The 53,830-nt window shown below is 57.9% G+C and overlaps 2 protein-coding genes and 1 long non-coding RNA gene across 11 annotated transcripts; 2 read left to right on the top strand and 1 right to left on the bottom strand.

The window, feature by feature from the left end:
• Nucleotides 1-685: 685 nt before the first annotated feature.
• LOC130857249 (uncharacterized) lies at nt 686-3,892 on the bottom strand. The gene is made up of 4 exons (XR_009054788.1): nt 3,799-3,892; nt 3,630-3,702; nt 2,027-2,190; nt 686-832 (listed from the first exon to the last, which is right to left on the bottom strand). It is a non-coding gene; the product is annotated as an uncharacterized LOC130857249 (long non-coding RNA).
• A 3,227-nt stretch (nt 3,893-7,119) lies between these two features.
• Nucleotides 7,120-26,749, top strand: GGA1 (golgi associated, gamma adaptin ear containing, ARF binding protein 1). Of its 2 annotated transcripts, XM_057740833.1 has the most exons (17): nt 7,120-7,500; nt 11,410-11,494; nt 12,763-12,838; nt 13,935-14,033; nt 15,032-15,155; nt 15,584-15,684; nt 16,369-16,449; nt 17,574-17,714; nt 17,789-17,870; nt 18,973-19,080; nt 19,757-19,909; nt 22,749-22,813; nt 23,286-23,452; nt 23,907-24,100; nt 25,163-25,332; nt 25,566-25,676; nt 25,769-26,749. In XM_057740833.1, exons 1-17 carry the CDS (start codon nt 7,458-7,460, stop codon nt 25,877-25,879), a joined length of 1,911 nt encoding a protein of 636 aa, XP_057596816.1. In that variant the 5' UTR covers nt 7,120-7,457; the 3' UTR covers nt 25,880-26,749. The 2 variants fall into 2 exon arrangements, with proteins under 2 accessions (XP_057596816.1, XP_057596817.1); XM_057740834.1 differs by lacking the exon at nt 25,769-26,749 and having other exon boundaries at nt 25,509-25,628.
• A 6,131-nt stretch (nt 26,750-32,880) lies between these two features.
• LOC130856472 (chronophin) lies at nt 32,881-53,419 on the top strand. 8 transcript variants are annotated; one of them, XM_057740830.1, is made up of 19 exons: nt 32,881-33,264; nt 34,431-34,473; nt 34,680-34,784; nt 35,922-35,998; nt 36,292-36,403; nt 36,499-36,575; nt 37,077-37,215; nt 37,771-37,839; nt 37,990-38,080; nt 38,488-38,633; nt 39,368-39,479; nt 39,847-39,928; nt 40,019-40,099; nt 40,620-40,736; nt 41,273-41,370; nt 41,703-41,883; nt 42,881-42,975; nt 44,873-44,879; nt 45,015-45,199. In XM_057740830.1, the coding sequence occupies exons 1-19, from the start codon at nt 33,206-33,208 to the stop codon at nt 45,142-45,144; spliced, it is 1,821 nt and encodes a 606-aa protein (XP_057596813.1). In that variant the 5' UTR covers nt 32,881-33,205; the 3' UTR covers nt 45,145-45,199. The 8 variants fall into 8 exon arrangements, with proteins under 8 accessions (XP_057596813.1, XP_057596814.1, XP_057596815.1 ...); XM_057740831.1 differs by lacking the exons at nt 44,873-44,879; nt 45,015-45,199 and adding an exon at nt 52,091-53,414; XM_057740832.1 differs by lacking the exon at nt 44,873-44,879 and having other exon boundaries at nt 45,007-45,199.
• Nucleotides 53,420-53,830: the final 411 nt, after the last annotated feature.

Here is a 53,830-nt window from a genome sequence, read left to right as displayed (position 1 = left end):
TGGATGGATGGATGGATGGATGGATGAGTGCATGGGAGGATGAAAAGGTGAATAGGTGGTTGGGTGGGTGGGTGAAGGGTGGATGGAAAGATGGGTGGTTGGATAGTGGATCAGCAGCAGGAACCACTCATCACAGAGCTCCAAAGGGGGGTATTTTCAGGGAATCCTACCCAGTGATGCATTGCCCCTTCACTTCCTCTTCCCCCCACCCCCTCCCAGCATGTTACCCTGGCCCTTTATACCAGGGTGGCTCATTCTCAGGGTCATACCTACCTATGCACATGTGGTACTAGGTGGATTTACACAGGAGGCCACAATGTTCTATGTTATGCTTCTTATAAGTGGCAAGAGGAACATTTTTCCATAGAGGACATCTCTCTAGAAATTAAATAATAAAGCAAGCTGTTTCGGTTAGTTGGGTGGTCCTGGAGTACCCTTCCTGGGGGAGAGGAGAGCCCTGAATCCGGTTTCTCCTCCTGGGCCCAGGGCGCCCAGGCGTCCTGTGGACAATGGAGTCTCAGATGCCTGAAAGGCCTGGTAGCAGCTGATGGGGCAGGTCCACGGGTTACAACACCTGGATTACAACCCCCGCCTGAGAATTCCCACCCGCTCCCAGCTCCGGATCGGCATGTGGATTATATCTCGATAAAGCTATTTTAAAAATCAAAGATTCCCTAGAGTTCATGACAATTTATTTTCATTTATTTTCCTTTTAAAACCCCAGCTGGAGTCTGGATTCCAGCCACAGGGCAGAGTCACGGTGTTTTCTGAAGCTGTAGACAGGAAACCTCTTTCCAAGAGAGAGAAAGTATTTGCCTCCTCCTGGTGGCCACTAAGAGAACAATGTAAATTAGGAAGAAAAATAGCTTGTCAACTGCTAAGCATTTATGAAAGAAAAGAAAGAAAGCGAAAGAAAGAAAGAAAGAGAGAGAGAGAGAGAGAGAGAGAGAGAGAGAGAGAGAGAAAGAAAGAAAGAAAGAAAGAAAGAAAGAAAGAAAGAAAGAAAGAGAGAGAGAAAGAAAGAAAAGAAAGAAAGAAAGAAAGAAAGAAAGAAAGAGAGAGAGAAAGAAGGAAAGAAAGAAAAAGAAAGAAAGAAAGAAAGAAAGAAAGAAAGAAAGAAAGAAAGAAAGAAAGAAAGAGAGAAAGAAAGGGAAAGAAAGGAAGGAAGGAAGGAAGGAAGAAAGAAAGGGAGAGAGAGAGAGGTAGGGAGGAAGGGAGGGAGGGAGAGAGGAAGGAAGGAAGGAAGGAAAGGGAAGGGAAAGGAAAGGAAGGAAGGAAGAAGGAAGGAGGAAGGGAGGGAGGAATAAGGATTAAGACATGCATGTGATTTAAAAAAAACACTTCACAAAGTTCAAAAGGGTTTCACAGGGAAAAGCAAGTCCCCATCCACCCCAGTACCCGCAGCCACTCAGAGGTGAATACCCTTCTGCTTCCTTCCAGAGATACCCTACACACCACACAGGTGCAAGTGTGCTGTACTCACTGTCTCATACCTTGGTTTTATTCTCTTGATATATCTTGGAGACTGTTCCATAAACAGTCTCTTTTCTTTCCAGAGCCTGTGTCCGAGTAATCTGAGGTCCAACTAATGGGAGATTGACTTGGATATACATTTAGGTTGAGTTTAGCGGATTATAGTTATAAGGTTCACAGTCAACTTCTAGAATAGTTAGGTGACTGGTAGCATCCCAAGGTAGGCAACGGTTCCCAGAAATACTCCAGTCACCCAAACCCACTCACCATGCTGATTCACCTGGTGTCCCGACAAAGATGCAGGGACAGAGGTCACATCACTATGTCACCATGAAGATGTGAGCAGTGGAGAAGAACTGCATTGTATAGAGCCAGAAGCTAGTCTATGGAAAACTCTTCAATTCTCAGGCGTGTAAAATTACAAGTGGAGGATTTAGTTCCCACGGATCTAGTTACGGCAGAAGTCCATGCCATTGGGAACACAATTAATAACACGGCACATGTAATTATAAATGCACCACACGCTATTTTCTTTTTTGGAGGGGAGAATCACCTGCAATAGAATTGATCGGGATGCTTCTGTTGTGGGACACCAACTCATAACAGTACTGCAAATAGCAAGTACATCTGTGTATGACTTCAAACGTCTTATATATCATGACGCGTGGGGTTTGGTCTCATACGCATCACATTTTGTTCTGACAAAGTCTTCTCCTCCTAGTAAAACAACACAGAAAATTTGTCTTTCCCAAATTTGACAAAATTAAACATTAACATTTACATGACATTACCAAAAACTGATTGCAAAGCTGAGGAAAACTTTTCTAAAATAATAAAACAAAGAACAGTTTTGATCAAACATGCTAGAAGCCTGACTTTTCTTTCTCCTTACAGAAAATATAAGAAAGTCACTGCTATATGAAAAGCATGCAGCCTAAAATTGCAGGAAAAAAATGTACTAAAGCAACATGTCAGGTAGTTTAGTGAAAATTTCTTATTGTTTTGACCTTATGATTATGGTACTTGTCAGACTGTTTGTTTGGGCCACACCTCAAGGCACGTGGGATCTTAGTTCCCGACAGAAGGATCAAACCAGCACCCCCTGCAGTGGAAGCTCAGAGTCTCAATCACTGGACCACTAGGGAAGTCCCGGTCAAGTTTTTAAAGTGTGTAATTTATAGGAACTTATTTTTTCACTCTAAATAAATACCTGATTTTGCATACATAATTTTATATATATTTTTAAAGAGGTCCCCAAATTTTACAAACTTCAGCCTCCATAAAACTTGAGTTCACCTGTTCCTGATGTAAAGTGCATTTCTTACGTTGGATATCTGTCAAAAAAAAAAAAAAAAAAAAGGTTGAAAAGCTCTAGACTAGGGACTTCCCTGGCAGTCCAGTGGTTAAGACTTTGCCTTCCAATGCAGGAGGTGCGGGTTCGATCCCTGATCAGAGAGCTAAGATCCCACATGTCTCGAGGCCAAAAATCCAAAACATAAAACAGAAGTAATATATCTCAAAACTTTCTTCCAGCTGCAGAATTTTCTAAATCTGTGGGAATCGCACACTGTCCCCTCCCCCAAGCAGCTGCAACTCTGACAGAAGGACAAGGAAGTCCTTTCTTGGAGCTTATCCAAGTCTTTCCTGCTGTACTTGGAGTCCTTGTCCCCCAGGGAGGCAGGAAGACAAAATGCCAGTGTGCAAAGTTCCAGGGGGAGAAGTGAAGACGAAAGCCCTGAAGGTATAAGCTTTGGGGGAAAGGGGAGAGAGGCGGGTAAGACCAAAGCCCTAAATCTTGGGAATAGAACTGAGGGTCTCTCCCAATGATAACAGTTGTCACCGCTTGGGGCTTTATTTACCGCTTACTCTGTGCACATATATGCTATGTGTTCAACATTATCTTTAATCCTCTGCCAGCTGAGACTCAAGAGGGCAAAGACTTGCCCAGTCACATAACTCTGCTCTCTCCTGCCCTGCACACCCTTCCTTCCAGCTACCTCACTCTTCCCAGGGTTCCTAAAGATCTTGCTTCCCACGTACTGTTCCCTGAGCAAATTCCTCCTTCTTCTACAGCTTCCTGCTCAAGGGCACCTCCTCTTTTCACCTCTCACTCCCCCACCAGGGTTTTGCCCTCCTCTGCTGCACTTAGAACATACCCTCACCGAACTTGTTACAGCATCGCTGGTGTTGCAGCTCTCTGGTGCGTTGTCTTCGTGCCACCACCCCGATCTGAAATTGAAAAACGAAATTATTCATTTATTTGTGTGCTTATTAGTTTACTAGAATGTAAGTTCCACGAGGGCGGTGCCTGCCCCTCTTATTCACCCCTGTATTCTCTGACACAGGACTTGGCAGAAGGCGGGCACTCAGTAAGTGCTTCCTTGTGTAACCTCTACCTCAAAGCTGTGCTCCAAGTCTCAGGGCTCAAGAATGAATGGTACGTATCTGTCCATCAGCCAATTAACGCAGAGCAATATTTGCATATTGCCTTCCTATTGGTGAAGTCCGTGGTCTTCACCACAGACTTCCAGCCAGTGGAGGGAAGGTCATAACATCGGCCTCTATGGCCACACCCTCCTGTAAAATCCAGGTCCTCCTACCGGCTGGAAAGGGGTATTGGCGGTGAGAAAGGGGGAAAGGCTGAACAGGGTTGCTCAGACCTGTCAGTCCCTAGTCCCTGGCCCCTTATTCTCTAACCCCGTAGGAACACAACTCAGTCACACAGCAGGTGTGACCCCACCTGGTATACCTGAGCTGGGAGAGGCTGATATTAGGAAGAGCTGAGGCACAGGGAGGTCGGGGACTAGGGTCCGACTAAGCTGCAGTGGTCGTCCACACCACGCAGTCAGACCATCGGGATGGGTCGGCCGTTACCCTAGACATGCACATCTCGGATCTAAGGTCCTCAAGGAACCAGAGCAGGCAAAGGGGGTTCAGGGAACAGGGGATGGACTGAGACAGGATAAAGCTAACTTTGGACTGCAAATTCCTGGGCCACATCCCCAGAGTCCTACTTGAATATGAGGTTGCCCAGGAGCCTGAATTCTTCATTAGTTCTCCAGGGGATTTTATATATATATTAATTAATTAATTAATTAATTTATTTATTTTTTATTTATTGGCTGCATTGAGTCTTTGTTGCTGCGGGCCGACTTTCTGTAGTTGCAGAGATTGGGGATGACTCTTCATTGCAGCGTACAGGCTTCTCGTTCCAGTGGCTTCTCTTGTTGCAGAGCCTGGGCTCTAGGTGCACATGCTTCAGTAGTTGTGGCGTGTGGGCTCAGTAGTTGTGGCACATGGGCTTAGCTGCTCCGCACATGTGGCATCTTCCTGGACCAGGGCTCAAACCCATGTCCCCTGCATTGGCAGGCAGATTCTTAACCACTGCGCCAACAGGAATGCCCCCCCCAACCCCCAAGGGATTTTGACAAAGGTAGTCACCTCAGAGAAAACCAGCAGTCCAGTTAGTTGATTATAGCTGCTTCAAGGACAGCTCAGCTCTACTTGCCCACCCCCTCCTAAGGGTTCTCCAAGTCACTCAGAGGCATACACCTGCAAATGGTGGAGATGGAAACAGCTGCCAAAGTCCCAGTTCCTGCATTTCCTGTTTCCCGTGTTGATCCTCCTTCCTTTCACCATCCTCACCTCCCTCACCATCCTCAGATCCTTCCTTCCACACCTACCCTGACCCCCAGTCTGGGCCAGGCCCTACCTGCATAGCCACTTCCTGTCTCCCTCATTAATCCCTGCTCTCCAGGACTCAATGAGGCGAGCCTAGAGCCTGGCTTCCCTCCCACACACACTCGCTGCACCCCTCCATCCATAAAGCTTAGGAATAATAGTTTCAAGTCATTCATTTATTCAATGCATGTTGATTACACATCTATGTGCCAGTTACTGTTTCCAGCGATGAGGATACATCCGTGAACCAAATAGCTGAAATTCCTCATCCTCACAGAGCTTACATTCCAGTGGGGGAAGAAAGACAGAAAATAATGAAGAAAGGAAGATAAGTGCTAAGGAGAAAAGTTTAGCAGAGAAAGTGGATGGAGAGCATGTGTTGGGGGTTCACTTTGCAGACACCCTTCCATTGAATTTTCACAGCCTTGTTTCAGATGAGAAGTCTGAAACCTAGGGAGTCTAAGTGACTTGTCCTAGGTCATACGGTTTAGAACGCAGTCAAGTCAGAATTTGAACCGTGGTCAAATCTATGCCATCTTCAAAAAGTGAGTCTTGACAGTGTGAATACGCCCCTAAAGCAATGCAGTAAATGCAGCTGCATTTTATTTCTGTAATAATTCATTTCAGTAATAAAAGAATCAAAGGAAAAGAGCTCTAAGTACATATTATGTTACAACCTTTATTGAAGAATGCAATAAACATACATATCACTTTCCTGTATAATTTTAATGGCCTGTGGGGGAGAATTTAGAAAAGTGTCCCAGTTTGCTGAATGGTTGAGTTTAGGGGAAAAACTGACCCAGCACATGCTTCTCAACTCCCTGATGAGGTCACTGCGGTTCTGCAAGGTGAATCGAGGTCGCTTGCCAGGGTGACGGCCGAGCAGAACCGGAATCGCCAGATTCCCTGTCTCGGTCTCGCTTTAACCCTCCCGGAGACAGGGAGGCCTGAGAGGACACCACGGGCCAGTTCCCCGGCAGGCCGCCAGGGGGCGACGGAATGCAACGGACCCCGGTGAGCCTGAAACCCGGCTCCCCGAGGCCGCGGGTGGGAAAACAGACGAAGGGAGTCTGTAAATAGAGGGGAGAAGGCACCGAGGCCAGGAAGTTTGTTCATTCAGCCCTCCCTAATTTCAGCCTGGCACTCATCAGTATCTTCCGCCCACTGTTGCCGCGTGGACCTCTCTAAAACAAAAGCCTGACTTTGTCACCACCACTCATGAGACTAACGACATCTCCAACATAGTTGACAAGAAAAAAAGCTAAACGCAGGACCTGCATGATCTTGCCCCAGCCTATTTCCAGGCCAACATCCTCCGAAGCCCTGTTGAAATACTTTGAATTATCTGACCTTATCATACTTTTTCTCTCCTGTGAGCCCTGAAACGTTTGATTCCTTCCACCTGGAATAGCTTCTCACACCAGATTTACCTGGAGAATTCTGTCTTTCAGCTAAATATCACCTTCTCTGTGAAACCTCCCCTGACAAGACAGCACCCTCCCATCCCCACCCCAGTTTGGGGTAGGGGGCCCCTCCTGTGTTGCCATTACCCCGTGGGCTTCCCCCATCACTTTGTGTAATAAATATCCGGCCTCGCCTTTCTCTTCCAGCGCCTGTCTCAGAGCAAGGCGAATACAGAGTGCATGAAATGATTGCAGAATGAATGCAGGAGACAGTACAGGGTTCAGGCTCTGCCACTCGTGTGACCTCAGACAAACTATCTGGTTCATGTTGTGAGGAGTAAATAGACAAATGTATAAAAAGTCCCTAAAACAATGCTTGGAACACCGTAAGCACTTAAACTTTTAACTTGTTTTCACAGCCACCAACTTATGTCATTGCCCTTTTAAGGGACCCTCCCACTTTTCCATCTAAACGGAAATACCCGCTCAGGGATCCGGAAGTGACCTCAGAGCCCCTCAAAAACATGGCCGCGGAACGTTCTTCCGGAAGCGGTCATAGGCATCTCGGTGACGCAGGACGATTTAGAGCGTCCCACAGGGTTTCCATGGTGCAGCCCTCAGCCCCGAGTCCCTCGGCTTTTTCTCCGGCCAGAGCGTTGTGAACAAGGCAGGCGGCGAGTCGCTCCCGCGACGTTGACGCCGTTGGGGGGAGGGGTTGGGCGACCAGGTGACGCTCTAGGCGAGGTCGTGCGCATCTCTATGGTGCCGAATGCTCTTGTGCGCCGCTCCCGCGCGTCGGGACGGACGTTGCCCCTTTAATCGACGGAGGGCGGTGCCGAGGAGGTCCCGCGAGAGCGGCGGGGGGCGGGGGGCGGTGCCGAGGCTGGGGCCCCGTGGCGGATGGAGCCCGCGATGGAGCCGGAGACTCTGGAGGCGCGAATCAGTGAGTGTCCGGGAGGGGCGCGGGCCGGACCGGAACCGGAACCGGGGGCACTAGGCGGGCCCCTTCCCGACGGGGGCGGGGTACGCGGAGCCCCCTCCTCACGCCCCGCCCCCGCCCGTTAGTGGGTAGTGTTCCGATCCCGTATCTCCGACCCTGGGGTGAAGGGAGACCCCACCGGCTGCGCTGACCGGCGATAGGAGCGGACGCCGCCCACCTTTCCGATTTCTGGGCCGCGACCCCCGGGTAGGAGTGAGCTGCGTCCGGCTCTGCGCCCAGAACCCCCGGGATGGAGAGAGCAGTTTGCAACCCCCTTGGGCCCAGACTTCTCCTCGGAGCGGACACTCAAGTCATTCCCTGGACCTCGGGAGGGAGCAAGCGAGCAGCCCCGAGGGCTGCACCTCACACCCGGGAGGGCTGCTCCCCCTTGAGCCCCGAATCCTCCACTCTCTGGCGCTGCATGGCGTCACTCCCTTCTGTCCTTTCCTTGAGCTTGCAACTCAGATCTGCTCGTTCCCCCGCCCAGGAAGATGGGGCCCACTAACCCACTGAATCCCCCAAGCTCTGGCCACATGCAGAGAAACCCCCAAACCGCACAGGCTTGGGAGGGTCCTGTCTCAGATTCCAGAAGTAATTTCAAGTTCTCTATCACTGCCTTCAATCCAGCGCCTCACATTCTGCACCCCCACCAAAGACTCTCTTCCCAGCCCTTGCTAAGTTTCTTGCAAAGGCCCCTGCATCCCCTCCTGTGTCTCCTCAGCCGCAACTTCCTACTACTTAGGCTTCTGAGTACTGGCCCCCACATCGTCCACTTGAGGTCCCCAGCCCATGTTGCAGAAGGTCCTCGGCTTTCATAACCCACTGCTGGACTCTGCTCCTGAGAACATGGTTTGCTTCCCCCGGACTAGTGACAGCTCCCTCCCAAGTCTTTCCTCCCGTCCAGCTCACATCTGCACCAGAGCCTCAGGGAGGCCTCTGGGTCTACCTTCATCTTAGCGCCTTGGCCCCAGGCACACCAAGGAGCTGCACAGGGTGGTTTGGGATTATGGGCAGCCCCCTTTAAGCCAGTCTTGTGCAGAGTTGAATCCTGAGGATGGTCCCAGAACCACACTGTCTCCTGGTGTTTCAGAGTCAGTCTGGCCAGTGGAGGGGAAGGGCGTGCAAAGGAAGCACTCGGCGGCCATCGAGACTGTTCTGGAATGCCACAAGTGTCCAGGTCTCAGCAGTAACTTGGGGGGGGGGAAGGGCAGGGCCCAGGCTGACAGATCTGACAGGCCGCAGGCTTTGAGCCCTGGATGCTACAGACCAGTGTCGGGTTTAGCAACAGTGGGGATTTTCTGAGAGGCCAAAGAGTCTGATCTGAGAAACAGACAGGAGTTCAGGACACTCAGGTTTGGCAGGAGGCTGGACTCTGATAGATTGGGGCTGAGATTATTTTCTCTTTTTCTTCTTGTTTGTGCCCTAGCAAAATTGTAAGCTCTTCTCTTGCAGTGATTGGAAGTGGAAAGTAGCTTTTGGTGGGTAAATGATGACATTGTCACCACTGTAGAGTGACAGGGTGGAGTCACCCCCCTGTTGTGAAACACTTCCCTCCTTCCCTGGGTGTTCTTTCCTGCTGCTGCTCCCCCCAGGTAGAAGTAAAAGGGCTGGGCGTTGGGGGCCAGGGCCAGAGAGGTTGGTCAGATCTCCTTGGACCCAGAGGCCCTCACTCTGAATCAGATGCAGAGATGTCTCATGATGCCACTACTTCTTCCTCACTGGCTTCTGACTTAGGAGCGGACTCTAGAACCAGTTTCTCCGTCCTCACTCAGACTCACGTGTCTCTCGCAGTTTAAGGGACTTCCTGTTTTAGGGTCCCCCCAGCTGGGTATCACTGAGTAGGCAGTATCCAACCCCATTCTATCTTTCTAACTGCAGACTGGTGTTCCCTAGCCTCTGGCTGTGTTGGGGGGCTGGGAGGCAGAGTAGATGGGGGGAGCAGCTATTTCTGGTGTTCCTGGGTGGTCAGCAGGGGCTTCATTTCTCCAGGGACTGGAGGGCTCTGCAGGGCTCCTGGAACAGAGATTTGTATGCGCAGAGAAAATACTTCACTCAGGTCTCTGCTCAGCTGTACCTCTGAGAGCCCTGCCAGAGAGCAGCACCCCCCACACACACTTTCTATACCTCCTCCCTGCTCTGGTTTTCTTTCTTCCTTTTTTTAATGCTGTGTTTTTCTTTATAGCACTCTGCAGCAGTGTACAGTATCCTGTGTTTGTTTATCCATGTAGTCAGTGTTTCTCTCCCTGGGCTGTGAGCTCCAGGAGGGCAGGGATTTTGTCTTGTCCACCGCTGCACCCCACACTCAGAATATTTATGCAATAAATATGAACTGAATGACTGGCTGTCAGGCACTGGGCTCCAGGCCTCCCGCTACAGCACAGGACCCCAAGTAGGCAGGCGCCACAGGCCGAGTCCCCAGCTCCTCCTGACCACAGGTCCTTCTGTGTCCCACCTCCTGGGCTGTTCCTGCCACACCCCCAGCTCAGTCCTTGGGTTTGGGCAGAACTGACCAGGACAGGGTACCACTTAGAGGCAGGCTGTTGGGAGGTGATGAAGACCCAGCTCTGGCTGTCCCCACGCCTCACCCTGCATGGAGTATGTTGTCATCCCAGGTTACTCCTTATTTTGCTCCAGCTCTACAGATGGGGCAACAGAGGTTTGGTGAAGTTATGAGACCTACTTAATTGGTTTTTTGGTTTTTGTTTTTATTGAAGTATAGTTGATTTACAATGTTGTGTTAGTTACTGCTGTACAGCAAAGTGACTCAGTTATACACATATATATTCTTTTTCATAGTCTTTTCCATTATGGTTTACCCCGGGATATTGAATACAGTTCCCTGTGCTATACAGTAGGACCTTGTTGTTTCTCTTTAATTGTTTAACCAGCGTTGGGGGTCAGGGGGTACTGTGTGGCCATGTTTGCCACCGCTTCCTGTTGGCCCTTTCCTGGCCACTACCCATTCATGGATTCGGATTCCCCCAGAACCTCTCTTGCCCCTGCCTGCCTGCAGCTGAGCCCGCATCCATTCACTCATTTACTGGAGGAGACGGGCGTGTGCATAAGTGGCTGGGATGCAGTGCAGTAGCAGACTTGGGCCCTCGATGGGGGTCAGGTCTGGAGGACACGGGAGAGAACTGCCCCGGCAGTGCTGCCCCGGGCAGGTGTGGCCTTTAGGGAAGGAGGAGGCGCCTCTGTCCTGCCCTGTGCTGTTAACCGCAGCTCTTCTCCTCACACCCAGCCCTTGAGCTGTTCCAAGGCACATCCTCCCCAGCCTGGTTAACTCCCTCCCCTGCTCCTCCTGTTGCCTCTTCCAGGCAGCATCCCCTGGCCCCGGGCTCCCCTGAGTCCCCTCCTCCGGTTCCTGGTTCCCACCGCTGGGTTCCTGGTTCCCACCACTCGTTTGCCTCCCTCTGTCACATTGTATTGAGAACCTAGCTGCCCTTGGCCCACTTCCCAGCTGCAAAGCTCCTTGAGGTTGGAACTGCTGCTTTTTTTTTTCTCCCTTACCTCTGGATCTCTGAGAGTAAATTCTGTGGGAATTATGGGGACACTTCAGGAGCAGAATCAGAAGAGGTGCGGTCAGGCAGGCAAACGGGTACAGCGGCAGGGGTGGGGGCAGTGGGGGGTAGGGGAACGACCCCTGAGCACAATCTCTAGACATGGGGCCCTTTGGGGAGAAGCTGCAAGGGGAAGCCAGTGGACAGCAGCTCATCTGTGCACTGACTTGACGGATGTCAGCGCTGGGGTCGTGGGACCGTGGGAACAGGGAGTCAAGGGGACGCCTTTTCGTGGCTCAGCCGTACACCAGGGCGGGGAGCGGGAGAGGCAGGGATCCCTTCACCAGGCCGCACTGACTCTCTCCTCCTCCAGACAGAGCCACCAACCCCCTGAACAAGGAGCTGAACTGGGCCAGCATCAACGGCTTCTGCGAGCAGCTCAACGAGGACTTTGAGGGGTAGGTCGCTTCCCCGTCTTTCGTTCACATACTCAGCACCTGCCACACACACTCCAGACCCTGACCTTGGGCAGAGACGAGGGTGGGTTGAGACCCAGTTTCCATTCTTAAGTGCTCCCCAGTTAACAGTGGCAGTGGGCAGTTTGTACTCAGTGCCACCCTCTGAGTTGGGCCTTGCTGGACCCATTTTATAGGTGAAGAAACCGAGGCTCAGGGGACTCAACAGTTGCCCCAAGATCTCGCAGAGAGAAAAAGGTAGTCCTGGGCTTGGTGAAGCCAGGGCTGCCTGACCCGCGCCCGTGCTTTATTGGGGAGGGCCTCCCAGAGAACTGTGTGCTCCCCAGCTGGGAGGGGCCGTCAGGCCCTTTGCTCAAGGAAGAACCAGAACCACCTGCATTAGAATCACCTGGTGTGCTTGTCAAAGGTGTCTGTTCATGGGCTGCGCCCAAATTTGGACTAGACTGCCCGGCAGGGAGCCTGGGGGGGCCGTTGTTGGGGGGGACGTTGTTAGCGGGCTCCCCAGGCGGCACTGCAGCTCAGGGAGCACAGCTCAGTGCTTTGCCTCCGCTACACCCGTGAGCACAGGCGCTCCACTCAGGGTGCCGTGAGGACAGCGTGACGTGTGTGCTCCCCAGTCCAGCTGCTCGGGTGCGAACCCCATCCCCTCTCTTAGGGGAGGCGCCTGGGCGAGTAGCCGGATGCCTCTGAACCTCCATTTCTGCGGCTGTGAAGTGGGTCCGGTAGTGCTGCCTACCTCGGGGGGCTCATGCAGGTTAGGCAGGAAGGTGGGTGTGAGGCACCTCGCATATCGTAAGCGCTCAGTACGTGTCAGCGATCACTGTCACTGGTGGCAGGTCTTTTATGGTCGGGTAGATGACATCACCATCGCCACCATGATTTCTTCCCACAGAACATTCTGTGCACGTGGTCATGTTCTGCTCCCAGGCTGGGCCCTTGCAGGCTGTGGCCATCTCTCTGTACTTGCCTCCACGGCAAGCCAAGGACTCGGCCCGTCACAGTTCTCAGTAAAGCTGGCCAAGGCTGAGCTCACGCCTGTCGAAGGTCCATGGCCTGCGCTCCCTGCCTGGCCCTGCCCTGTTGTGCCACAGTCCCCGGAGCCAATCCGGAGAGGGAGCTGGGCCTGTGCATGTGCCTCGCAGAAGCCACTGCGAGCCGCAGGTCCAGTGGGGATGCGTGGTGGCCCCCCCCCCCCCCCGGGGGCCCAGGCTCTGTGGCTAGTCTGGCTGTTTCCTGTTCCTCTCACCCAGGCCTCCACTTGCCACCCGGCTGTTGGCCCACAAGATCCAGTCCCCGCAGGAGTGGGAGGCAGTCCAGGCCCTGACGGTGAGGAGAGGGGAAGCGGCGCCATCTGCCTGGACCACATGGGTGGCACCGGGGGGGGGGGAGGGCAGGCAAGACAGGTTTTGGGGGTCCCATCGAGCTCTTCTTTAGAGCCCAAGGGAGTTGTGCTAAGATGGCCTAGAATGGGGATGTGGGCCAGCCCCTGAGGGTCCCATGGCAACCAGGGAACCAGTGGGCTGGCCTCCCACCCCAGACCCTGCACCGTTAGGCCTCTTGTGGGGAGGAAGCCCTAGGTCGTCTGGCCCAGGGATTCCCATCTCCAGCTGTGCCTCAGACCTTCAGGAGGCTGAATCAGGGCCCCACCCCAGATGTGCCGACCAGAACGCCGGTAGTGTGTGCATCGAGGAATCTACGTGTTTATAGAGCTCCCCAGATGCATTGTGGGGCCAGGCCGGGCCAGCCCAGCCCATCAATGGCCTCCAGACACAGGACAGCACTATGCTTCCCACAGGGGTGCGAGGGGTGACAGCTGGGCTCAGGGCAGAGGTATCAAAGCTGAGCCAGGAGCAAAAGAGCAGGCGGGTGCACAGCACGTGGCCCCCAAGCATGGGTCACATAGCAACAAACCATACAGCAAAGCTGATTTTAGGTGGTGGTAGGTAAACAGTTTTCCTTTTAGCAGTTGTGTATTTGTTTTAACATGTTAGGGTTTGCGTGTGTTTTTTTTCCTCAGATATTAGTTCTCTGATTTCCCATACACATAGCTTGGGGTAAGGCTAAGGTTGATGGTGCCTATTTACGTTTCAAAAAACCATCAAAGGAAGATAGTAAGAAAGTAATCTACAAGTGGTACTCAGATGTGGCCAAGCTGTGCAGGGACTAAGTCGGTGCTGCAAGTTGGGCATCGCCAGGCTCTCCAGGGCGGGGGGGGAGGGGGGCAGCCCTATCCCCCAGGGGTGGTGATCAGTCTCAGGGTCTCTGAGCCTCAGAGCCCTCTTTTTCCCCAAGAGTCATTTTCCCCCTCCTCACTGCCAGTCCCTGGGCTTCTGTGCCCTGGCTGAGGTGTGGGAGGGAGGCTGCCTGCCCTGATCCTGCCTGGGGGTCCCTGCACCTAAACCCCACCGCACCCCGCCCCCAGGTGCTGGAAACATGCATGAAGAGCTGCGGCAAGAGGTTCCACGACGAGGTGGGCAAGTTCCGCTTCCTCAACGAGCTCATCAAGGTCGTGTCTCCCAAGGTGGGTGCTCCCAGCACGTGCTCAGACCTGCACTGTCAGCGGGGGGTTGAGCAGCAGGGACCCCAGATTGGCAGGCGGGGATGACTGACTGGCCTCATCCTGACCCGGCACAAACACAGACCCTTCCTCAGGGTGCTCTTCGTACAGCTGAGTCCAGGACGGCTGGGCTTCCAGGAAGAATGCTTCCCGGCTGCCCGGTCGCCGGCTGGCTCGAGCTCGACTTTTAGGGAGGAGTGATTGCAGTAAACACAGAACAGCTTCCCCAGCGCGGGCTGCTCGTGCTCTGAGATCTCCCCCTGCAGACCAGGCCACAGTGCCCCACCTAGGTGTCTAGCGGACGGTCTCCCTGTCCCCACCTCACAGGAGTGGCCGCCTTGATGCCCTGGGTGCTGAGGCCCCAAACCTGAGTGTCAGAGCCTCTGCTGGGCCTGAGGAGTCCTCCCCAGGGCAGGTGCATGTGGGAGTGCTCCTGGGTGAGAGCCCACCCCCTTCGCCCGTGCTTGCTCAGACCCGTGCCGTGACCAGAGCAGCTGAATGACCCAGCAGCTCTTCTTAGGAGGTGACCAGAGCGAGAGCCAGTTCCCTCAGCCGAGTTTGCTGCTGGGAGACTGAATGGGGCCCAGGGCCGAGTGGTTCCACACCTGCTCCTTCCCTGGTCAGCCCGGAGCCAGGTGGCTCCTTCCTGAGGTCACAGTTAAGGTTCCGAGAGCTGGTACTGGGCTCTGAACCTTACCTGTGTCAGCTCTGCGTCCCCAGCACGGGGCCACTGCTGTCACCCCCACTTCACAGGCAGGGGACCAGGACACCCAGGGCTGGCATAGCTAGTGAGCAGCGGGACTTAGGAGGTGAGCTCAGGCTGGTCAGGTGGAATGTGAAGGTCGTGTACGCGGAGGTTTCTGAGGGAGTCCTGGGGAGGCAGCCAGGTTTGTGCTGGGGTTGGGGCAGTAGTGAGTGGGGCCAGGAGATGTGAAAGCCTCTTTTCCCTTCCTTCCCTGAAGTACCTGGGCTCTCGGACATCAGAGAAGGTGAAGAACAAGATCTTGGAGCTTCTCTACAGCTGGACAGTCGGCCTCCCCGAGGAGGTGAAGATCGCAGAAGCCTACCAGATGCTGAAGAAGCAGGGTAAGGCCCCAGAGTGGGGTGTGACCGCCTCCTCCCCTCCTCCCTGGGCCTCCGGCAGCTTCAGGACCTCTGGTGGCAAGGTCATGGGTCTGCCCTTTAACTTCTCAGGATCATAGAGCCAGTGGGGCCTCTTTATGGCTCTGCCTGAGGCCAGCTTGGATGGAGAGAAGATGGGTTTGAGTCAACCTTCCCCTCAGAGAGTGGTCCCCATGGGATGGCCTCAAAATATAGGCTCCTAACGCCCCTGCCCCATGCTGTCTGACATGGTAGTTCAGGAGCAGACCCTGACCCCCTCCCCCACCCTCAAAGCCCAGCACCAGCATGCCGGAGAAAGCCTGCCCTCCACCTGCCATCCTACCCTTGCCTGCCCACCCCCCCACCCCCCGCCTTGGCCCCTGAGACAGTCTCCCCACCACTGTCTGCTACAGGGATTGTGAAGGCCGACCCCAAGCTTCCAGACGATGCCACCTTTCCCCTTCCTCCGCCACGGCCCAAGAATGTGATCTTTGAAGACGAGGAGAAATCCAAGGTGAGGCTTCAGGGCGGGCCAGATGAGGACTCCAGGACCACTGGGGGTCAGCGGATTCCAGTCCCTGGCAGCCCTGTCCCTGGAGCAGAGGCTACACTGAGCACCGCTGCTGTGATGGGTGCCGGGTGCTGGGTGTTGAGCCCTCACGCATGCTGAGTGCTGCCCGTGTGGCGCCCTGCGCTCAGTAAATGCGGGCCTGAGGCTGGTGACCCTGGGTTGGGTTTGAGGGCATTTCATAGGTTGATCAGAAGCTTGCCTGTCTTTATGTCTGTGTCCCTCTCAACAACAGTTTTATTAGCTTTTTGTTAAAGAAGCGTGTGCTCCTGGGCAAGAACTTAAGCAGCACAGGAGGTAAGATATAAAGTAAAAGCTCCTCTCTACCTGGTCCAATCCCAGAGGGTAACCGCTGTTGAGTTTCCTATACATCTTCCCAGAAGAATTCTCTAGCGATAGTAATGTAATGTTTCGCACCATTTGTGGAGAACTGCTTTATGCCAGGCACTGTGGAGAGCACTTATGTGCAGTGTGTCACTTGTCCCATGGCCACCCCGTAAGGTGTCAGTAGATCCTTGCCATCCCACATAGAGTTTAGTAACTTATGCATGTCCCACCGTCAGGAAAAGGAACCAGCATGGGACCCCAGGCCCAGGGGCTGCCGTCACAGCCATGTCCCTCTGTCCGCAGATGCTGGCCCGCCTGCTGAAGAGCTCCCACCCAGAGGACCTCCGAGCAGCCAACAAACTCATCAAGGAGATGGTGCAGGAGGTGATGGCCAAGCCCAGAGCACAGGGAGGCGGCGGGATGGGAGGTTGAGCTGGGCCACCGAGGAGGGTTGTGCGTACGTGTGTGTGTGTGTGTGTGTGTGTGTGTGTGTGTGTGTGTGTGTGTGTGGAACCCTGCAGGGGCCCAGCTGGAGGGCTGTGACAGCAGGGAAAGAGCTGGCTGAGTCGGGGGGACCCCGTGGGCAGAGGCAGGATCAGTGTGTGGAAGGAAGAAGGTCCCAGCCGCCGAGCTGACCTGCCCTGGCTTCTGTGTGGCTGACTACCTCTTCCATAAAAGTTAGAGGGAAGTCAGGCCTTACTGTATTTAAAATATAGAATATTGTACATGCATATGTGTATATAGAGAGAATAACATACGTGTATTTTGTAAGTATGTACACCTACGTTGTGGGTGCATGTCGAAATCTTTTTTATTGGTAAGGGTGTAAGTCATCGGAAAAGGGCAGTCCAGAGACGCAGAGGGCAGACGTTCTGGACTGTCTTAGGGCAAGCTGTGTGCCCTGACCACCCCGAAAAAATCAGGGCGGCCAGACCACACAGCACAAGCCCCCCTTTCATTCCACAAGGGAAGAGCATGCGAGGTGAGCAGAGAGGGCTAAGGATAGCAGTGTCCCTTCTGCAGCAGCCTTTCAGTGCCATGAGCTTCCCACCACCTGCCAGGCACTGGCCGGGGTCACGGCCCGAGTTTCTCTGTTGTGCTTGGTGACCACTAAGGTCTCCACTTACTCTCAAGTACGGGAACCTCCTTTCAAGGGACAGACACAAGGAGGGCGAGGGTCGTGTAGAACCACAGGTGTAGGTCTAGGTCCCGGGCCTCAAGAATCACCTGGCAAGTGTGTTGGAAACGCAGATTCCCGGGCACCCCTAGAGATTCTGATGGGCTTGTGCAGAGGCCTGGGTCCAGGGTGCATTGGCAAGAGAAGAGGAAGTGAACACAGGGTTGGGAGGGCTTCCTGGACAGAAGTGCCCTGTCCTGGGCCCAAGGGGCTCTTAGCAGGGGCTGATCTCACACCCAGCAGACACCCTCCAGGGTGGTGTGGGACAGCACCCGGCTCAGGTCCAGGCCTGACCCGGGCTCTCTGGGGCTGTTTGCCGATGCCTCCCCAGGACCAGAAGCGAATGGAGAAGATCTCGAAGCGGGTGAGCGCCATCGAGGAGGTGAACAACAACGTGAAGCTGCTGACGGAGATGGTGATGAACTACAGCCAGGGCGGCGCCGCGGCCTGTAGCAGCGAGGACCTCATGAAGGTGCGCCTGCCCCCACCCCCCCACCCACCGCAGGGCCCCCGCGGGCCCTCACCTGCCCGCCCTGCTGCCCCCAGGAACTGTACCAGCGCTGTGAGCGCATGCGGCCCACGCTCTTCCGACTGGCCAGCGACACGGAGGACAATGACGAGGCCTTAGGTGAGCTGCAGTTGGGAGGAGCTGCCACCAGGGGGCCCCCTTCTCCAGCATGACCTTGGGTTTCTCCACGTTAAGGAAGACGGAAGCGGAGATCAGGGGCTGATGTGGTTGAGAGACCCTGTGGGCCAAGCCTCTTCGCAGGCACCTCATTTACTGCCTGTAAGCTGCACAGGAGGAAGAATTGCCCCTGTTTCACAGCTGGGGCTCAGGGAGGGAAGTGACCTGTCCAGATCAGAGAGCAGAGTGGCGGCAGAGCCAGGGTGGACCGGGGGCTGTCTCGCTGCAGACAGTGCCTCCCCAGTAAGGGGGAGCTGGAAACCTAGAGCAAACCCCTCAGGCCTGAGCGCTTCCAGAGCTGGGTGCCGTGGCTCCCGCCAGGGCCACCTGTCAGGGTCTCACCCTTGTTCTGTGCCACCACATCAGCCAGGGCCTCGCGGGCAGCGGTCTGGGTACCATGGCAGCCCCCGTTCATCAGGAATCTCCTGAGCGCCCAGCGTGTGCCGGGTGCCTGGTCCCCAGCCAGGAGGCTCGCTGCTCAGATCCCGCTAAGCCCTGGTCCCCAGGAGGTAACGTCGATGAGGACCTAGGCACTGTGCCAGGCACTGTGCTGGGTCCTGGGGGTGTGGCAGTGACCCAAACCAACAGAGCCGAATCCCCATGGAGCTTGTAGCCTGACGAGAGGAGACAAGGGTGTGAGTAGAGCAGTTTGTCGGACAGTGGCGAGGGGCATGGAGAAGAAAAGCAGGGGAAGGGCCCAGTGGTACAGGCTGGAGGTTAGAGACAGCCTCCCTGAAGTGAATTGGATAAAGACCTGAAGCAGGAAGGGGTGATGCCATGCAGAGATCCAGGGGTCTCCAGACAGCAGAGCCAGTGGGGGGCCTGGAGGCTGGGGCACACCTCCGAGTTCAGGGGCTGGCATGGGGCAGCACGGAGGAGACGGGGTGAGGGCACGTCTCGGAGGGCGTGAGTCTGAGGAGTGGAGATGGGCTGCCCCCAGGCCCCGCCCCTTCCCACGAGGCTTGGGATACATGTGGGGTGCTTGTCTGCCTCCGGAGGCTCCCACGTTCCTTCAGCCCAGCCTCTCCCCTCCTACCTGTTCTAGCGGAGATCCTGCAAGCCAACGACAACCTCACCCAGGTCATCAACCTGTACAAGCAGCTGGTGCGGGGCGAGGAGGTCAATGGTGACACCACAGCCGCCGCCATCCCCGGTGAGGAGGTGGCAAGAGAGCTGGGAGGGCCCACCAGTCGGAGGGGCAGAGGGTCCCGGGTGGGGTGCTGGGCCCAGAGCTCAGTGGCCCCTTAAGATGGGGGAGGCCCCACCGAGAGAGCTGGGGGTGGAGTCTGTGCCAGGCCTGCAGCTGCAGGGGGAGAAAGTCTGGATGCAGGACGGAGGGGAGGGAGCCAAGGGTTTTGCAAGGACAGGCAGAAGAAAGAAGGCCTTTCTTTCATCTGACAAATCTGGCACCTGTCTTGTGGGGCTAGATGACACCCCCGAGGCTTAGTTTCATTATCAGAAGTGGGCAGGGAGAGTTTGACACATAAACATTACAGGCTCAGCGCCACTCAGGGTAAAGGGACAGCCCTGGGGGACCCCGGGAGAGGGTAGAATTGGCCCTGTTTAGGAGAGGTGGGGGTGGGGCACTACACAGAAACAGCAGAGTCTAAGAGGGGCCTTCAAGGATAGGAGGCAATTGGCCAAGTAAGAGGGAAGCAGGAAGTATATTCTGCACAGAAGGGACATCATGTGCTAAAGAAGGGGCCTGGTGAGCAGATTCCAGGGCAAGAGCGCTGTGGCCGAGGAGGGGAAAGCGCGCTGCTCCCAGCCCCCGGGGACTTGGCGTGGCCTCCGCCCGGGGCTCGCCTGACTCCCCTCTCCCACCCCAGGGAGCACCTCTGCTCTGTTGGACCTCTCAGGCCTGGATCTTCCTCCGACCGGCACCACCTACCCAGCCGTGCCCACCCACCCTGGCGACCAGGCCAGCCCGGAGCAGCCCAGCACCTCCGTTTCCCTGCTTGACGATGAGCTCATGTCTCTGGGTGAGCAGGGGCCAGGCCTGGAGCAGGGCAGGCCCGGCTGCAGGTGGGGGGTGAGGCCCCCAGCACACAAGGCAGCGCTCATGCTCCTCCTCCTCCTGTGAGGCCTCTGGGGGGTGGGGGCTGGGCACCAGGCCCATTTCACAGCTGAGGAAGCTGAGGCTCAGGAAATGAAGGCGCTTGTGCCAGGTCCTGCAGTCAGAGGGTGAGGCTGGCCTCGCCTCTGATAAGCCCGCCACGCCTAGGCTCTGGCAGCCTGAGGGAAAACGAAGGGATTTCCCTGCAGCAGGTTAGAGCCTAGCACGGGGAGCTCCCCGGAAGAGGGGGGAGCTCTGGGCTCCGCAGCACCCGAAGCTTCAGGGAAGCCGGTGCCGGAGCACGAGGCACTCTGTGGCCCACGCGGGTCCCAGGCCAGGCCTGGAGTCACTGCAGGCGGGGTGGGGGCTCCGGAGCCTGATGGGGAAGCAGGCTCACCCCTGGAGAAGACGCAGAGGGTGCCCAGCCAGCCCAGCGGCCTTCAAGGTTCCAGCTCGGAGGTGCCGCGGCCCCACCTGACAGTGTGGAAGCGGGAGAGCCTCGCAGCAGCCCCCTCGGCACCGCCCTGAAGCTGTAAACAGATGGCGGCGGTCGGGCTGTGTCAGAGGAGGCCTGACCCTGGCAGAGGGGTCTCGCAGGATCTGTTGGGAAACTACCTCGGGAGCCGAGGCACACTGGGTTCTCTTGAGCGCGTTCTGAGGTGAAAACCACACCTGACGGACCTGAGAAGCGATGGGGCGCGGGGGGGGCTCCCCTAGCCGCTGCCGCCGCGCTCTGCGGTGTCTCAGCCCACCCTCACGCGGCCCGGGAGACGGGGCTGTCACCACCCCCGGTTTGCACGTGCCACGGCAAGGCGCAGAAAGGCTGAGTGATCTGCCCAAAGGGGCACCGGGCTTCGGACGAGGCCCTCAGGGGCTGAAGCCCCACTCGGAGCCTCTCCGCTGCTCTGACTCAGCTCCTCAGCTGGGAGAGGGGAGGGAGGACCTGGAGGGAGGACCTGGGAGACACAGGGGACAGCGGACCAGGGCGAGGTCCCCTCTGTGGGCCTGGCAGCCGGCAGCCCTCCTAGGAGGCTTTGAGCGCAGGGTGGCGGGGGCCTGCTTAGGAGTGCCGCCCGCCTGCCCCCTGTCCATGCAGAGGCGGGGTGACGCGGGGAGGGCCCCCCCGACACAGAGGTGAAGATGGGCCATCAACAAGAAAGTGCCCGCGCCAGGCAGCAGCTCCCTGAGCAGGCGGGGTGTGTGGCCCAGCCCCCAGTGAGCGGCTGTGGCGACGCCGCCTCCCCGTGAGAAGCGCTGTGTGCTTTGCACTTCCTGTCGCCTGGTCGCTTCGGCAAGAGCCCTGAGCCTCCAGCTTCCTCTGATGGCTGCTCAAAGCAAAGAACATGTGGGAACCAGAACCAGCAGGGGCAGGGCAGCAGCCGCCCAGCTCCGCAGCTCGGGGACCACAGAGAGGGTTCATCCTAGACGGTTCCCTGTGGCAAGAAGGGCGAGGGGTGGGGGTGGGGTGAGCAGCGCGCACGTCCCACCCGCCAGCGCGGGTGTCCCGGCGCCGGGCAGGCTGGCGTCTCGGTCATCCACTTCAGCCGTGACAACGGGCCTCTGGTGCAGGCGCTGCTGTTGTCTGCATCTTACAGACGGGCCACAGGAAGGCTGCCACCAGCCCCAGGTCGCACAGCTGAGAGGCAGAGCTGTGTTTGGACGTCAGTCATTAGGCCCTGCTCTGTCCAAGTCCGGACTCCACCGCGCACTTGTGACGGTGGGCAGATGACTTACCCCCTCTGAACTGCCGTTTCCTCATCCCTGAAGGGGGCATGGGGACCCCACACCCTCCTTGGAAGGTTGTGTGAGGACTGAGTCCATGTCTGCAGTGCCTGGCCCAGGGGGGTGAGCGCTGTTAGCAGCCTCCACGGTGCTGTCCCTGGTCTCAGAGGCATGGCCGGGGGAGGAGACGCAGCAGTTGCAGCCTCCCACACCTCACCTTTGCCTGTCAGGCAGCCCATCAGGCAGGACCTCTCTTATTCGGGCTTTGCCACAAACAGGATAACTTGGCTTCTCTTTAAAACTCAGGATGAACTTGGCTGTGGGTGTGCCTCCGGGGCTGGCAGAGGTCATACTGGCTGGTGACCTACTGCCCTCTACCGACCGGCAGGCAAGGAGCAGGCCCCTTCCAGAGGGGTCCCGGCCCTCCTCTGCATCCGTCAGCCAGCCTTGTTGGCACGTGCCAGGGCAGCCAGGGCCTTTAGAGTCTGCCCACGCCACCTGCGTGGCGTGCTCAGGGGTGCTGCAGCCCAGCCAGCACCGTGCCCACGGCTGCTCAGATTCTGGGCCGGGCCTGGGCCTAGGGCCCTGTGCACTGCGCCACGGCACCCTACTGACGCTCAGAGGGTGTCCCTCGAGCACAGGTTGCTGAGCCCTGCCTGCCTGGATCTGTGTGTTTAGGGACCTCCCTAGGTGTCTCCCACACCCTCTTCGCCTTCCCCACCCCCGCCTCCGGCTCCCAGCTGCCAGCTGATGAACGAAAGCAAAAGTCCTGACCTCAGTAGTTGAGTTAGCTTCTCAGTGGCAAGAGAGGAAGTGTGTTTGGGCCCGGGGAATGGGCTTTCGGGATCTTTGGTTTCTATTTCTGCTCTGCTGCTGGTTCCCTCTGAGTGGGGGAGGGGGGTTATCCCCTTTGAGCTGAGCCTCTCGGAGGAGGGGGCGCAGGGGGAGGGTAGAAGCCAGGGAACCCTGACCCAGCACATAGTCCCGCCAGCTCTAGCGCCTCTGCTCTTGAATCCAGCTCCTTCTGTCTTGCTTCCCTGCAGGCCTAAGCGACCCCACACCTGCCTCAGGCCCAAGCTTGGATGGTGCTGGGTGGAACAGCTTCCAGGTAGGAGGGGCCCACCCCGGGGACACAGCAGCTGAGAGAGGCAGCCTGAGGGGCCGTGAAGGGAGGGGTCGGCGGGAGGGCGGGGGGGGGGGGGGCAGGGGTGGCCCAGAGGTGGAGGCACCCATCGCCCCGGAGGGATGGAAGGAAGGTGGGTGGGCCTCTCCTCACTTACAGCGCTTTTCCCTGCAGGCCTCAGCCTTGGGTTTCCCTTGCGTTGAGAGGGGGGTTCCCTATTCCTTTTCTCTCGAGGGTGACTCAGGTCCTTGGAATGGGATGGTTTCTCGAGTAGAACCCCCAGACCAGGCCTGGCCCACGGATGGCCCTCAAGTAAGAGGGACGCGGGCTGGCAGGAATGTTCTCCACGTCGCAGCTGTCATCCACTGGGAGGGGAAGGGGCCTCAGGGCAGTGCTAGGTGACCTGACACATTTTCAGCACAGCCTCACCCACCTGCACCCTTTGTGTGCCCAACAGTCGTCAGATGGCACTGAACCCCCTGCCCCCGCTCCGGCCCCCAGCGTGGACAGTCGGCCCCCAACGCAGATGCCCCTGCCCTCGAGCAGTGGTCTCGATGACCTGGACCTCCTGGGGAAGACCCTCCTGCAGCAGTCGCTGCCCCCGGAGTCTCAGCAAGTGCGGTGGTGAGGGCACGCCCTGCCCAGACCCTGCCCCTGCCGCTGCCCCAGGCCCAGTTTGTTCCCGTGAGCAGCGCTGCCCCAGCACCCCCGTGTGCCAAGCACTGTCCTGGGCTCGAGGGACACGGCAGTGACCACAGCAGGTGCAGGGCCCGTCCAACAGGCCCGTCCAACAGGCCCCTTTGATAGCAAGGGGACCGTGCCCCGCTGACGCCCTCCCCCAGGCCTGCCAGCGCCTGACAAGGACCGAAGGCCCAGAGGGCTGCCCGTGAGGCGGGCCCTGACCCCGAGTGGGTGGGGGGAGCAAGAGCGGCCCGTTCCAAGGTGGGGAGACCAAGGCCAGAGAGATGGGGGGTGTCGGAGCCAGCCATCAGGGACAGCCAGGAAGCCCAGCCTTTCCTGTGCCCCTCGTCTCTTGGCCTCCAAAGATTCACCTCTCAATGCACCGCCCCCCAATAAGGGAGAAGCAGCAGCCAGCCCCCCGGCTCACGCTCCGAGACCTGCAGAATAAAAGCAGCTGCAGCTCGCCCAGCTCTGGCGCCACCAGCCTCCTGCACACCGCGTCCCCCGAGCCCCCCGGGCCCCTGCAGCAGCCCACACCGACCGAGCTCTCACTGGCCAACATCACTGTGCCTCTGGAGTCCATCAAACCCAGTGAGTAGGGCGGGGGCACGGCGGGTACCGGCTGGGCTGGGTCCGCTTGCTGCCAGCGGCCCCGCCCGCCTCGCCGTGCAGGCAGGAGCTGGATCTAGGGCAGCAGGTGGGAAAGCGGGGCTCCCCTTCCAGCCCTGGCTGTCTTGGTGGCGGGCTCTGGCCAAGACCCTTCCCCTTACCAGGACTCAGTTTCCTCACCAGTCCCAGAGTGTCACAAAACTGCATTCTGAACTCCAGGGTCCTAAACGTCCCTGGTGGTCCAGTGGCTAGGCCTTGGTGCTTTCCCTGCCGAGGGCCCAGTTCGATCCCTGGTTGGGGAACTGAGATCCCACAGCGCAGCCAAAAAAATAAAAAACTCCAGGGTGACCCAAGTAAGAGTACCTCTCATGGATGGCTCCTGTGCTCCTCCCAGGGAAGGCAGGGCCAGGACACGGGGAGGTTAGGGAGTCTCCCCCAGATCACAAAAGTGAACCAGGATAAAGATCTAGGTCCGAGCCTAGGCTTCTCCTGCCCAGGAGCAAAAGAGGTCCATTCGCGACACCAGGCCGTGAGCAGACAGGTGAGGACGGGCCCGTCCTCCGCGCTGTCCGTCTTGTGAGCTCATTGTGACGAGGGCATCACACCCTCGGTGTCCTCAGGAGCTGAGTAGTGGTGCTGCTGTGTTAGCATTGTGGAGGACCCTGAGCTCAGAGAAGCAGAGGGACTGTGCCAGGGTCACACAGCGGGAGTGTGACCGCAGCTCACGCACAGCCCTTCACTCAGGCACGCTGGGAGCGGCCGCCCGGCACTGCGGGAGCCCTGCTGGGATTCAGTTCCAGGGTGGGCGTCCCGCCTCCACCATGACAGTAGAAGTGCACCTGCCCGTCTGGGCCCCAGGCGGTACCCTTGACTGCACTGCCATCCAGGGTCAAGGCAACAACCTGGGTCTGGATCTGCTCGTTCATTCCCAGCAGAGCAGCGAGTGCCTGGAGTCAGCCAGGTCGCGAGAGCTGGTCAGACGTGCCTGGGCTCAGGCTTGGCACCAGCCCCACTGCCATCGCCCTCTCCCCTCTCCCCTGCCAGGCAGCATCTTGCCGGTGACCGTGTACGACCAGCACGGCTTCCGGGTCCTCTTCCACTTCGCCCGGGACCCGCTGCCCGGGCGCTCTGACGTGCTGGTGGTGGTGGTTTCCATGCTGAGCACCGCCCCGCAGCCCATCCGCAACATCGTTTTCCAGTCAGCTGTCCCCAAGGTGACTCGGGCAGGCTCCCTCCTCAGGGCAGGGTGACTTGGGGCTGGATGGGGACCAGCTCTCCGGGGGGGGGTTGGGTCTCTGTCTCTCTTTTTTGGGGAGTCGGGAGGTAGAAAAGAACCCAAGGACAGGGCCCCAGAGGAGGAGCTGGCATGAGGCTGGGCCTTCTTCCCCAGGGACTGGGGAGGAGACGCCAGGGCTAGCTGTGCCCCACCCCGCCCTCCCGTCTGCAGGTCATGAAGGTGAGGCTGCAGCCGCCCTCAGGCACGGAGCTGCCAGCATTTAACCCCATCGTCCACCCCTCAGCCATCACCCAGGTCCTGCTGCTCGCCAACCCCCAGAAGGTGAGGGGCCCAGCTATGACAGGGTGCTGCTGTGGGGTCGGGGCAGCCTCTTCTCCCCCTCTGACCCTCCGCCTTCACCATCTCTGCTTCAGGAGAAGGTTCGCCTCCGCTACAAGCTCCTCTTCACCATGGGCGACCAGACCTACAGCGAGATGGGGGACGTGGACCAGTTCCCCCCGCCGGAGACCTGGGGGAGCCTCTAGAACAGAGGGGGGTTGGGGAGAGGAGGGGCAACGGAACTGGCCACCACCGAGCCTGGGTGGGAGGCTGTGGTGGCCTAGGACACCCTTTGTCCCCACGGCCATATTCCCCGGGTCTGGTGCTTCTCCCCTCACCCCCGCGGCCCCCTCCTTCCTTGCTCCTTCCCCTGCCGAGCCACACCCAGCAGGAGGCTGGGCCTGGGTTTGCGCTGGCGGGGACCTTCATCACAGGAGGGAGCCTGGGGCCGGGGAGAGCGGCACGGCCCCGGGAGGACGTGGGGTCGTGGGGGAGAAGCGCGGCTGTCAGGCAGGGGCCAGGACCTCCGGCCCAGCCCCGACCCCAGCGTGGGAAGGGGTCATCCCTGCCTGTCTCTTATGCCTTATGGGAAGGCCCAGCCATAACTCGGGGCCGTGCTGGAGCCGGGACCAGCTCAGGCCTCCCATAGGAACCGGGTGACTGTGGGGGTGGCGCCTGCACCCCCAGCTCTTTGCACTGTCTGGTGTGTGGTTTGACTCTCTTAGCTTTTCTCTCTGAGTGGCCCTGTGGTCACTGTCTCAGGGGGCCCAGTGGGGGGAGTCTCACCTGTCCCCCACTCCTCCTGGGGGTCTCACTCCACCCACCTGGCCCCTTTGCTGTCAGGCCTCCGGGGGGACTGTGGGGGCCATGTGACGGCTGGCCCAAGGGTCATGCCAGAGACGGGTGGCCCCAGCTGGGGGCTCCCAGGCTCCTGGCCAGGGGAGGTCCTGCACTGGAGTTCTCAGTGTCTTTCATTCATCGGGCTTTGTCCGTCCACCTGTCCGTGAGCAGAAGTGGGGTCAGTGCGTGAGTGAGAGCAGGAGTATTTATGGAAATAAAACGTCCTTTTTCCTGGACCAGCTGCTCTCGTGGCCCTTCTGAGGTAGAAGCAGTCAGAAGGGGTCCAAGAGTGGGAGGTCCCCGGGACTGCCCTGCAGGCCTCTCTGCCTCTCCTTGGAGGTCAGGCCACGGTTCATCTCCTCACCACTCCCAGTCCCTGCACCGGAAGAGGCCCTGCTCGGGGGCCTGTGGCCACTGCTGAGTCACCAGAGAGGACCCAGGGCTGTCTGTGGTGGGCCCAGAGCCGTCCCAGCTGGAAACGAGTGGCTGCTCAGACCTGCCAGGAGCCCCAGCTGCTGCAGATGCTGAGGGAGGGGCCCCTGGCCACTCACAACTTCCTCTTGCTGCGCTCAGCTCTCAAAACACAAGTGCAGTGCAGCACCACCCAAGGCCGTGCCTCAGCTTCTCCGTCCCCCAGAGGCTGCTCCCAGGGAGCAGGGTGCCAACTGCAGCTTGTTTCTGGAGAGGCCCAGGGACCCTGCATGGGGTCCCTGCCATTCCCAGCTGCACACACACACACACCCCACCCCCCCCGGGTTATCAGTGTCTCTCTAACAGGGAGGCTGGGATCCAGGCCTGGGAAGTGGCTTACAGGCTGGCAGCTAAGGGAGCCACCAGCGGGGAGCAGGTCCAGAAAGAGCTAGTCCAGCACTTGCCCTGTGGTGGGGAGTCTGCCCCGTGCCCTCTGCGCTCTGCTGGGGAGAGTTCCTGCTCACAGACATCTGGGAAAGGCTGCCTGCCATTTCTCTTTTCTAGCAGATGGCGGAAGTTCTGCATTTAAGACACCAATTTCACTTTGTCTAACCTAGCATTTCCCAGTCTGAGATTCGGCGCTGACCACCTTTACATAGACACTGCTGAGGCGTGCTGGAGGCCAGCCCAGCCTGTGTGATCTTTTCCATTGGGCAAATGAGGGCCTTTCTCTGTACCAGGCCGGCACCGGAAGTGCAGGGCAAGAGCTTCTCCACGTGGGGCAGTGCTGTCGAGGGCACAGGAGAAGGAGCAAGGCCTCTGAGCCAGCGTTTCCAGCGCCTCCCCCGCTGGAGCCTCCTGTCAGATCCCCATAGTGTGACCACCTTCCTGCACCCGCGCCTTCAGCCTGACCCCTCAGCCACGTGGCCTCCTTCCTGTTCCCCTCCCTGTCCGCCGGGTAGGACTCTGCCTTCTGCTGTCTCTGAAAGAGAATCTCTTGTGGGAAGGTTCTTCCTTTAAATGAAACAAAACCCTATTCCCTGGAGCGTCCCCCTGGGGTCCCAGGAGCATGCGCTCTACAGGCTGTGGAAGGGTTGGCGCAGGCCTGTGACTGCCAGCTGGGAGCCTGGGCCTCTTCCAATGGGTTCTCTGGCTTGCCGTGGGACTTCGCACAAGGTGCTTCCTTCTCTAGCCTTTAGATTCCTTGTTTGAAAAGGCGGGAGGGACCCAGTGAGCTGTAAGGCCCCTCAGAGGCCTCCTGGAGAGTCCTTGCATGTGAGTCCCCCAGGCTGTCGGCTTGCAGTGACCCAGATGTCACAGGGACAGGGAGATCCCTTCAGTCTTTTGGACCACCCTTCCCTCTTCCTTGTCTACCTGTCCAGCTGTCTGCTTGTCCGTCCTGCAAGTGCCTCTTGAGCAGCCCCCGTGCCAGGCACAGCCTTGTCAGAACTCACAGCCTGGCATGGGACCCTTGAGCCAAGAGCACGACCACTGAGAGCTGGAAGGGAGGTGCACGAGAGCTGCCGCAGGACCCTGCACCTGTCTGAGGGGCTGGAGCGGCGTCTAATCAGAGGAGGGGACCCTTTGCCTCCGTCACCTGGAGGAGTCATCTCGCAAATACTGCACATCCATCCAGACACAGGTCCAGAGCCTCTGGAGACCCCAGGCTGGAAGAGGGTACACACGGAAGTGTCCTCTGACTCTGCAAGGGTCACCCCCACCCGCACCCCCCGCCCAGGAGCAGTGGGACTTCCCAGGCCTTGAAGCCACACTTCCACTTCTATTTGTGTGGCTGGAGGCAGCAGCTCTTTTTTTAATTTTTTTTTTTATAGCAACCACAGCGCACGGCACTCATCTGTTCATAGCAGCCAAGAGAAACAGGCCACCGCTCGCCTGGGAGTCTGCCTCTGCGGTTCCCTTGATGCCCCCACCCCCGTTCTCCGCTGGCCTCCTGGTGGGGGCACAGGCCCTAGCCTGGCGCTGCGCTAGGCCTGCAGCATGCAGCCTCTCCCTCCAGCTGCCCCATGAAAATGGGAAACTGAGGCTCAGGGAGCTTATACAGTGCCTGAGGGCACACATTAGGGCCCCAAGTGTGACCAGTAGTCCTGTAAGGTGACCACCCTGACTGCACATCTACCCCCCCCCCCCCCCACCATCGGCTGCTCTCCTCTGGAGCCAGGGTTTAGGGCACACGCTTTCCAGGGCTGTCAGGATTGTGGTGGAGTCCCCGTGCCTCAGCTCCACCCAGGGTTTCCTGGGAAGTCCTTTCAACTGGAGGCGGAGGCAAGGAAGTTTTCAGAGCTCCAGAAATAATACCACACGCCTAGCTGCTCTGGGCAGAAGCCTCTACTTAAGAGGGCAGCACCGATACGGCCACAATTTGTCAAGTGTCTAAAATGGGATGTTCTCGCTCAGTGCTGCGGCCCCACAGCTGACCCTGGCTACCACCACCTCGGCGTCAGCCACTGGCCTCCCTGCCCACATCCTGCTGGACGTTTCCCAGAACGTCGCCGGTGTTTGCAGACAATCTGCACTGAAGCCTCTGGGCCCGCTAAAGCAGCCGCGGGATAAAGGCGGGGCGGGGTGCAGAGGGGGGGTGGCAGGGCAGGCAGAGAGAACATTTCTGGAGTCTCCAGGCACTGCTGTCTGGCACAGCAGGCGAGCACGTGGGTGCTCTGGAGCCTGTCAGATCTGCGTTCTTACTTGGCCTCTACCACGTAGCCAGCCAGGAGCCTGGGTCTGCTCACCTATAAAACTACACGATACCAACCTCACTGGAGAATGTGCTAAAGTACATGACAATAAGTGCCATTGTCCCCAGGCAGCAGGACACATTTAGGGGGCAACTGAGGCAGGAAGGGGGGGCAGTGGTTAAAGGGTCTTTCCATTCCTGACTTTGCAGGCTGAATAATAAACAGGGCCAGATACTGTCCTAAGCATTTTACATATTAATTTATTTAAGCCTCACAACGACCTATCAGGTGGATGCTATTATTATTCTTAAGCTACTGAGGAAGACACAGGCTCAGAAAGGTGAATGACCTCCTCCCAGGTCAGCCAGCTAGTGAGAGGCTGAGCCCACGTGGCCGGCTTCATCCACACCAGTAAGCTCTGTTCCTGCCATCTCCTGGGTTGGAAATAAATGTCCATTGATGTGATGTCTTCACTTGCCATTCAAGTCAGCTGTGTTTATTGAGCTCATGGGACAGTGGCACCTTGCTAGGCCCCTGAATTCAGTGTGAGTCAGACAGGACCCAGGCCCTCTTCAGGAGGAGACCCAGCAAGTCACTGGAGAAGGGGTGGGCTGGTGACCTCTGAGGTCCCCTTCCACATCTGCAGTTCTAATACTATGATCTCAACATTCACTGCGTTCAAAAGTCTCTGATGACATCCTTCAAAGGAGCAGCCTATGATCCAAACTTCAGGGACTTCCCTGGTGGCTCAGTGGTTAAGACTCCGTGCTCCCAATGTAGGAGGCCCAGGTTCAGTCTCTGGTCAGGGAACTAGATCCCGCATGCATGTCACAACTAAGGAGTCCACGTGCTGCAACTAGGGAGACAGTGAGTTGCAACTAAGGAGCCCACCTGCCACAGCTAAGACCCGGCACAACCAAATAAATAAATATTACAAAACAAAACAAAAAACTTCGAGACTTCCCTGGTGCAGTGGTTAAGAATCCACCTGCCAATGCAGGGGACACGGGTTCGAGCCCTGGTCCAGGAAGATCCCACATGCCGTGGAGAAACTAAGCCTGTGCACCACAACTACTGAGACTGTGCTCTAAAGCCCATGAGCCACAACTACGGAGCCCGAGTGCTGCAACTACTGAAGCCCAAGCTCCTACAGCCCATGCTCCTCAACAAGAGAAGCCACTGCAATGAGAAGCCCACACACCGCAATGAAGACCCAAGGCAGCCAAAAATAAATAAATAAACTTATTTAAAAAAAACTTCAGGACTTCCAAACTTTATGTGATTTTTTTATGATCCAAGCGTGCTCAAGCTTAAATATACCCTAAAATATGACCCTTACCCAGCTAAAAGTTACAGCAGCCTGCACATGGAGGACCCAGGGGCCCTTCCTACAAAGGCTCTTGGGCCTGGCTGGCTGGAGGGGAGTCTAGAGCCCAGATGGGAGGTCCAGCGCTCAGGTGGCCTCATTCCATGGCTCAGGTGTTTCCACAGCAGCTGCTGCTACAGCACACATGGACTGATCCCTCCCCAAGCTGCAGCCGGGTGCTCAGGCCCAGGCAAGATTAGGAGAGACAGAGGTAGAAGCCAGGCCTTGCCCTCAAAGACCTTCAGAACAGCTGGGGAAGTGGACAAGCCCAGGCCAGCATGGTCTGGGCCAGAGGCAGGGCTGGAACAGGGTTGGGATCCCATGTAGCCTGGTGATTTCCCAGATGGCTGGACAGTGGCACCTGGTATCAAGTTGCTGCCTGGGGAGTCTTCAGTTTCCTAGTTCTGCACACAGTAGGTTATGTCCATTGCGGAGACAGGGGAAACTGAGTCACCACGAAGTTCTGGGATCTGTCCAGGGAGAAAGGTGGAGAGGCCAGGACTAGAACCCAGACATTGCAAAGAATAGCCCCACATTTTAAGAAGCCAAGTCTAATGCTGGACTCTGATGTCTCCCTCCACTGAGGTATTCCTCAAGCCCTGGCGCCTTCTAGAATCCCCTCCAGGTCTTCCAGCTGGGAGAAGGGAAGTGAGCAAGGAAACCTAGCCTGGGACCAATCTCCTCATCCTGGCCTAAGCCTTTGACCCAGGAGCCTCCCAACTTCCAGCCAGGATGCCACTCTCAGGTTCCCTTTGTAGCCCCACCCCCACCCCCGCGCCGCCCCAGCCAGGCTCTGCCTGGCTCTCCCTTTAGAGAGTTGGAGGGGCAGCCAGTGTCCAGCACGTGCCCACTGTGTGCCAGGCCCCATGCTGGGCACTGGGCACACTGAGATGTCTCAGGTGGCGGTCCTGCCCTCAGAAGTGACCAGTCTGCCCACCCACACACAGTAGGTGCTCAAGTAACCCTCAAACTGAACTGAAACTCCAACAAGGCAAAGTGCAGTGGGTGTGCGAAGACTCTCCCCCAGGCCCCTCCCTCTCCCCCAAACCCCGGAACTCCCGATGCCCAAGGGGTGCAGGGGTTCAGAGTAAGGAGAGCCTACTGTTTACCAAAGGCTCTCATCTTTTATTAATAGTTATGGAGCCTCTACTGTATGTCCAAGTCTGTATCGGGTGGAAGGGCAAAGAAATAACGACTGCTGAGTTGGGGGAGGTCAGAGCACCCTCCTCATTGCTGCTTTACAAGAAGTTAAGGCAGGGACTAGGGAAGCCTGCCGGGATAAAGGACATCACCGATGGAGGAAACTCAGTGTTGGGCCTGGAAGAGAGCATGGTGTCAAGCAACTGCTCTGGGAGGTTTCGCTGTGGCTGGAGGGTGGCGGGCACCCCCGTGAAAGGGGCGCCAGGAGCAGAAGCACGCGTGCTGGAGAAGCAGGCAGGGATGTCTTATCTACTCGTCCAGGTGGGCAGTCAGGACAGCTGACCCACAGGCCATTAGAGGCAGTGAGTCCAGAGTTCCAGGGACTTGTCCAAGGGCTCGCTGCAGCGGGGTGGCCCCGGGAAGCCAAAACCTCCAGCCCATCTTCCAGCAGGTGAGCTGGGCAAACTTTAGCTGGAGGTGACCGGGAGGTCCTTCGGGAAGGGAGTCCAGGACAGCATCCTTTGGGAGGCCTAGATGGGCCTGTCCTTGGCCTCTGCCTCCTAAGCAGGGAACCCTGTTTCCCCTTTAAGAGGGTGCCAAGGTTATTCATACCCAGGGCTTGCAGGCCGGCGGGTGGGGCAGAACGCAGGAAGCCGGGCCGGCGCGGTGGCAGGAAGGGCTTACCTGCTTCCCGCCTGGAGGGGCGGGGCGGGGCGGGGCGGGGCGGGGAGGAGGGGCGGGGCGGGGCGGGGAGGAGGGGCCGCGCGCACAACCTGTGGATCGCCGGGCGGCCGGCGGACCCACACTCGCCGGCACCGGTGGGGGGGCCCTTGTGGGGGCCCGGAAGACGCGAAAGAGCGAGAAAACAAACTTGGAGAGAGGAGTGACCTGGGGGCCGGGGGCGGAGTCGCCAGCGGGGGAGGAGAGAGCCAGCAGCAGCGAGAGCGGCTGGCCCAGGAAGCGGAGAGCGCCGCCCACCCATCCGGGGCGAGAGAGGCGCCGCGGGCAGAGGCAGGCTGGGCCGGGGGCTGCCGGGCCCTCGACCCCCACCGTGACCCCGCGGCCCCCAGCCCGCCCCCAAGATGATGAAGAGGCAGCTGCATCGCATGCGGCAGCTGGCCCACACGGGCAGCTCGGGGCGGTGAGTGTCAACCCCCTCCCTTCCAGCCCCATCCTCACCCGGCAGGACCCTAGGGGAGGTGGGGGCTGGGGGAGAGACTGAGGACAGCTGGACAGCCACTTTCTGACCGGCCACCTCTTTTCCTCCCCTCTGACTGCCACCCCCACCTCCCAGCCAGAGTAAGAGGGGCAGGCGCTGGCCTTTGGGGGAAGGGGCACCCCCACCCCTGGCTGGAGGGTGGGTGGGGGATCGAGGATGCTGGGTCTTCTGTCTCCATGAGCCCTTGAGTGGACGGTCCCCTGGCCTCACTTGTCCCCTCTGTACAGCGTTAACCATCTCTGGTTGCCTGGGGTGGGGGGGAGGGTCGATCAGGGCCCCAGACCTTGGGGGAGCAGCAGAGACAGGGTCCTGGCAGCGATGGGAGGAGGGGCCTGCTCCTGCCCTGCCCCGCACCTCTTCCCGCCAGCCCCTAGCCCAGAGGCCTCCTTGCTTCTCTGTCTTGCTTCTGCTTTTCTTAGCCTCAGGTGGAAACATCCCCAAGTCCCCTTGTTCCCACCACAGGCCCTGAGCTGGTGGCGTGGAGGCCGGAAATTTGGGGAGCTCACAGGGCCCGTCTTCTTTCCTCTTCCCCCTGCGCTGGGAGTTTCTCGTCCTCTGGGCTCGGGGGAGAGGACTGGGTGTCCACAGACCTGCTCTGGTCACACACGGGCGCAGACGCCTGTGTGAGCGTGGGCAGTCAGGCTACCTTGTTCTGAGCCTGTGTCCCCATAGTGTCCCCTCATGTCCCCGGGCAGGGACCCAGGACCTGCCCATCACCACAGTCCAGAGTCCTGTGTGACTGACAGCCCAGGAGTCTGAGCTCGCACACTTCCCGTTCTTGGGGCCAGCCCGGGCCTCCTCTTCCCGGGTCAGCAGAAGAGAAAGCCTCCCCCAGTCCCTGCTTCGGTTTCGTCCGCCTTCTCTCAGGACACAGCCCTGGGTGGAGGAGGAAAAAGCCCGGTATCCCATTCCCGCCTCCGTGGAATGTGTTCTGACTCGGATGAGGCAGGCGGGCCACCCAGGGCGGAATGACTGGGAGGGGCACTGGAAGCAACTGGGGTTCAGGTGCCCTGTTTGGGGGCAGTGCAGGAGCAGGCAGGGGGTTTCCTAACCTGGGCCAGCTCAGCAGAAGCTGTCTCCCCCCGCAGCACCCCAGAGACGGCCGAGTTCCTGGGTGAGGACCTGCAGCAGGTACGTGCCTGGGCCGGCAGCGGGTGGCAGGGCAGGCCCGTGCAGGCTGTCAGCGGAGGGCCGGGCGGGGATGCCCGTTGGGGGCCCGCGTTGAGTCACTCCCACGCTGTTGGCCATGGGGTCCCCAGGAGGAGGGAAGAGAAAGGTAGTTCCTGCTCTGGGAGAGAACAAGCCCCTACGATGCTTAACCCCTGGACCCCTCCCAGGTGGAGCAGCGGCTGGAGCCGGCCAAGCGAGCAGCCCACAATGTGCACAAACGGCTGCAGGCCTGTCTGCAGGGCCAGAGCGGGGCGGACATGGACAAGCGGGTGGTGAGTGGGGGCCCCGGGGAGGAGGGGCGTGGGCAGGACACCTCTGTCCAGTGGGGCATTGAGGTCGGGGCTGGGGTCTCCCCGCTAGTCTGAGTCTCTGACACCAAGGGGATGGCAACTGCTCTGCCCCAAGGCCCCTCGGGCACCCCACGCATGAGGTCCTATTTCTTCTCCATCCCCTTCTTGACCCCGCCCCCTCTGCCCCAATCCTCTGAGCCAAAACCAGGCCTCTGACAGCACCTGAACCTTTCTGTCCAGTCAGTACCCAGAGCAGGTGCTTGCAGCTGGGCAGCCTGTGCGGGCTTCCTGAAAGAAGTAGCATCTGAGCTGGATTTTGAGTGTTACTCACTGGTATTCACCAGCAGCCAGTATTTAGGGACTGATTACTGCTAGTCTGTTGCTAAGATATCTCCATGCATTGCCTCACTTAATGATGAAAACAAGCTTAGGAGGAGGCTGCCTTAATTAACACTGTGTCCCAAGGAGGAAATGGAGACAGAGAGGTAAAGTGACTCACTCAAGGTCACACAGCTAGTAACTGGCAAAACTGAGATTTGAACTCTGGTCACCCTGACCTAAACTGGTGCTTTCCACAACGCTAGGGGGGAGTGTTGGAGGCATATTTTGTAACCAGGCAACAATTCAGTGTGGCCAGAGCAATAGGCAGCCATGGAGGGTTTTGAGCTCTGCAGGAGCTAGGTCAGCCACAGATGCCCTGCAGCAGGGGAGAGGGCCCACTCCGAGGCTGTGTTCCTGGCTCCTCCACTCTCCCTCTAGCTGTGTGAACTGGGGCAAGCTCCATGCCCTCTGTTTTTAGTTTTCCATTCAGTGACGAGACTTGGTCACATCTTCCTGCCCAATCAAGTGGCTTCTGGGAGAGGGCAGGGGGGCCTCAGATGGCTGGGGGCTCTGTACATGGTCAAGGGGAGATGTCACCTCCACCGTGCCTTGTCATCATCCCGCTGCCACTCTCACCTGTGACTCTGGCCCTTCTGGGATCCCGCCTCCCCTGTCCACACCCAGGGCCTTGGTGGGATTCTCCCCCCAGGAGACTGGCTGTGTGCACAGGCAGAGGGGTGGAGGGCCGCCAGGCGGGCAAGCACTCACGCTCACCGCCGGCCCTGCCCCTCCCTGCAGAAGAAGCTTCCCCTCATGGCTCTGTCCACCACGATGGCCGAGAGCTTCAAGGAGCTGGACCCCGATTCCAGCATGGGGTGAGCACGGACAGGGGCCTCGGCCCTCACCTGGAGATGCCAAGGAGGGATCGGGGCTGGGAGGGGGTCCCGGTCAGGGAGGACATCCACAGTGGAAGGATGACCAGGCTGGGGAGAGAGTCGGGGCTGGAACCGTGTCCGGATCAGTGAAGGCAGCCAGGCCTGCGATGGGCTCACTGAAGACTGAGGAGAGATAGGGACAGGAGGGGAGGGGGAGGGAGGAGGCCCCCCGTCTCTCCAGAGGCGGGTGAGGGGCTGTGGGAGCCCGGGCCCACTTGGTGCTGTGCCCACAGGAAGGCTCTGGAGATGAGCTGTGTCATTCAGAACCAGCTGGCCCGCATCCTGGCCGAGTTTGAGATGACCCTGGAGCGGGACGTCCTGCAGCCGCTCAGCAGGCTGAGTGAGGTGACCCTGACCCCGTCGCTGGCCCCCAGCCTCCCCCGCCTCTAGCTCCCACCTCTGCAGCAGCCCGCTGAGCCCTTCCTGTGCCCGCCCCCCAGGAGGAGCTGCCAGCCATCCTCAAGCACAAGAAAAGCCTGCAGAAGCTGGTGTCTGACTGGAACACGCTCAAGAGCAGGTGGGAGCCACAGACTGTAGGTGGGGTTCACGCCTGGTTCAGCCCACGGATGTGGCCACAGAACTTCAAGGCCCTCCCCCCACGAGGAGGAGACTGCAGGGCCCACTGAGTACAGTGTGTGTCCTAGTGCACACGCCGGGTCCTTAGGAAGACATGCAGTGACGGTGCGTGTGAGGGTGCCTGTGTGCGCATGTGTGCACGTGCTTGTGCCTGCTGGGGTACCCCAAAGCCTGGGGTAGCCATAAACAATCCTCCAAGATCCCTGGATGGCGGGAGAGCCCCCACCCTCCTCTCCGAAGGTGCATGGCCATGATCACCAAGCCCGCCACCAGGGGGTGCCCCAGAGCACTCTGCCCAGGCCGGCTGAGACCCGAGGCCAGTGCAACTCTGGAATTTGCGTCTATAAATTCCAGAATCCTATGTGGTCAGGCCTAGGGAGGGGCCCTTGGTTCTGGACCTGCAATGGGGACAGTGACCACCCCGCCTTGGGATCGTCCCCAGGCTCAGTCAGGCAGCTAAGAACTCGGGCAGCGGTCCGGGCCTGGGCGGCGGCCCAGGCAGCTACACCACCACGGCCAACAAGGTGGAGATGCTGAAGGAGGAGGAGGAAGAGCTGAAGAGGAAGGTGGAGCAGTGCAAGGTGAGGGGCACCTGGGCTTCCTGCGTGTGTGGGGGTGGCAGGCGTGGGTGCTGTCCCCATTTCTCAAGTGACGAAACTGAAGCTCAGAGCGGTGACGTGACTTGCCCGGGGCCACATAGCTAGGAAGCAGCAGAGCTGGAATTTGCATCCGGGCTGTCAGGCTCCGAGGTCTGTGTACTTAGCCATTACCTTGGAGCCGCTTCTGTCTATACCATACGCATAACACCCGGGAGGGAGTGACGTCTGTTCCCTGGAATCTCGGTGTGTTTGCTAAGTGAGTGAATGAATGAAGGGTGGGTGAACGAATGCGTAGTGAATAACACAAGGCACTGTGCTGAGAATCTAGGGACACAGAGAAGAGGACGAGAAGGGGTAAAAGCCCCTCAGGAGTTTGAAGGGGTCACTGTGGGCTGGCCCCAGAAGCAAGCCTTAAACAGAGAGAGGAAAGTTGGCTGGGACCCTCCCTGCACAGCTTGGGCAAGTCGCTACCCCCTCCCAGCTTCCCCACTGGGCCCCAGCCTCGCTGGTCTAAGCCCTCCCCTCTCTGTCCCCAAGGACGAGTACTTGGCCGACCTGTACCACTTTGCCACCAAGGAGGACACCTATGCTAACTACTTCATCCACGTGAGTCCAAAGCCAGGCTCCAGCCACCCGGAGCTCGGGGGCCACTGAGCCCCGCTGCGAGATGCTGGGAGGGAGAGGTCTGCGTTTGTGGCCCGAGGGGGGAGGCTCAGCTTCCCTCTCTTCCCCCGGGGTGCCCCCTTGTCCCCACAGCTCATGGAGATTCAGGCCGATTACCATCGCAAGTCTCTGAGCTCGCTGGACACGGTCCTGGCTGAGTTGAGGGAGAACCACAGCCAAGCAGGTGGGGGCACAGGCGGGCCCCAACCCCCACCCCTGACCCCCACCCTGTTTGGAGCATATTAAAAAGCTCGCACTCCGTCGTGAAGGACAACAGGGAGCCGGGGATGAGTTCTGAGCAAGGGAGCACTCAATTAGATTTGCGATGGAGAGCTTGCTCTGGCTGCTGCGCGGAGGGTGGAATGAAGGGGCCGGACTAGAACCCTGTCAGGAGACAGAAGAGACTGCGGTGGGGGCAGTGGAGGGGGACAGATTCAAGAGATGTGTTGGACGATTTCAGGATGTGTGGCATGGATGGTCAGGGGGGAGGTGGTAGCCCCCTGAGAACGTCTGGGGGTGCCCCTGTCTGCCCTGACCTGCCTGCTCAGGGGTGGGAGGACCCTGGGCCGCTGATCTGTCTCGTCCCTGCAGACCCCTCCCCCTCGATGACGGCCGCCCCCTTCTCCAGGGTGTATGGGGTGCCTCTGGGAACCCACCTGCAGGAGCTGGGCCGGGACATCGCCCTGCCCATCGAGGCCTGCGTCACGATGCTGCTTTCTGAGGGCATGAAGGAAGAGGTGGGGCCCGCTGGGGCGGGTGGGGAAGGAGCACCGGGGCCCTCCCTCAGTCCCACACCTCCCACACCTGCCCGCCTGTGCTGGGACCTGTGATCCCACCATGAGCACGCAGGTGCCGGGAGAAGGTGTGGCCTCCTGTTGCTGAATAGACACCACCTCCCACTTAGTGACCGTGCCGTCAGCCCTTTGCACTCCTTGCTCCGTTGAATTATCCCAATAACCCTTGGCGGGAGCCCTCATTGGCTCTGCTTTGCGCGGGGGAGACAGAGGCCAACGGGTAGACGTACCCAGTGGCAGGCGAGAAGGTGGCCGTGAGGCCAGAGACTCCACGTGCCTCACAGCTGCACGCTGCTCTATTCCATCCTTTGCACCTCGGCCGTGCTAGCATATCGGCTGCTTTCCTGAGGGCAGACCCTTACCACGTGGATCACACCCAAAGACAGACCTAGGCTTCAGGACGGTCCTGCTGGGCCTCCTGTCTCCCTTCCACTCCTCACCAGATTCCCGTCTCCCCATGACTTTTCTCAGCTCCTCGCAGACTTCCCATTTTGCTCAGAATCCTAGACCTTGAGAGTTGAGAGAACCACAGATACGCTGGTGTTCCCTCTGCCCACCAGCCCGGTGGGGTCCCCGAGGGCTACCCCAGGCCAAGAGTGGGCCAGGGCCTCCCAGCCAGGGTGTCCTGCCCCTCCCACCCTTCCATGACCCCCCACCTGCCCCCTCTCGCATCTCAGGGGCTCTTCCGTCTGGCCGCCGGGGCCTCAGTGCTGAAGCGCCTCAAACAGACAATGGCCTCGGACCCCCGCAGCCTGCAGGAGTTCTGCTCTGACCCCCACGCCGTGGCAGGTACCTGCTCCAAGGAGCCCTAGATGGAGGGCCTTCCCCACAAATCCCTTCCTAGAAGCTGCCTGAAATGATCCCACAATAGTTAGACTTTAGGCATGATAATCTGCTGAGAAGACATCTGAGGAGACATGGGAGTCTTTAATGTGGGGCCCATGGTGAGCTCCCTGAAATGTGTGTATGTTTTTCGAGGGACAAGATCACTAGGCTTCTTCATTTTCCCAAAAGAGCCTGTGACCCAAAGAAGCGCTCAGACCTAGACATGTTAGTGGGAAGAAGGGCTAAAGATTCCTAACATGGAGTGAGCCAGGCACTGGGGGTAAAGGTGGGGGCTTGGGGGGCTGCATCTGAGCCCCCACCACCACTCCAGGTGCCCTCAAGTCCTACCTGCGGGAACTGCCGGAGCCCCTGATGACCTTTGACCTCTATGACGATTGGATGAGGGCAGCCAGGTGAGGATGGGGGCGGGGCGGGTGCTGGGGAGGACGAGGCTGCAGAGGGGCCGCCCAGGCCGGGCTCACCAGGGCTCTCCCCCTCCCCAGCCTGAAGGAGCCGGGAGCCCGGCTGGAGGCCCTCCAGGAGGTGTGCAGCCACCTGCCCCACGAGAACCACAACAACCTCAGGTGAGCACACCCCCGGCCCCCCGGCCTCCCCAAGCCAAGGCCCAGGTGGCACTTCAGGGCCCTAAGCTGGTGTCCTGCCCCCTTATCCCAAGCAATATTTCTGAAAACACAGCTTTGATGTATTAGCTGTATATTTGTGTTATACTAGATGTTGAACTGAACCCGTACCCTGAACCGTGAAGCCGCACCACCCGGCTGTAAATCCCACCTCTGCCGCTATGTGGTCCTAGGCTAGCCGTTTAACTCTCTGTGCCTCGGCGCCCTCGTGTGGAAGATGCGGAGCATAACAGTCCCTGCTCTGTAGGGTGGCTGGGAGGTTCTCAACTTAGTGCCTGACACGTAGGTGGTGTTCAGGGGGTCGACTAATGTAACTCATAAACATTTTCCTACATGTCCTGTGTGGTGTCTTTGCTACTCTTTGGAAACCCCAGGCTGGGAAAGTCTCAGGTCTTGGGGGCATCCATGGGTGTTCATGGCCCAAGATGCCCTGCCGCTGGTCAACCCCTCTCCCCCGCCCCAGGTACCTGATGAAGTTCCTGGCACGGCTGGCCGAGGAGCAAGAGGTGAACAAGATGACACCGAGCAACATCGCCATTGTCCTGGGGCCCAACCTGCTGTGGCCCCCTGAGAAAGAAGGGTGAGTGGCCACAGGTTGGAGGAAGGTGGCAGTCCCCTCCCCGCTCCAAACATCTGCTGCTTATTTTTCCCCGGGGCCTCAGTTTCCCCATCCTTGCAGTGGGTTGAGCAGCTCCTATTGTCAAGGCTGCTGTGAGGAGCGGCCAAAGGGGTCATGGACCCCGTGGGGCTTTGGAGATAGGCATTCCGGGTAATGGCAGTGAGAGGGTGCTTGGCGGCCTGTTGCCGGGAGCCCGGAGATCTGGTTCTAGCCCCACCCCCCCACCTTCCAGAGATGGACTTTAGGAAGTCACTCTGGACCTTCATTTCCTCCTCTTTAAGTTGGAAAGAAATTAGACAAATATTGAGAATTTTTGCCTTGGAAATTAGATGAGATAATAAATGGAGAAATGTTTTGTAAACTGTAAAGTGCGGTGATACGTGAGGGGTTGTTATTCACCTGATCCTTGAGTCCCCAGTGCCTAGCACAGGGCCAGAGAGTTGGGGTCACTAGGCTTTGCGAAATGATGACTCACTTTCACTCTCTTTTTGTCCCAGGGACCTGGCCCAGCTGGACGCAGCCTCCGTCTCATCCATCCAGGTGGTGGGCGTGGTTGAGGCTCTGATACAGAATGCAGACACCCTCTTCCCTGGAGGTAAAGCCCCCACCTTTGTGAACGTGTCCCTTTGTGCCCTCATCTGCCCAGCTTGGTGCCCTCCAGACTCAGCTTCAGTCCCTGGCAGCCCTGCAAACTCACCATGAGGCCTGGAGGAAATGGCTTCTCCACTCTGAGCCTCAGTTTCTCATCTGTAAAATGGGGATGATCGTGCCTGCTTCATGGGATTGTTGTAAGGCCCACCTGGGAGTGGGAAGGCAAAACACGGTCCAGATAAAATCAGGAGAAAGGGAAAGTGGTCCTGACACCAGCTGAGGCGGGGAGGCCGGCAGAAGCTCTGAAAGTTCAGACCTGCTCCTTTCTGTCTGCAGATATCAACTTCAATGTGTCAGGCCTGTTCTCAGCCTGTTCCCAGGACAAGGCCAGCAACAGGCCGGCTTCTGAGGAGCTTCCATCGATTGCCACGCCCATCCTGGCCCATGTCCCAGCTCCAGCCCCTGCCCCGGCTCCAGCTCTGGCCCCTGTCCCAGCCTCAGTGGCTCCCAAGGAAAGGTAAGGAATGAATGGCCCCGTGCTGCCCCAAGAGTCTCAGCCTGAGGCACCATCTCTCAGGGTGTCCAGTAGCATTTGAGGAAATATAATTATTATATTTTCATCCCAAATACCAGGTTTCCCAGTTTGGCATGGGTGGGATAGAGACTCAGAAACATATCCTTCTCAGCCTCTGATGCGTTCCCTGCTGTGTTATATGGCTTTTTACTGAGCACCTACTATGTGCCAGGCACTATTTCAGGCCCTGGAGATTTAGGGAACTAGGGAGCTGATCATTTTAGAATTTGAAAATACTGTATCTTCCTGTCTTCTCTTTGATCCTTTAAATCGGAAGGGCTGTGTGGTACCATGTTGCCTCCGTACCCAGCGGGTACTGATCAGTTATCACAGATTGCTGGAGCCCAAACCATGAATTTCCTCAGATGGGAAAGGCAGACAAATGCTGCCCTTAGAGCTCACATTCCAGCGGATGGGGAGACAGCATCAACCAGAACACCGATCAAGGCACAATAGAATGTCAGGCGGTGACGTGTGCTATGAAGGACAGTCGAGCCAGGGCCGGGTGGTCGAGTAGGGAACAGGAGTCAGGAAAGAGGGGGTCAGGAAAGGCCTCCCCAAGGAGCAGCCAACGGAGCAGAGCCAGGAATGAGCCACGGCCTCCTCCTCTGCTTCTTGTCGGCTCTCAGGCTTCTAGTAGCCGAAACATCCCATAAAGATCACATGGAGGCTGAGAGCTGGGGCGGAGGGGAGGCCCTGCTTTCTACCCCTCATCCTGGCCACATGCGGAACTTTGGACACTGTCATAGTGCCACACAGCAGCCAAGGCACAGTGGATACAAACCCTGGCCCATGCCAGGAGCATCTTGTCAGATCCCAGGCCCCGCCACAAGGTCTGGGAGGACCCAAACTCAGCCTGTTGGCTGGGAGTCTCCCCAGGATGCCGGGAGACCTCTGGGAGATGGCCAAGGCCGACCCTGACCCTCTCTTTCCCTTGCAGGGCAGAGTCCGAGGCACCCCCCAGACCAGCCTCCCCCAAGGTCAGTAGGAGTCCCCCGGAGGCAGCCACCCCAGCAGAGGACATGACTCGGAGGAGTGAGTTGGCGGTGGGAGGAGAAGGGGGGCTGAGGGTGGGCAGCAGGAGGGGGTAGGCAATCCCAGAGCGTCCCATGTTTTCAGACAGCCAGGGGAGGCCAGGAATCCAGGTGGCTAAGAACCAGGTTTGCTGCCTGACACCCTGGGTTCAGATTCCAGCTCTGTGACCTTGGGCAAATGACTTCACCTGTCTGTGCCTCAGCTTCCTCCTCTGTGTAATGGGACAGTAACCACACCTGCCTTGTGGGGCTGTTTGGAAAATTAAATGGTGCTGCCTGGCCCATACCCAGCGCACAGTAAATGCTCGATAAAGGTCAGCGATCGTGAGTGTTGGGGGTGGTGGAGTCCCATCCCTCAAGAAGCCCAGGGATCACAGAGTGAACAGGGAGGATGGGGTTTTCAGAGGACAATGAAGGAGGGTGGTGGTGGTGCGGTGATTTGGTGGCCTCCTTCTGAGTCCGTTTGGTGCACTCACCTGTTGAGGTGGCCTAAAGCCAGCCAGGTGAGAAGGCCGAGGGTTCAGGTGGAGAGTCTGCCAGGGTTACTAGGACACTTGGGACACCCTGCCCAGGGGGCTCCGGAGTTTTCCACCTGGATGGAAGTAGATGGAGCAGCATCGGAGCCTCTGGACCAGCAGGAGCTGGCAGGTCACACAGGGACCTTCTTACAGGAGGGGGCTTCTAGCTACTATTCCTGAATGGGGGGCAAGCGGGATGTTTGCTCACTGGAGCCCGAGTGGAAGGACTGTCACAGCATCACCTATGCTGCGAGGTCAAAGCTGTCATCCCATGTCACCAATGAAGACACTCAGGCTCCTGGGGGCAAGTGATTTGCCCAGGTCCTCCAGTGGGGGGGGTGGCAGACCTAGGACCAGACTCCAGAAGTTCCGGCCCCACCCAGCCCCTTGGCTGCCTTGTGAGGTTGGACTGTGCAGGGGGATCTGAGCGCTGGGGTGGGGCAGTCCTGGTGGGCTTCTGAGAGGAGGTGAGGAGGACCCAGAGGCGGCAGGTGGAACAGGCAGCACTGCTTTATTCAACAGATGTGTACTGAACACCTACACTGTGCCAGCCACATGCTGTGCTAGCCAGCTGGACATAAGATGGCTTCACTTAGTTCACATTCTAGTCAGGGAGACGAGCAGTAATCGAGCAGAATTGAAACTGACAAGATCATTTCAGAGGGCAAGAAGTGCCGTGAAGAAAATACGACTGGAAAGTATGACAGGAACTGGGGCAGGGTGGGGGAGGGGGCCTCTAGCTGAGGACAGACATGGACAGAGGCCCGAATGGTGAGCAGCCAGCGTGGAAACTGTTCCCGGCAGAGCGAACAGCAGATACAGCAGATTCAAAGATGCCAAGATGGGTGGCATAGAGCTTAGGGATTTGCCGCAGGCAGTGTAGACGCCTAACTGCCCCTCTTCTCCACAGCCAAGCGCCCAGCGCCGGCCAGGCCCACCATGCCGCCCCCCCAGGCCTCCAGCACCCGCGGCTCCCCTCCAGCCCCACCCCCGCCCCCTGGCTCTGGCAGCCCAGTGACCCCCCGGGCTCTGCCCCGCCGTCTGGTTGGCAGCACCCTCCGGGCCCCTACGGTGCCGCCCCCGTTGCCCCCCACAGCCCCCCAGCCTGCCCGGCGCCAGAGCCGTCCCTCACCGGCCTCCCCAGGTCCAGCCTCCCTCAGCCCAGTGGGTCTGAGCGCGCCCGCAGATGTGGACCTGGGGACGGCCCCGGAGGAGGGAGGGGCCCCCACCTCCCCAGTGATCCCCCCTCAGCCCCGGCCCAGGAGCCTTGCCTCAGAGACCGACTGAGCCCTCAGCATCCCGTCCTTCCCACCTTGTCCTCCCAGGACACAGCCCTCCCCCCTCCCAGGGGGGTGGTGGCCTCCAGCCTTTGCCTGCAAGTGCCTCGGTGTCCACTGGGCTGGCCCCCAGGGCAAGGAGGACTCAGGACAGTCCTCCACTTCCAGACCTTTTTCCTCTTGGATCCATCCTGGGCTTGGGGGGGGCCCCTCAGCCAACTCCCCACTCTCTGGCAGGGTTCCAGGGGAGCCGCCAGAAGGAAGAAGAGGCTTGCCTGCTCCTACAAGACTTTTATTTTTCTCTTGCCAGCATATTTTTTTGTAAGGCTGGTAAATAAATTATTTTGGACAAAACTGGAGCAGCTGCCCAAATGATAGTTTTATTTTCTGTCCTTGAAATAAAGAAGCCACTTTGATAAAGGAGAAAAAATTACCTATTCTTTGCCTCCTTTCTTTTTTCCTGTCTGAAATAATGACAGCCAATGTTTTTAGCGCTTACTCTATGCTTCACATTGTGCTTTTCTAGTCATGATTTCCATTTAATCCTCTTCCAGGGAAGTAAAGGATTAGCTCTTATAGGTGAGGAGACTGACGCTCGGAAAGTGACCAAGGTCACATGGCAAGTGAGGCACGGACCTGGCCCAGGTCTGCCCGATTCCAGAGCCTGGATCTTTTCCTCACATCCTGAATAACTTATTTCACTTCTTGGAGTTTCCTTTTCTTCATCTGTGAAACTCTTTAGCAGCTTCCACTAGGGAAGTGTTGGTCTGAGGATTAAATGAGACACTCTTGTAAAGACCAAAGCAACACCATTGCACACAGAGGTGCCCTATAAGTGATGACTGCTGTTGCTGTTTCCTCAAACTGCTGTGTTCTCTGTTCCCAGAGGAGGCAGCGAAGGCTTCCTGTGGAGCAGGGATGGATCTGTCCTCAAACACTCCCTGAGGCTGCTCTGAGCCAGACTCCGGGCCAGGTCCCAACTCAGCCCTACGCCCAAGGAGCTCCTGGAAAAGGACAGGCAGGAGAACTGACAATTAGAATCAAGTGTCAAGACGTGCCCTGGCGGTCCAGTGCTTAGGACTCCACGCTTTCACTGCCGAGTGGGCAGGCTCAGTGGCTGCTCGGGGAACTAAGATCCCACAAACCATGTGGCAAGGCCAAAAAAAACCAATCAAGTGTTATGGCATTGGGAGCCCATGTTAGCTCACCGCGCACGTGCACCGTGCTGGTGGACTCCTAGCCCAGTGTTAGCACTCGGCGCCCATGGCAAGCCATTTAACCCACACTGGTTGTGTGTGGGTGTGGGTGTGGGTGTGGGTGGAGGGTGGATATCAAGAAGGCTTCCTGGAGGAGGCGATATTGAGGGGGAGTCTTTCAGGAGCTGGCCAGGTGAAAAAAGGGAAGAAGGAAGAACATTCCAAGCGAGGGAGACCAGCTTTGCAAAGGATAGGAGCAAAAGCCAGGGCACTGAGGAACGGAAAATATCAGCCTCAGAGGCTGAGTGACAGGGTGTGGCTTTCCCCAGGTCTTTGGAACTTCCGGTGGGGGGTGCTGGGGGGGCGGGGACAGACAGGTCTTCAGAGCCTTCTCAGAGGTTGGCAGACAACCTCAGGATCATGACATTCCTCCCCAAGTAGGGACCTAGGCAGCTGGGTCCCCTCACTGTCCCGGGCAACTGGTCACTGCTGCTCTGTCTTCTTCCCGCTCCAGGGTCCTCAGGTGATAGGCTGCCTCTAGCCCAGTGCCTCTCCACTCCGGCCTCACAGTAGAATCCCTGGGTAATTTAAAAAAAAAAGAAAGGAAAGAAGAAAGAAAAAAAAATGCCGGGTCTCATCCAAAACAATTAAACTAGAATTTCTGGGGTCCTGCCACACATTGGTATTTTTAAAACGCGTTTGTCATTTAAGATCTACACATCTTACTGTATGTAAATTACATCTCAAAAAAAAAAAAATTCGTTCCCCTGGGGACTCTACCGCACAGCCAGGGTGGAGTAGCACTGGTCTAGACCAAGGGCTACAGCGTCCGGGAGGACAACATGTGCCTTTCTTCCCATCACATCCACACGCTTCTCAGGATTTCGCTCGAAACTGTAGCTTCCAAGGTCCAGAGGGCAATGAGATTTGGCCCAAAGATAACATCTCCTTTAGCATCTGTTTTCCTCCTAGCAACCAGCGGTCTTAAGCTTCTGATTGGCTGGAAAACGCTGAGCGAGCCATATTGTCTATTTGTAATTCCTTATTGGTCAAAGATAGCGTCAGTCTCTCAGCCTCCCACCCCTGCAAGAGGCTAGTTAGGGCTGAAGCTCAGCGACTACTGGCCCAGCGGAGCTAAGGGGCAGGACGAAGGACCAGGCTAGGCCTTCATTGGTCCCCCGGTGGCGCCCGCGATCCCGCCCTTTTCTCCAGGCTCCCTTAGCTCGCTGCCCGGCTCCTCCTCGAGACTCTAGCCCCCGTTACCCGCGGGCCAGGCCGTGACCCCGCCCCCTGGCCCTTCCGGCGCGCCGATTGGCAGGTGCCAGGGACGGCCAGCCGCGGGCGAGCGCGCCGTGCCCGCGGAAAGAGAGCGGCGCGGCGCGGGCGTGCGGGCAGCCAGCCGGCTGCATGGCGCGCTGCGAGCGGCTGCGTGGCGCGGCCCTGCGCGAGGTGCTGGGCCGGGCGCAGGGGGTCCTGTTCGACTGCGACGGGGTGCTGTGGAACGGCGAGCGCGCCGTGCCGGGCGCCCCGGAGCTGCTGGAGCGGCTGGCGCGGGCTGGCAAGGAGGTGCTGTTCGTGAGCAACAACAGCCGGCGCGCGCGGCCCGAGCTGGCCCTCCGCTTCGCGCGCCTCGGCTTCGGGGGGCTGCGCGCCGAGCAGCTCTTCAGCTCCGCGCTGTGCGCCGCGCGCTGGCTGCGCCAGCGCCTGCTCGGGCCGCAGGACGCGCAGGGCGCGGTGTTCGTGCTGGGCGGCGAGGGGCTGCAGGCAGAGCTGCGCGCCGCGGGGCTGCGCCTGGCGGGGGACCCCGGCGAGGACCCGGGCGCGACCCCGCGCGTGCGCGCCGTGCTGGTGGGCTACGACGAGCACTTCTCCTTCGCCAAGCTGAGCGAGGCCTGCGCGCACCTGCGCGACCCCGACTGTCTGCTGGTGGCCACCGATCGCGACCCGTGGCATCCGCTCAGCGACGGCAGCCGGACCCCCGGTGAGCGCCGGGCCAGCGGGGAAACTGAAGTGGGGGGCGGCCTGCGCTTTCGCCTGCACACTCGCCTGCACTCCTGGGGGTGAGGGGTGGGGAAGGGGCGTCTCCAGGAGGGATGTGAGGGCGGCCCGCACCCAGCAAGAGCTTAGGATGCTTTCATGTCCACATGCGGTAATTCTTGCAGCCGTCACCCTGTGAGGGGCAGCAGTGGGGTCCCGGTTTGAGAGATGAGGAAACAGGCCCATTGTGGCTCAAGGAGTTGCAGGCAGAATCCAGGGCCCCGACTCCCAACCCTAGCCTTCCTGAACCAGCCTCAAGGACTCCTGTCATTTTCCCCACCCACCAACCGGAGTGAGGTTGGAGAGTTGGGGACAAAGCCTGGAAGGGTGGCCCCCCTCTTGGAGGACTGGAACAGGCGTTTCTAGTGTCAGGTTGAAGGCAAGTGTGCCGAAGCACAGGAGGCGGATGGAGTTTGACCTGAGTTGCAGTTCCAGCTCCAGGGCTCTGTAATCTTAAGTTACATAACCTTGGAGCATCTCTGCCCTGGGGAAAAATGGGAGTAGTAACCATAGTTTCGCTGAGGAGAGAGTGATCAGGGTGAGTGCCTACAACATAGTAGGTGCTCAGATGATGTAAATTGTACCCAAGCCCTTTCATGTTACAGAGCTTTATGAAGCACCTTGGTGTCTGTTATTTAGTTTCAGAATTACTCTGGAGATGGAAGTTATTATTCCATTTCCCAGGTAAAGAAACTGAGGCTAAGAGAAAGGAAGTGAGCTTCCCAAGAGCAAGGGGACCTGAACTTGGCTCTTGAGGCCACTTTACCCTCAACCTCTAAACCCCACCCCCTCCATCTAAGGCACTCTTCTCTGCTGTCATCAGGGAATTCAGATCTGCAGAGGAGGCAGGAGCAAGTGAGGCTCCTACATCTTGGAGGGTTCAGGTTAGACAAGAGCAGATGGTAGCAGAGGCTACCTGACAGTAGTGAGTGTGTATGTGGACAGCCAGCCAATAGGCTGAGACCAGGTACGGATCTCCATCACTCCCTCCCTTCTGGCCACTCACTCGACTGATACCAAATCCTGGGAGGGCAGGGTGGAATTGACTGAAGAGTAGGCACAGTATTATGATGGGTGGCAGGGAGGGCCTAGAGCTGACGAGATCTGGGAGGGCTTCCTGGAGGAGGCATCTTGTAGCACAGGGAACTAGGGAATGGAACAGGGCTTAGGCCATGGCAGAACCAGTTTCAGGCAGGGAATCTTATAGTTCTAGGCCTGTCTTAGCTTTGCTGCAGACCTACTTGCTGCATAACCACTTCAGTCTCAGTTTCCCCATAAATCCAAGGTGAGGGCGCTGGTCAGGGCTCCCAGCTGCCGCAGCTCCTTCCTGCCCTAGGCCATGCTATGAACAGTGAGTTTCTCCAGAGGTCTCAAAGCTCGGGTTAAGGCTGTGGATTCAGAAGTTCCCCCAGAGGCTCAGGAAGGATAGTGTGGAGGAGCTGGAAAGAGACCAGGCCTTGCCCACGCGTGCTTCTTGGGTCTCAGCACCCACCTGTGCCTGCTGGCTCTGCTGGTCATTCCCACAGCAAGAGAGGGAGACAGAGCTTAACAAATCCAGCGCTGCTGTCCTGTTTGTGCACAGCTGAATCATGCAGCCTTGAAAGTGGAATAAAAATACTAATAAAGGCCCCAAAATACATAAAATCTGAAATAATGCAAATCTCACCCCAGTTCCCCCTCCCATGTCCCTATGGGTCTCCTAAATTGTGTGTTTACCTTGTTACCACGTGGCCACTTGAACGGGCAAATAGAAATGCCTACTGTCTTAGGAATACGTCACTAGCAAAACATGTGCCAGTCGTGGATGATGGGATGTTGAGAAGAGTGGGATGTAGTGGTCTGAGGACAGAGTTGTGTTCATAGACTCCCCTGCTTGGATGCTCGCTCCCCCAGGGTACGGATCTTCATGTCATTCACTGCTGTATTCCCAGTGCCTAGCACGGTGCCTGGCATACAGCTGGGCCTCAGTAATATTGGCTGAGTGAGTGAGGTGGGACACAGGGGGCCAAGAGTGATCGGCTCAGACCTGGTAGGAAAGGAAGATGCTGACGGAGCTACCATTCTTTTTTTTTTTTTGTAATTTATTTATTTATTTTGGCTGCACTGGGTCTTAGTTGTGGCATGCAGGATCTTTAGTTGTGGCATGCAGGATCTTTAGTTGTGGCATGGGAACTCAGTTGTGGCAAGCATGCAGGATCTAGTTCCCCGACCAGGGATCGAGCCTGGACCCCCTATATTGGGAGCGTGGAGTCTTATCCTCTGGACCACCAGGGAAGTCCCCAGAGCTACCATTCTTGAGCTGAGAAAATCACTTTGGGGTGACTCAGTTGAGCCCTTCCCATCCTGGAAGGAATTTCTAACCAATAGGGCAAATGGCTTTTCTCCCTTACCCAGTTCTCAGGAAAACAAGCCAGCAAGTTCTAGGTCAGAGGGCAGGGAGACCTTCCCAACAGGGTTGCTCTGGGCCAGCTCTGCCTTGATCCTGGGGAAGTTCCTCCTTTTCATCTGAGGGCCACAGGGCTGAGGATTCTTGCTATTTGTGCACCTTCTGTGCCTTTGGCTTAATCAAGTTGAGTGTCATCTGCTGTGACAAGGGAAACAGGAGGCCCAGAGCATGTGGGGTCGGACCAGTGGAGTACTCTTGTTTAATACCTGGAAGAGCCTTGATTTATACCTTTTGCCAGTTTCTGTGGTGTAAGTACTCCCCCCCCCCGTGGCAGATTTCAGCCTACCAATGTGAAGTCATTTCCCATCAAGGGGTTGGGAAGATAGGTACACACCATTCTGTAGTATTTCCATCCTTACAGATGCAAATAACCTCAAGAGCACAAATAATGGTAAGATAATTAGGAAGTGATGAGTTTTGAGAGTTTAATTACCTTTGTTTTAAATACATTTCACTTGATTGTTCATATAAGCTGACTTTTAATAGTGGCTTTATTTAACCTCTAGCTCACAGAATTCCTGAAACTGAAACATGCAGGACTTCCAAGCCAGTACAAGCTGGCCCTGCGTATGGCTGGGTCAGACCTACCTGAATGCTTATCCTTTGTCTGCCACTTATGAAGCTGTGCAACCCTGGACAAGTTACTTAACAACACAGAACATCAGCTTTCTCATCTGTAAAATGGGCGTTCATGAGCTCCCACACGGCCCCCAGCACTTCAGAATGTGCTTAGGAAACTGACTATTATCATCATTTGTCCAGGGACGTTAGTGTGGAGGTAGAACATTCTGGCACAAAGATGTGGCCCTGGGACGGGCACAGTGGACTCATTGTGTGGGGCAGGATGGTACTGGGCTGGGAATCAGAACTGTCCCTTTCTAACAGTCCTCCTATTGTTAAACACGTGGGTGCATTCCACAGTTTTGCTTATTATAGGCACCACAGCCGCGGGCATCTTCCAGCATGTAGCTTTTTGTCTCCAGTTTGAATCCTCGCCTTGTGATCCCTTTCCCGGCAGAGGCTGACTAGGTCGGAGGTGCGAACATTTCTGTGCCCTGCTGTGTTCCAAAAGGGCTGTGCCAGTTTCTGATGCCAGGAGCGCACATTCTTGTAGCAGTGACCACAAATGCTGTTTGTTAAGGGCTTTTCCGATTCCAAAGCACCTGCCCCTGTGGTGCCCACAGCACCTCTTTGAAGGTCGGCATTACTTAGATCTCCCTTTCCAGTGAGTCCAGGGACACTCAGAGGTTGGCTTGCCCAAAGGCGTACAGCTGCCAGGGTCAAATAGTGAAGCGCAGGCAGGACTGACTGAGGCCTGGTTGCCTGCAGTGGTTCATTCAGGCCTTACAATGCCCACATGAGGTACTGCCGTTGATATCCCCATATAAGAGATGGGAATACTGAGGTACAGGGAGGTTAAATAGCCTGCCCAAGAAAGGTGGAGATGGGGTGTGAACGCAGGCAGCTGGTTGCAGAGTCTGTGCTCTTAACCCCTACACAGACTTGGAAGCAGGCAGCCTTTTTGACTCATTTAAGTGCCTAACTTGACCCCTGTGCCAAGCTGCCTCAGTGGGAATTCCAGTTTCTGGGCCTGGATGCCTTCTCTCCACTGCCCACACTGACTGTCTCCATGTCCCCGCAGGCACCGGGAGCCTGGCTGCTGCCGTGGAGATAGCCTCGGGCCGCCAGGCCCTGGTGGTGGGCAAGCCCAGCCCCTACATGTTCGAGTGCATCACAGAGCACTTCGGCGTGGACCCTGGCCGCATGCTTATGGTGGGCGACCGCCTGGAGACCGACATCCTCTTCGGCCACCGCTGTGGCATGACCACCGTGCTCACGCTCACAGGCGTCTCCCACCTGGAGGAGGCCCAGGCCTACCTGGCAGCCGGCAAGGACGACCTCGTGCCCCATTACTACGTGGAGAGCGTCGCAGACATGCTGGAGGGGTTGGAGGACTGAGCCACTTGACCTGCAACGGCGGCCACAGCCCTCCCTCACCCTGTTCCTGTAGATGGAGGTGATGGACCGAGAGCTGCATTAAGGGCTACCAGCTCCCTGACCCCAGTTTCTACCCTGGCGGGGCTGGAACCCAGGGAAAGTGTCAGGGCCCTCACACCCCGTCCCAGCCGTGGCTGGGCACTCTTTGCTGTCCCAGAAGCTGCCCTCTCCCGCCCACTGGTTCACCCTGGCCTGACTCAGCCAGGTGGCCTTATATCCTGCCCTTTGACCTCCCCTTGTTTAAACCTGGACCCTAATGCCTTGTGAGGATTTCCCTTAACCCTGAGCACTTAATCCCTTACCTCCTCCCGGGGGCCTCTAGAGCTCTGCCTGCTCCTGGGTCCTGGCCTTGGGTTCCTATTGACCAATCAGAGGTCTAGGTAACCACGAATCATTGTCCTGAGCCGAATGGACCAATCAGAAGGCTAAGTGATGGTGACTTATTGCTGTTGGGTCCTGGGTGGACCAGTTGGGAGCCTGAGTGACAGTGACCCTTTCATGTCCTAGGTCCTGGGTAGACCAGTCAGGACCCTAGGTCATAATGACCCGTGAGTCTCTTGGATCCTGACTAGAACTGTCCTGAAGTCTGAGAGACAGTGGCCGCTTGACAATCTGGGTCTGACTGGACCAGCCAGGGGTCCAGATTCCTGTTCAGAAATAAGGGTCCAAGTGCAGAAGACATCCCTCCTCCACAGAGGGGGCCACCTGGTGGCTCCGGGGCTTCTGTAGCTGAGACCCCCACCCCTCCCTGATCATGGCCCCAGACCAGTGTTGACAGTGGCCACAGCCTGGGAGGGGGGCTTTTGTGCCCCCCACTGTGCTGTCCGTGCTGTGCCACCTCTCCCCCACCCCCACCCCCAGCTATTTATTTATTATCGCGTGCCAGTGAGGGTGGGGGTGGGGGCTGGGCCCTCCCCTCCCCCCCCACCCCTACTGTAACCCGTCCTCCCGTACGCAATAAAGTGCGAGTGGGTATATCTGTGGGTTGACGTCTGTGTCCAGGGTGGGGCGGGGGAGGAGCCCCTGCCTGAGCCTGCTCCCCCTGGAACTGGCCCAGCCGCTTCATGAAATGATCGGCGCCAGCTCCAGAGTCTTCTCTGTGTGCAGCGGTACCTTAGCACAGTCGCACTTCACGCCTTGCGGAGTCTTTATGTACCGATCTGTTTCAGTCCTTCAGAAAATCCAGCAAGCCTGCGTGACCCATCCCACTTTACTTCTTGGGGAATGGGGATTAGCAAGGCGATGTTAATTTACACAAGGGCACACACCTAGAAAGTGTGGTCACCTGAGGGCATATCTGAATGTGTGCTGGCTGACTCTGGGAGGCTGCAGCCCCTCTCGGTAGAGACTGAGTGGGAGACAGGTCCTCACCCTCCGGCTCAGG

The sequence above is a fragment of the Hippopotamus amphibius genome, chromosome 7, assembly GCF_030028045.1.
Source record: "Hippopotamus amphibius kiboko isolate mHipAmp2 chromosome 7, mHipAmp2.hap2, whole genome shotgun sequence".
Taxonomy (NCBI): Eukaryota; Metazoa; Chordata; class Mammalia; order Artiodactyla; family Hippopotamidae; genus Hippopotamus; species Hippopotamus amphibius.
Note: the sequence above shows the minus strand (reverse complement) of the source record. Positions and strands in the feature narration are given on the sequence as shown.

Coding starts and splice junctions, on each gene's coding strand:
- LOC130856472 (XM_057740824.1), top strand. CDS start 33,206: ATGATGAAGAGGCAGCTGCATCGCATGCGGCAGCTGGCCCACACGGGC. Junction 37,216..37,770: donor GGAAGGTGGAGCAGTGCAAG/GTGAGGGGCACC, acceptor TCTGTCCCCAAG/GACGAGTACTTGGCCGACCT. Junction 39,929..40,018: donor GATTGGATGAGGGCAGCCAG/GTGAGGATGGGG, acceptor CCCCCTCCCCAG/CCTGAAGGAGCCGGGAGCCC.
- GGA1 (XM_057740833.1), top strand. CDS start 7,458: ATGGAGCCCGCGATGGAGCCGGAGACTCTGGAGGCGCGAATCA. Junction 15,685..16,368: donor AAGACGAGGAGAAATCCAAG/GTGAGGCTTCAG, acceptor CTCTGTCCGCAG/ATGCTGGCCCGCCTGCTGAA. Junction 19,910..22,748: donor CGATGAGCTCATGTCTCTGG/GTGAGCAGGGGC, acceptor GCTTCCCTGCAG/GCCTAAGCGACCCCACACCT.